Source organism: Heteronotia binoei, chromosome 21, assembly GCF_032191835.1.
Source record: "Heteronotia binoei isolate CCM8104 ecotype False Entrance Well chromosome 21, APGP_CSIRO_Hbin_v1, whole genome shotgun sequence".
NCBI classification, from domain to species: Eukaryota; Metazoa; Chordata; class Lepidosauria; order Squamata; family Gekkonidae; genus Heteronotia; species Heteronotia binoei.
Window position 1 is genome coordinate 156,499,418 of NC_083243.1, and position 72,089 is coordinate 156,571,506.

At 42.7% G+C, this 72,089-nt stretch overlaps 2 protein-coding genes across 3 annotated transcripts in view; one reads left to right on the top strand and one right to left on the bottom strand.

Moving 5' to 3' along the window:
- Nucleotides 1-1,015: 1,015 nt before the first annotated feature.
- Nucleotides 1,016-31,068, bottom strand: SYT8 (synaptotagmin 8). The gene is made up of 9 exons (XM_060262739.1): nt 30,913-31,068; nt 20,250-20,391; nt 14,315-14,475; nt 12,435-12,530; nt 11,767-11,934; nt 9,448-9,615; nt 6,905-7,022; nt 4,322-4,455; nt 1,016-1,767 (listed from the first exon to the last, which is right to left on the bottom strand). The coding sequence occupies exons 2-9, from the start codon at nt 20,356-20,358 to the stop codon at nt 1,534-1,536; spliced, it is 1,188 nt and encodes a 395-aa protein (XP_060118722.1). The 5' UTR covers nt 20,359-20,391; nt 30,913-31,068; the 3' UTR covers nt 1,016-1,533.
- An 18,110-nt stretch (nt 31,069-49,178) lies between these two features.
- Nucleotides 49,179-72,089, top strand: part of LOC132589905 (cytosolic 5'-nucleotidase 1A-like) — a 24,053-nt gene continuing 1,142 nt past the window's right edge. The window contains exons 1-6 of one of the 2 annotated variants that reach the window (XM_060262690.1): nt 49,179-49,417; nt 52,594-52,641; nt 61,617-61,784; nt 67,765-67,894; nt 70,132-70,254; nt 71,446-71,624. In XM_060262690.1, coding sequence (XP_060118673.1) covers nt 52,597-52,641; nt 61,617-61,784; nt 67,765-67,894; nt 70,132-70,254; nt 71,446-71,624 — 645 coding nt within the window. In that variant the 5' untranslated portion in view covers nt 49,179-49,417; nt 52,594-52,596. Of the gene's footprint in view, nt 49,422-52,593; nt 52,642-61,616; nt 61,785-67,764; nt 67,895-70,131; nt 70,255-71,445; nt 71,625-72,089 lie in introns of both variants that reach the window. The other variant, XM_060262689.1, reaches the window with a different exon arrangement.

Genomic DNA, 72,089 nt, shown 5'->3' on the forward strand with positions numbered 1-72,089 from the left:
GGTGAGAGGCAAGCGCCCCCTTCCCACTCATACCATCCCTGAGCCTCCAACTGGACACTGATGGGTCGGAGGAGCTCCCCCAGCCCCTCAGTGCCCAGAAAGAACAGCACTTCCAGTCCTTGCCGCTCTCCGAACTCAGAGAGCTCTGAGGAGTGGAAACACGGCGTGTTCTTTCTGGGCACTGAGGGGTCAGAGGAGCTCCAACTGATAAAAGTAGCTGAACTGATAAGGAGGAAGAAGGAGTTGGAGGAGTTGGATGTATACCCTGCCCTTCACTTGGAGTCTCAGAGCGGCTTACAGTCTCCTTTCCCTTCCTCTCCCCACAACAGATACTATGGCCGTTTTCCCACTCACGTTTTACTGGCGCCACGACCATCCTGATGCCGGCGAATCTGCCTGGATTTCGCAACAGAAGCGCCGGCGCTCCCAGAAGCGCCGGCGCTTTCCGTCGCTAAGCCAGCGCAAACGTTTTCCTGCATCTTTGCGATTTCCGTTTGCGCTGGCTTAGCGACGGAAGTAGCCGGCGCTTCTGGGAGCGCCGGAGCTTCTGATGCGAAATCCAGGCAGATTCACCGGCGTCAGGATGGTCGTGGCGCCAGTAAAACGTGAGTGGGAAAACGGCCTATGTGAGGTAGGTGTGGCTGACAGAGCTCTGGCAGAAGTACTCCTGAGAGAATAGCTCTGAGAGAACTGTGACTGGCCCAAGATCACCCAGCTGGCCACATGTGGAGAAGTGGGGAATCAAACCTGGTTCTCCAGATTCGAGTCTGCTGTTCTTAACCACTACACCAAACTGGCTCTCATAAGCCAAGTCGCGATGGATTGCAAATGAAGTTGAATTGATACAGGTGTGATACCTGTCATCCCTGGAGAACAGTGAATTAACAACACAATTTGTTTGCTCCTCATACTTACACATACACTCTATATATACACACATTCAGTGTTGACCATGTCTCATTAAAAAAACTTCTAAAATCTACTTAAATAGCTAGTAATAATGTTGAAATAAGCATTTGTTTGTTGCCTTGTATTTAACAAGCCCTTTATTAATTATTGTCTCTGTAGCTGGAATGGTAAAATATTAACATTAGTAATTATCATGACTGCAATTATGTTTCCATCCTAATGGTTATCTTCTCTTTCGTCCTAGTTAAAATGGTTGAGCCACACAAGGACACATGCTGCCTTTCCCACGTCGTGTTAACATCATGGCTTTCAATCCAACCTTGCATGGCCATATCATGTATTGGAAATACTGCCATGTGCATCTCCATCAGCCTGAAATATGGACTCTTTCCAAGATTGTGCATTGCAGACATAATGAATTGCCCTTTGCTTGGCCCAAGGTTAATTCTCATGCTCAGCATACTTTTAGCTACATTTCTAAAAGATCCAGATGTTATGCAGCTCAGGCTGTTATCTTCTGCAAGTTTGGTAACCTGCCCATTTTTGCAAGCTTTTCCTTTTATCTTTGAATGTATGGATTATTCCCCTATCAAGTCGGAGAGGACTAGAGAGAGCTCTTCTGCTTTAGCTGTTGGGTATTGGCAGCTTGAAGCGAGACTTCAGTCCCAAGGTTTTGTCAACATCTTCCACAGGCTGTAGGCTGTGCCATTGTGCAACTGGCCTGCGAGGATTGGCTAGCATATCTGACCAATGACGCAGCTGGTTGCCGGTAGCTCTACAGCCCAAGAACACCTTGCCAATCTGGTCATCCTTGGTCATTTTATCATGATCCCAGACTGAAATCACCAAATCTACATTCTAAAAGAAGACACAAAGACATAAAATGAGCAGAGGCAAAGGAAGAGATGAGGAGAAAGAAATGAATTTGGAGGGAGTTTTTCTCACAGGCACACTAAAGACATGGTATAACATGTACCATTTTCTCAAAATAGAGAGCTCAGCTAACAGAACTACTTCCCCATGGCAGTTTAAACCCTAGTATTGTCTCAGTAGTTCAGGCCAGGGTTTTTGTTTTGTTTTTTGTAGCAGGAATGCCTTTGCATATTAGGCCACACACCCCTGATATACCCAATCTCCTGGAGCTTACAGTAGACCTTGTACTAAGAGCCCTGTGAGGTCTTGGGAGGATTGGCTACATTAGGGGTGTGTGGCCTAATATTCAAAGGAGGTCCTGCTACAAAAAAAGTCCTGGTCTAGGCTAGCCCGATCTCATCAGATCTTGGAAGCTAAACAGGGTCAGCTCTGACTAGTAAATGGATACAATACCAAGGTCATGATGTATAGGCAGGCAATAGCAAACTACCTCTAAATGTCTCTTGCCTTGAAAACTCTATGGGGTTGCCATAAGTCAGCAATAATTTGGTAGCACTTTCCACCACTACCATAATCTCAATGGCATCATCATGAGAAGTTTAATCTTCTTCTCCACCTCCCTTCCCTTAACTTTGGAATCTCCTTACCTTGTTACTGCTGTAGCAGTAGAGTCAGGTTTCTTTTGCCCTCTCCTTCCCTTCCTGTCTATGACAGCACTCCACGTGCCACAGAACCCTGAGAAGTGTAGTTTTCTCAGAGTGCATGATGTCCATGGACTTCCCCAGTTTCCACAGACACCCAAGTACCCTGGAGACTAGGCTGCTGCTGTGAATGAGAGGTCAAGTAACCATATGTGACTATCTAAGCTCTGGCCATCTAAGTGTATGTGTCTGTGTAAAGTGTCATCAAGTCACAGCTGACTTCAAGGCAATAGATGAATACAGATGTTTTGTTGTTGCCTGCCTTTGGGTAGCAACCATGGATTTCCTTGGTGGTCTCCCATCCAAGTAGCAGCCATGGCCAAGACTGCTTAGCTTCTGAGACCTGACAAGGAGGGCAACCAAGATGATTAGGGGGTTGGAGTACCTTCCCTATGAGGAACGACTGAAGAGTCTGGGACCGATTTCGCACTCAGCTTACCCCGCTGTCACATTCCTCTTCTCCGCGCAGCGTCCTTCGAATTTCCCACTATCTGCTGTGGAGCTGCAGGAAACGTGGTTTTCGCAGGGCAAATGGAAACTGCTAAAAACCAGTTTCTGTTTGCCCTGAGAAAACTGCAGTGTTTGCTGCAGCTCCAGAACAGATAGTGGGAGATCCGAAGGACGTTGCGCGGAGAAGAGGAACGTGACAGCAGGGTAAGCTGAGTGCAAAATCAGTCACAGTCTTTTCAGTTTAGAAAAGAGAAAACTATGGGGAGATATGATAGAGGTTTATAAAATGATGGATGCGGTGAAAAGAGTTGACAGAGCACTTTTTCTCCATCTTTCAAAATACTAGAAATTGAGGGCATCCAATGAAGCTGATGAGCAGTAGGTCAAGGACAGACAAAAGGAAATACTACTTTGCACAGAGAGTGATTAAAATGTGGGATTCACTGCCAGAGGATGTAGTGATGGCCACAGGAATAAACAGCTTTAAATGGGGATTAAATTGATTCCCGGAGGATAAGTCTATCAGTGGCTACTAGCCATCTGATAGATTGAACCTTCACATTCAGTGGCACTAATCTCTGAATCCCAGAGGCAGGAGGGAACCTCAGGGGATGACCTTGCCTCTATGTTCTGTCGTTGGCTGTGCAGAGGGACTGGTTGTCCTTTATGTGAGACAGGATGCTGGACTAGGTGGACTATTGGTCTGATCCAGCAAGGCTCTTATGTTCTTAAAATCAGGCTAGCCCAGGCCATGCAGATCAGGGCCATGTAAGCATAATTCGGTATAACCAAAATTCATGCTGCTGGCTTGAGTTAGAGCAGGAGTCCCCAACGTGATGCCCATTAACATCTTCCCTGGTGCCTGTGAAGTAATTTTAAGTGGGTGTGGGCCAGGTGGGCTTTCCCCCACAAGGCTTCTAATTGGTTTTTGGAGATTTGACTGGCTGTGCAGATTTTTTAAAAAATCCTCAACAGCTGCTACCATAACACTGTGTGGATGAAGGTAAGCTGCAGCAGCCATTGTATGGCTGGCCCTGCTCCCAGTGGCAGCAACTTTGTGGTTGTGCTCACCATGCTGTGCCAGAATTCCAAAGGTGCCCACCTGCTCAAAAAGGTTGGAGGCTAGGGATCCCAGACCCCTGAGTCTGAATGGGGGATCCCCCAATTTAGAGAGGGCTTCCCCAGGCTTTACCAGAAATGGTCCAAAATGTCAAGGGTGGGATGTTCACCTCCCCCCCCCCCAAGAACACCCCCATAAAGATCCCGTTGGCAAGGCAAGGGAACCTGGCGACCCTATTGGGGACCCTTGAGTTAGAGGAACCACTAAATTAATAATTCCCTGCCAAGCATCTGCCTTTGAACGATGTCAAGTAGATAGGGGGACTTACTTGAATCAAACTGAAGGGCACTTCAAAAACAAATGCCTCATTGAAGTAGGGGCTTAATGTGTTTTTCTTTATACTTGTCTTCTTTTTCTTCCATTTCTTTTTGTTCAGAGTAAGTTGCACTTTGACATAGGGATCTGGGATGGAGCAGAGGAGTTGAAGAAATCTACTTAATGCTACAAAATCCCCACAATGTGGCTGTTATAAAGCAATTTAATTCATGAGACCATTTTCTTCAGACATCAACCTTCCTCAAAGGTTTATTCAAATAACCCACCATCTGTCTTTTGGAACTTTGTGGTGCGTCCTAGCTCCTTCATCACACTTGAACAATAGACTGCAAGCTTAGCTGCTATTGGCTGAAATCCTGAGGCCATTTTCCTGGTAGTAAACCCCATAGAATAGTGTTTGTTTGTCTGTTTGTTCGTTCATTCATTTGTTCGTTCATTCGTTCATTCATTCATTCCAATTTGTATCTCTCCCTCTCCATGAGCCAGCTCAGGGCAGGTTCCATCATAAAATTTACAGTAATAAGAAAAAATAGACAAATAAAAGTATCTAATATTTAAAATCAGAAGTGACTTTCTACCCGAGATTGATGGCTCAATAGACAATCAACTGGGTCCCAGGTAGTCAGATCTGTGGTCACTGGAGGGGACACCTGATATAAGTTGACCACTAGGAGATGCTGATTGGAGAATTATAAGGTCCTATGGGGCTCATACAGGGAGAGGCAATTCTAAAGGCATGCTGGCCACTGCCATATAGGGCTTTGAAGGTAAATACCAGAACCTTGAAATGGATCTGGTACTCAGTAAGCAGCCAGTGTAGTTCACGCAGCATAGGGTGGATATGTGTCTGCACAGATGACAAAGTCAACACCCATGATGCCGTGTTTGGCACAAGCTGCAGTTTCCAGAGCAGAGTCAAGGGCACCTCCATAGAGAGAGAGTTTTTTTAAAAAAAAGTAAAGGAAGTCCCCTGTGCAAGCACCAGTCATTTCCAACTCTGAGGTGACATCGCATCAAGACATTTTCATGGCAGACTTTTTACAGGATGGTTTGCCATTGCCTTCCCCAGTGATCTACACTTTACCCCTAGCAAGCTGGGTACTCATTTTATCAACCTCGGAAGGATGAAAGACTGAGTCAACCTTGAGCTGGCTACCTGAACCCAGCTTCTGCCGGGATCCAACTCGGGTTGTGAGTAGAGGGCTCCGACTGCAGTACTGCAGCTTTACCACTCTGTGCCATGGGGCTGGAGAGAGTTACAATAATACAATCTGGAAGTGACCATTGCATGAGTCACTGTAGCTAGGTCACAGGGGGAGAGAAATGGGACCAACTGCCTAATCTGTCTCAGATGGAAAAAGGCAGACCTGATGGTGGTAATGACTTGGGTCTCCATATTTAGCAAGGCATCCAGGGACACCCCCAGGCTCTTCATCCCTGATGTCGGCTCCAAAGGTGCCCCATTGAAGGCTGGAAGCCTGATTCCCAATCCTCTGTGAAACAGGTGCAGAATCTCTGTCTTCAATTGATTCAGTTTCAGTTGGCTCTGTTGGAACCATCCAGCCACAGCCTGTAATACCCTGTACAAATTTTCCGGGGTGGAATCCAAGCAGCTGTCCATCAGTAGATAGAGCTGAGTGTCATCCGCATATTGGTGACAACCCAGCCCATATCGCTGGATAAACTGGGTGAGGGGGTGCATGTAGATACTGAATAACATTGGGGAGAGAACTGCTGCCTGAGGCACATTATAGCGGGTGCTGCTGAGATAACTCTCCCCCAAGTGCCACTCTCTGTCTCCAACCTCTGAGGAAGGAGGCTAGCCACTGCAAGGCAAGCCCCTATATCCTCGCATCAGCAAGACAGTGGGTCAACACATCGTAGTCAGCCATACTGAATGCGGTTGACAGATCAAGAAGTATCAACAATGCTGATCAACCCTGACCACGATATCTCCGGAGATCATCCACCAAGGCGACCAATCTGTTTCCATCTCATGGACAGAGTGAAAGGTGGAATGGAAGGGACGCAGAATCACTTCCATAGTGACTTAAGTATCAAGTTTGGATATGCACATCCGGGTTTAAATCTACTGCTCTCCAATTAATTAACTGGGTGGTCTTGTGGGCACATCATGTTCTTTCAGTCTGATTTGACAGAAAGGTTTGCCATGAGGTGAAAGAGATGGTTTTAATTTTTTGAAGGTGAGTGAGAGAAATTCCCACCAGCTCCTAAAACAAAGACTTGCTCTAAACATGACACAAAATTAGTTCCCTTTTCCTAAAATGAAAGTGTTTTTAAAAAATCTTGTTTCAGAAGTGCAATAAGAAAGCTAGAAACTTAGCAACACATTCTTTTTTGTGGCCTTGAATTGATCTTTTTTATATTCCAGACCTTTACAAGACTAATGGGAACTGAGGTCAAGATATCTGGCTTGGTTTTCAGCATGCCACATTAGGTCAAGGATTCTCAATGTGATTCCAGACTATTGGAGCAATGCTCATTAGCAGGTCTTTGCATCTGCTTCATTTTCCTTTACTCCACACAGTCAGTTCCAGCTATCCATCTCTATTACCTGACAATCCATGTGCATCCATCCGCTTGAGTTTTTTGGCTTCTAAGATGACCACAGTCAATTTGCTAGTGCTAGGTACGTATCTGAGTGAAAAGCAAATCTCCCCAAGGCGCTCTTGCTATCACAAACAGAAAAGACAGGAGAAAGGGGTAACAATTAATTCAATGCAGCCATAGTCAGTTAGAAGCCCAGTTAATAATGCCAGAACCTCAAGATTTTCTAGGCACTATGATTCAGGAAGTTTTTTCCCCTTGATTCAGAAGAATATGGAATACTTGTGATAACAAAGAGGTGGAAAAGTACACTGTCTTCAGAAATGCACAGGAATACTCTCCAGTCAGTTTGTTCCATGTAAATGTATCCAATTGAATATCTGTTGTCACTTTATGGGGTTTTTAAAGAAAATATATGTATTTTTTATATATATTTTCTATATATGTATTTTCTAAAAATGGGTTAAAAACTGCTCAAAGGAGGTAGCTTTGTGAAATCTCACTAGCCAATTAGCACTGAGAATCATTGAATGCTGCATATCAGCAGGAATAGTAATCTCTAATTTAAATTGTGAAGAGGTTTTTTTGTTTGTTTGAACAAAACATGGCAAATACAGTTAATTCCATGCTGGCATGCTCAAATTATGCTTAATATATGGTGCCCATTTGCTATCATAGTTGTCCCGTATCGCTCTCTAGTGGCCTAGTTAATTTCTGCAATGATAGCAAGACCATATGATCTGGATCAGACCAAATAAGAATCTACCACAATATTTAGTCTCCAGCAGTGGCCAGCCTCTTCAGTCTTTCCTCAAGGGATCTGGGGAATAAAAATGGGCATTTGTTCTGTTCTATGTTTACCAGCTTATTGGTATTTAAGTGCCACGTGTCTGATAAAAATAGATTTGAGAATGATTTTGAAAGACAATTTTTCCCAAGACGTGTTAGTAATTGTGGTGGGAATCAGTTGGAACCATGGAAAATGGACTCAGAAACCACCAACTTGAAATCCTGCTTTGAAAAAACCACAATGAACGCAGAGACCATTGCTTTTTTAAAAACCTTTCAGAGTGCCTAGCTCTCTACTACTTAGGATACTTTTGATGAAGATCCCAGATTAGTCCCACTATAGCATGATTTAACTCCATTCCATATAATCAGGACTTTGATGAGTGCTCAAAAAGTTAAATATTCTACCTTTTGTCTGCATACTTCTGGATCTAGTGTGATTATGGAACCATAATCTGTAAGTATGGAACCAGGGTTGACAGAGGTTCTAATGCAGCAAGGAAGCTATTAGAGCCAAGAAACTGAGGCAGGTTTAATGAACTGGATGCTGGTGCACTCCAGTTGTTCTTAAATCCCTTCCTTGTAATCTGTCCTCCCCGCCCCCCCCCCCCTTCTATAGCCTTTGAGCTTCTGTCCTCCTTTCACCTCCTCCTCCTCCTAATCAGAAAATCTATGAGGGCTGTGACAGCTTTTTAGAGGAAAATGTCTTTCACCATCTGCTGCACAGACTACTAGAAAGTATGTCTCTAGGCAGCTGCTTATCATTGCCTGTTCTTAAGGTCACTACTGGCTGATGCATTGTTCCTGTGACTCAGAGACTGGAGGGCTGTTTTATGTGGTCAGTTCAGCTTGGGGCATCTGATGTTTTCAGCCAGCACCTATTTACTCAGCTTGACTAAGAAATGAAATGAAACTGGAGTATAGCAAAGGAGATTTTTGTTACAAATGTTGTCCTCTGTCCCTCAAACATTTATAAAAAGTATAACCAGATAATATAGAGCTTGAAGTTGACTTTATCAGTGGTGTGAATAAAATAAGAGTATTATGTAGATACTCTTGGTCTTGATTTTATCGTTTCATAACTTCTCCTTTGAGCACACCCATTTATCGCTGCTGTCTTCCATCTTGGTGAAGCCCCCTGTTTAAAAATACAGCTACAAAGCAGCATCTATAGACATAAAACTGGTTTCATATTGGGAAATCCCAGCTCCCTCATTCATTGGGACTGGGTGAGACTGCACTGCATCAGCAATTGGATAATGAAGCCTCCATCACCAGATTGGCTTTCCTATTGGTTCTACTCAGTGTCACCCGCCCACTATATACTGTGAGATGCTCCCCCAACTGCCAAAGAAAATTAATGATGTTGCCTCCTGGACTGCTAAGCTGTTGTCTTACTAATGTATATCTAATTTCAATAATTACTTATATTCTTGGTGCTTGCTTCAGCAGCACACATACTAAAGCTAGAAAAATACTTCTATCTTGCAAACTGTTTCCGGACTACCTTGTGTTGAAAATTGGACTAAATAAATAAACACAAGCATTGCCCTTGCATTATATAGCATAGGACTGGGCCATGCAAACATCATGCAAGAGGTCTGTCTAATGCACAACACAGGCAAGATGTACAAGAAATTGCCTCTTTATAGGAATAATGAGGAATCAACAAACAATGCTAATGGGGGTGATTATAATAGCATATTTTTCCAGTCCACTCTGACTAGCAACATTTACCACCTACTTGCTTGAGATACCAACCTCAATCTTGCTAGCTGCAGTGAGCTCATGCCATTGCTCAATAACATGTTGCAAATTGACATCCCCAAGAGGCAGTCGCATCTCGCCAATTATGTCATGTTTAGAAAAACGATTGAAATCATACACCTGCATCACCAGGGTGGATTCAGCTACCTCTGCTTGGGGTATCTGGAAAGATAGCAAGAACGAGAAAGGAATCTGATTCACAAAGTCCTCTAATGAGATCAAATCACTCTGAAAGTTGTATGAATTTAATGAAGAAATCACAGCCCAAACCTAGGCAAATATTCAGAAATAATTTTATTTATTTATTTATTTATATTAAGATTTATACCCCGCCCTTCTCACCTAAGTGTCTCAGGGCGGCTTACATAATAATTCAAACAACTTCAGTTTAAAACATTTAAAAATACAATTAAACCATAAATTAATAAAAACAAGATAGAATAAAACCGGCGGCCTATAGATACATTTTGTTCCATCCAAGATATTTTTCATTGTCAGTTAATGTCATAGGCCTGCCGGGTTCAGCGGAGCTTATACCCAAGCAAGTATGCACAGAATTGCGATTCCTGTCTACTTTATATAAGTACAGTCTCATCTTAAGAATGCAATAATTATTTGGTCAAATTGGTCCAAACATCTAACCAGTGCTTTGTCTCAAAACAATGGGCAGAACAATTCCCCAAGGAAGCTGATCAAGTGAGCATAATGACAATACTCATCTTCTAGCCATTTGTCCCCAGCATCCAGGTACACAGATATACAACATTTGAATATGGAGATTCCATGTTTAGTTTTCTTGAGTAATGGAGTGAACCATGTATTTATGTACTTATTTTTGAAGCCAGGTAAACTGATAGTTTTTATCACATATTGCAACACTGGATCCAGTAATGTAAAGCATTACATGGAAAGATAATTTATTTTACTGATCTTGAACCTATTCTGATCAATTACCTCAAGCGTTAGAGTTTTTTGAGAGAAATTTCTCATGTCACTCCGTCCATGCCATTCATAATTTTATAAATATCCATCATGCTGTTTCATCTTCATAACAAGGATGTTTAATCTTTTGATCATTTTAAGTCCCTTTTTTTGTACTTCTGACTGCCCTCCCATAACTTCTGGGGATAAATTTAAAGCATCCTTGGACTTCTAGGTTCAAAGCCCTATATGGCCAGGGACCTGAATATCTTCGGGACCACCTTTCCCCACATGTTCCCCAGAGAATACTATGGTCAGGGTCCCAAAACCTACTTTCAATCCCTGGTCTTAAGGAGGCCAAGCTCTAGACGACCAGAGCCAGGGACTTCTCTGTTGCAGCTCCGTGCTGGTGGAATGAGCTTCTAGAGGAGGTTAGGGCCCTGCGAGATCTCTCTCAATTCTGCAGGGCCTGCGGGGCCTGAGCCCTTCCGCCAAGCCTTCAATAGCTAAGATCAGAGACTGCAACCGGAGTGAAGTGATCTGAACCACGTAAGCCACAGGCCAGACCCTAGGATTTTTTTACAGAACATCTGGTTGTAACAGCTGACGTTGAAATCAGATGCAGAATGAATAGGCAGCTATCTGCCATCATATACTACCATTGTAAGACTGTTATAGCACCAGTAATATTTTAATGTTTTTAATGTACTATGTCTGTCTCTGTTTTAAATTGGTTTTATGTAATATTTTATGGATATGTAGGCCGCCCTGAGCCTGCTTTGGCGGGGATGGTGGGATTTAAGTCGAATAAACAAATGGACAAATAAATAAAAGTGTGCAATGACACTCCATAATCTCAGAAGCTTCACATTGTATGCTCATTAGCCCAAACTATTTCACCTATATAATGCAAATCTCCAAGACTTTTTTTTTTAAATATGGCTTGCACTTTGATCTTATCCACATTATGTGGAAATAAAGTCTCACTTATTTCAATAGAAAGGTCTACTATGAAAAGGGTCTACTATGTTCTTCATATGACTACTGGCCATTTGTACGGTTAAACTACACCAAGCCACTTGATTCTTTTACTTAAGGTATGTCCTGTATACAAATAATTAATGCTGAACCAGACAGAAATGGGCCAGTTAGCTGACAGAGAATATTGCATTCCATAGTTTGTGGGATGCTATAGAGTAACACATTTACTGTGGCATAAATTTCATGAGCCAAAACCCACTTCCTCAAATGCATTTGAAACACATGGCTCACAAAAGTCCACAAAAGCTTAGGCTACAAAACATTTGCCAATCTTTGAGGTGCTACAAAACTCTTTCAACTCCAGCAGACAGATGACATACTGTAGCTATTCCTTTAGAATTTGCTTCCTACCTGGAAAATGAAGCTGTCATTGAAAACAGGGTTGAGTGTCTTACGGTAAACCTTTGTTTCATATTTTTTCCTCATATCCGATGTTAGATAGACAATCACATAGGGATCAGAAGTACCTCCACTGTCCATTGCTTTCAGATCTGCTGCTTGCTTTACTCCAACCTTCAGCTTTAAAAATATCAATATTGAAACATTACATTTATATGCTAGCAACAAGCATTAAGTTTGGGTACTGCAGAAATCTGCTTCTGGAATGGGAAAAAGCAAGTAAGATATGAAAATGCTAAGAGCACAGAAGTTTGCTAGTTATCTGTTGTTAGCCACTATAAACTTGTTTAACTGTTTAAAGGGGTTTATAATTATAAGAAAAGTAGATAAAGCTTTTCAGAATAGAATAGGACAGAAGTGAATCATATGAATAGCCATGGGTTTGGGACACATTCAGATGTCCTACTGTACTGAAATCCTGCGTGGTGATGGGCCAAATATAAAAGAACATCAGCATACTAATTACTGCTGGTTTTGGAAATTAAGTGGAGTGATGGAGAAATTACAGGGTGAGCTATACAAAAAGAGTATGAAATGCAGAGAGAAGGAGAAAAGGTCATTGTGGTTTTGCCATAAAACAGTACTACAGAAATATTTCAGTCCAGATTTGCAAATTATACCTCCTGGCTACGGAAGTCATATTCCAGGGAATATTGCAGCCGTCCATGCTTCTCATCCTCCAGGCCACACTCTATATCTTCCGTATCAGGCTGGACCTATGACAAGAAATTGGTACTCTAATGTGAAGTTATCCCCAATTCCATGTTGCACTTCTATATCAAGTTGGCTCTTGAAGGCAGAAAGGCAGTTGTGTAGTGATGGGGATCAACCAGAAAAGTGCAGTTCGGTTTGTGGTTCATGACACGCCCCATTTGCTAGCCATGGATTGTCATGAACGTTTAGCCACGTCACTAATTGGTTCAGTTTGTGAGCTTTATGAGGTGGTAGAATGCCCCTGATGGCATGCTAGAAATGCCAACCTTGCAGAGGATATCCAGCTGACTGTCCGCCCTCCAAGTCTGATGAAGATTGAATTTATGAGATCCAAGTTACTCCCCCCACCCCAAGAAGGCACCCCCAGGAAAGTGCTTTCTGTGGAAATGACATCAAACTTGGAGGGTATGTAGAGGTCTGTTGCTAGTTTTGTTTATCTAGCTTGCACAAGATCCACTCTATACACTACTGAACTTCTTGAACCTGTACCTGTCAAAATGACTATCATTTTGATAGGTGCAATTTCAAGATGTTCAGGGGAGGTCTGCTGTGAATTCAGTTTTCTGGCTTGCACAAGATCCATTCTATATATACCTGAACCTTCTGAACCTGTCAGTGATCATTTTGACAACCACCTGCCAGTGGTCACTTTCACAGCTCAGGTTCAGGAGTATATAGAATGGATCCCAGATGCTCCTTTACATGCCCTCCAAATTGTTGCTTTGAAGTTATGTGAACATTTTGATTGCATGGAGACAGTCTGTCTAGAAATGTCCTTGCTCATGAACTGGCATGTACCTCCACAAACAGTTTGAAAGTTCACAGAGTTTGTGCTGGTTGACCTGCCACCAACTTGACTTTGCAAACCACAAACTAGTCAAAATCCATCATGAACTGTAGTTTGTGATCTTGTTCATGCTCATCTCGAGCAGTGTGTAAAATATATGACTTTTATATCACAGGCAATAAAAATATAATTGCTGTGCTCTGTAAGTGGGACATGAAGGAGCAGTCATTTTGGAACCAAACAATGAAAAATTAGACTTTGGCAAGACTGTAGCAGAAAACCAACACATTAAGATGTGGCCCATGATCATATTGTCTGCTCCCAAACATCAGGTCCTGCAAGGTGTCTATTTTTCCTTCATTGCCTTTCTCAAACCAGATTTCTTTGGTGCTCATAGCAAGTGCAGCTGTAATACTACCAGGTCTTCAAGAAACTTTCCACTCTGCCCTACCTCCCGATATCTTCACTTTACTGAGAAGTACATCCTAGTAAGCCACATTTAAAAGGATGCCTTTACCTATAATAGACACACTGGAATCCTTTGCCAAAACATTTGTTTGTTCCCTTTGACTACAACCAGTCAGCCCCTCAAGTACTTTTAGTTATTTGCATGCTTTTCTCAGTAGACAAGGAATGAGGGAATAGCGGGTTTCAGATAAATCACAATACAATACTGTGCAGAGATACTCTAGTAGGCTCTGAGTGAAGTGAATCTGCATAGGATAATCCTAACTGTGCACTGCTTAACCTTGAGACCAACGGATAGAATGCATAAAATCAGGCTTCTATTTCTGTACTCTGCTGCTTCTTACTTCCCCCTCTCTCACTGGACTGTGCTGTAGCTGGGGAGTAAGAATCACTGAGCCAAACTTCCACAGAAGACAAAGTCTAGTTCAAAATATGCCTTAAAACAATAATATTATTTTTTGAAAGCTCAGCTCCCAAGATGGTGCTTGCCTGCTGCTGGTCACAGTAAAAGTAGTAATGAGAAAAACCTACCAGACTGGCTGTTGTGGAAGAACCATTGATGTTAACCAAGTTGAGTTTTTCCTTCTTCTTGTGTTTCTTCCTGCAGCAACAGCATTTAATGATGCAGATGAGGAAAAGGAGGAGGACTAGGCATACCGCAACAGCAATAGCGATGAGAGCCCATCTGGGTACTGCCACAGGGTTAGGAACAAAAGAGAAGGATTGTTACCTACCTGTAAAGCAGCCTTGTCTGAAAGACATTTTCTTCAGAAATCCTGAGCACAGCTTCATAACATCAGGAAAAGTATGATAATCAAATGACCATACTTAAACATCAAAACTTTAAACACACATCCTTGTTCAGAGAACCACCAAAATAATAGGAACTATTTTTCTGCTGGTCATTTCCCACATTCTTTTCACTTCTGACAGAACGTTTTGATATTGGTATCTCTGTTTATCTCACATATACTACATAGTTGTCCGCAGAAACTTGAAGAGCCAAGTTTAGTATCCACAAAGTTAATACCTTTCTCTGTTAATCTTTACAGAGACACAAATGAATGCACTTATCTCATGGTACTCAGATATATTTAGAATTTTACTTTGTGGAACACTTATTTTCAGTTGTTATAATGGCTACCACCAGATGGCAGAGTTAGACAGAGTGTGGGCTCCTTTTTCCTTTAAAGGAAATGCCGTTTTAGAGGAGGGGGAAAGGATACACAAATTTGAGTAAAATCTGTAAATCATCTCCCTCATGGGTACTGTTGCAAGCTGCCAAATAATTTCTTTTCTTCCCTTACTTTATCAAAATCAAAAGGCTATATGGAAATAAGCAAATATATAGAAACACATATGTGGTCATATCTTAATGATGAACTCTAACCCTTGTTACTCACAACTTCTACTGCCTCATCTCATTTTAAAGCATCCCATTCTCTATTAATATTTCTAAGATGGTGACATATACTTCATGGGGAGGTATGGAAGGGGGCATGAAGGAAAAAGAGTGCTATGTGAATGCAATGGCAGGAATTAGGAATGAAACAGTTTGAAAGGATAAAATTATCCCTCGATACTTGAAATTACCACCTTATATTCCAAACACACCCAAGGTGAAACTGAAATAAGAAAAATATTGTTTGAGAGCAACCTCTGAGTGTAATTTCTGCATATTTTGGACAGCTACTACAGGAGATTTTGCTGTTCTTGTGGTTTCCCATGTAGATAAATCCAGACCTTTCTACTTCTTCTTTTTTCTCTTTTTTTGGTGGAAAAAGCTCAGCAGGAACTCATTGCATATTAGGCTACTTCCTCTGACACTAAGCCAGCCAGAACGGTGTTCCTGTGTGTTCCTGCTCAAAATAGCCCTTGGTAGGACACATGATAGTGACTGCATCACATACAGGCCAAAACTTAACTGTTGGCTCTCTGCCCCCACCCCTGCATCCTTACCCTTATCAGAATTGCTTCAATATCATGTAATTCATGAGTGTTCTGAGAAAGAGTCAACAACAGAATGTGTTTTAAAAGTGCAGCTTTCGGTTGGCAAATTAAAGATGAATTGAATATTGAAAATCTTAGACAGGGCCTAGGAAAGGGAGGGGAAACATATTTTCAGCTGAAAAGCCATGGGAGGGAGAGTCAGATATATCTGGCAAGTGGTAAGGCCCGAGAGCCTAGAAGATGAGTAAGAAAAAACAAAGACACTATAGAATGAGAGTAAATGTGGTATAATGGCTAGAGCATCAACTCTTGACCTACCTGATTTAGCTTTTACTCAGTCATAAACCTTGCCTTTGACCAGTCACTTCTTACTTAAATTATTTACATAACCATCATGTTTTGGGCAGTATGTGAATATTAGAAATAGATCAATTAAAGTTGCAGTATATCTGAGCCTAACCTCAGGCCTTACTGTGAGGATAAAACAGGGGTGATGAAGGACAGATTGCCAGCACTGGGTTGGGAAATTCCTGGAGATTTGTGGGTGGAGCCAAGAAAGGGCAGAGGAGGGACCTCAGTAGTATATAATAGAATCCATCCTCACAAGCAGCCATTTTTTCCAGGGGAACTAATCTCTCTAGTCTGGAGATCAATAGTAATTCCAGGAGAGCTCCAGTCCCCACTTGGAGGTTATAATGCCACAAGTGCAAACCATGAAAAAATTACTAAGAAACTATCTATACTGAAGCATTTATGAATCCAGTTTCCAAATTTATACAATATATAATCAAAGCACAATCTTTCAAATTGTTAATATAATATTTCAGTCCAGTAGGAAGGTGTTTCCAATTGAAGGTTCAAGTATAACTTTCTCAATTAAAGTGCTTGTGCAGTGAGAAGAATAATTATCAGTTCATAAAGCTTTCAAACCATTGGTCTAGGAACACTGAAAAGACACTTTGGATCCATCCCTGATGGAACTTGCTAGCGTTTAATGCTGTTTCCAAAGTCTTCCTCAAAGAGGGGACAGAATGCCATCCTACATTCACACCATTCTTAATTCTATTAACTCATCATACTATATCTAAATGCCAATGATAAATTTACACCAATGCAACAAAATTAATTACACAAACACTTACTGATTATAAAGCTGTCAACACAATCACAAGCACAATTTCACAAGCACAATTTCCAGAGAAATCTCTCAATGAAATCACCACCTTGTATTCCAAACCATACAAACAAATGAGCTACACCTGTAACCATTCTTAAAGGAACATACAAAAAAAATGCTAATACACCTAGACATCATTCTATAAAAACATGAATAGTCAATGCTATTACTAAGAGTGACAGGAGCCAGGACATTAAGCTGATGGATCCAGAATGTCTCCTCTTACAATAATATTCGTTTGCACATCATCAACAGCATTACCATCCCCTTTGTACTTAAAAATCAGAAATAATCTCATATCATCTATTGAATGATTAAATTCGGTATAATGGGACATCAAAGGTGCCTCCATAATTTTATTTTTAACCCGGGACTGGTGTTCCAATATTCACTGGGCTGGCAGTACTTCCTACATATATTTTTGGACATTCACAGAAAACCACATAGACCACATTTCATAAGTTGTAATTACTGAATGACTTGAGGAGTACCACAGAGTTGGCCCTCAGTGGTAAGAATTCTTGAATTTCTATTGCTAGTGGACATATTAAACAACCACCATCAAGACTGAAACAATCTTCCAATCTTGAGTGATTGTGTATTGATTATATATTGTATAACTTTGGAAACTGGATTTATAAATACTTTATTAATGATTTAGTATAGTTTCTTAGTAATTTTTTCATAGGTCTCCTGTGGATCTCTTCTACATCCATCTACATCCTGGAAATTGGCAACCCTAAAAGTAGTAGAACTGGTTGAAAAGGCCAGTGTCTTAAGATATAAAACTACTGCTGCATTCACACATGATGGACATTTATTCAGATTTATTTCTTTAAAACATTTGTGTCCCACTTTTATGCTCAGTTAGGGCATTAAAATAACCATTAAAATAAACAGGAAAGAGAGGCAATAGGGGAAATGAAACAAAAATGTTACTCCCTGGCAGAAGACAATTATAGAGCAGGATTCTCCCTGAGAATCTTTTGGTGCCATGACCAAGAAGGCCCTATCTTGAGTTGCCACGTGTCTAGCCTCAGATGATGGCAGCTGTAATGGTTGCATAGAGTTCATATTGTTATGTCATAGCAGTAATTTACAACTGGATTGATTTATCCACTAAGGATGTCAGCCTCTAGGAGATCCCCTGGAATTACAATTCATCCCCAGATGAAAGAGATTAGTTCCTCTGGAGAAAATGGATGTTTTGGAGGGTAGACTTTATGGCAGACATGTCAAACATATGGCTGGGGGCCAGAACAAGCCCATTAAGGGCTCTTACCCACCTCACAAGCAACTAGAGGGAAACCAGTTCAAATGTGGACTGGAAGAGCCTATATTAGGGTAGTAAACCCCTACTGAGGTTACTTTCTCTAAATGCAGGCCCCTCTCAGGGTCTTCACCTAGATCTCCAGTGATTGCCCAATCCAGAGTTGGCAACCAGAAAGAGTGAGGAGGACTGGTTTGACCCCAAGCTCTGCTGAGGAAGAGTATGGGTCACAGTCAGTGGTAAAATATTTCCAGTGCCTGGCATTACATTTTATGTTACACATGGCCTAGCCATGTTTGACACCTCTGCTCTATGGCATTATACCCCACTGAAGTCCCTGTCCTCTCTAGGTTTCATCTCCAAATCCCCAGGCATTTCCAAACTTGGATCTGGCATCTCTACCCAGGGGGACCTGGCAACCCATTTAGCCATCCAGGATAATCTTGTAGTTATTTATATAGCCTACATGGTGTTGGCAAGAAATAAGGTAGGGAAAAACAGGTTTTCTGAGCAGACAGAGATGCTAAAGGTTGGGGAAATGAAAGGGAGAGAAAAGTAACCAATAGCTGAGAGAGTGCAAATGAAGGAAGTAGAAATACCAAAAGTAGCCTGAAGGGTACAACAGATAACAGAGAAGAAGGTGACCATTTTTCTTTTGTCAAACAACAGAATCACAAATTAAGTTCCAAACTATTAGATGTGAAGGATGACAAAACATATTTTGCAGCAAGAACACCAGTAATGGGGATGGGGGGGTGGCAGGGGTTTTTTTTGTAGAAAAAAGCCAAGCAGGAACTCATTTGCATATTAGGCCACACCCCTGGTGTCATCATTGTTTCACACAGGGCTTTTTCATAGAATAACCCCAGCAGGAACTTATTTGTGTATTAGGCCACACCCCCTGATGCCAAGCCAGCCAGAACTGCATTCCTGTGCATTCCTACTCAAAAAAAAGTCCTGGAACTACTAAGCTGTACAGATCAAATCATTCTGTCTGCTTTCCTCTTGCCTGCTCTGTGGCTATCTCTAGATTTATCTCTAGGTTACTCTCCTTAGGAACTTCCTTTAGGCTACTCTTCCTCATGTTCTCTCTGTCTCTGGCCTTTAAGAAGACAACACACTAGACAGCTAGTTAGAATGCCTGTCTCATCTTTCCTGTCACAGTATGAATTCCTTACCAATAAGGAATAGCCTTTCATTTCTTAAAGCAACATGCCTCACACGGACTTTAGCAGTCTTTCCTCCACTTGCCTACAGCCAGCTCTAGCTAACACAAGTTAGGTTTATTTGGTATATCTAACAACAACTAATAAATTTGTTGAGTTTAACAAGTGAAGCCTTGGTCTCATTTTCCAACACCCTGACCTGGATAGCCCAGGCTAGCCTGATCTTGTCAGATCTTGGAAGCTAAGCAGGTTGGCCCTGGCTAGTATTTGGATGGGAGACCTCGAAGGAATACCAGGGTCATGACGTGGAGGCAGGCAATGGCAAACCACCTCTGAATGTCTCTTGCCTTGAAAACCCCACCTAGGATTGCCGTAAGTCAGCTGTGACTTGATGACACTTTCTACCCACAACAACTGCAGCTGCTGCAGCACCAGTCAGTCAAATCTGCTCCTTCCTACTTTCTGTTTCTGTACTATCAGACTACTTCACCTATCAAGCTGTGCTTCCAGTTATCCTAATAATACTTATCACACTTGCTCTGTTGACAGAAATAAATTGACAAATGATGATTATGGACAGGTCCAAATAGTGCAGTTTGATTAGAACTAAACAGTCAAATCTGTGGTTGCTCCAAGTCTGTTGTAATTCCAACCTCACTATTAAAAATTGGTTTCCATTACACCCCACAACATTTAATATAAAAATAAACAATTGCATTCAGTTTCCTTAACATAATCCATATCCATACTCCAGTTCTCCCAAAATGCAACACTGATTGTTGTCATCTTCTGGAGGCTATAAAGGAGAAATGGATCTGTCTTATAAATGGAGGTCAAGCACTCCAGGCAATTCTTTGAATTAAATTTGAATTTCTATTCATTCAGCTCATTCAGTTTACTCACATGGGATTTTGTTAATAAGACCTTCAATGAAGCTAGGCTCGGCTGTGGTTAGAACAGTAGTTGCTGTCGTACTATTAGGGTTGGTGGGAGCACCAGTGATGCCAGACATTGTTGTTGTCAGCTGTGACTCAGGAAAGATGACCTGGAAAAACAAATGAGACCAATAGTTATCTATCCTTCGGCTATGGTTTTCCAACCTCTTCCATGCATGCAGTTAATTTTAATGGCCTCATTTCATAGTTTAAGAATCCATTTTCAGTACCAAGAGTTCGGCTTTAGGAAATGTGAAGTAATAATAACAGTAGGAATGTGTAACAACAACACCTTTTCATTTTTAATTTGTATTTTTAAAATTTTGAAATTTCCAAATACTTGGAAGTCCATTAAAGTCAACTTGATGCAGTCATTTCCCACTGAAAAAAACCAAGGCAAACAGCTTTTGGAAAGCTTTTCCTCAGCTCCCTGACCATTTCCCAGGGCCATGCCAACCCCAAAGAGCTAAGCATATGTGGCAGCTGGACAGCAACAGCAACGATTGTCAGGCTGATACTGGGCAATGATTGCTGTCTGGGATTCAAACACTGCAGGTGTCACTGGGTATGGCACAGTGGAGCAAAGGACAGCTGGTGCCAAGGACAGACAAATACCCTGAGCAACAGACAGTGGGTGGCTGCAAGAAACTATCACCATTAGTGGTGAGCAGGACACAGCAGAGAGTGTGTGGGCACATTCTTGGGGTGTGTCATTACCTCTTATTCAAAGGGCACCTCAGGGAAGCCCAGCAGTAGGAAATTACCCTTAAGGAAAATCCATTTTTCCACTGATTCAGGTTCAGGCATGAGCAGTGTGAGTGGATAGTCCTTTTCCTCCGCACCCTACTCCCTCAACAGAGGGTGCTGCAGTGGGTACAGGTGGTGTTCCAGCTGTGTTTCCCATGCACCAACCTACTATGCTTATGCCGCACACTTCCAGTATAGAAGCACACTCTCCCCAGTCTGTTGCAGCAGATCTGTTGCAGTATCTTACACATAATATACCTTCAATGGGGCCTAAACTACATATACAATTTCCCTGTTAGACTACAGTCTAACTAGTCTGTGAACCTACTAATCCTAGGAGTAAAATACAAGGTGAGATGATTGGAAAGGGAGAGCTGTTTCAGCATGCGGAGCAATAATCATAGGCAAATGGTCAGGGGCAGCAGAGGGATTCTAAAGCTTCTATGCCTGCCTTTCAGTTCGAAATGACCAATGTGTAAGTGCTTTCTGTTTTCTGTTCCTTGTTTGGGATTCCATCAGTGCAGGGAAGCATCAACCACAGCTCTAATAGCAGTGCCTCCTCTCTTTGAAAATCCATAGTAACAGCAATTATAGGACTCTCAGCTCCCTGCTCCCATCATCCTTGGTACCAAGCTGTCAGTTTAATTTCTCAGGTAGCTCAGCCTTAAGGAAGGAGGAGGAGGAGGAGGAGGAGGAGGAGGAGGAGAAGGAGAAGGAGAAGGAGAAGGAGAAGGAGAAGGAGAAGGAGAAGAAGAAGAAGAAGAAGATGATGATGATGATGATGATGATGATGATGATGATGATGATGATGATGATGATATTGGATTTATATCCCGCCCTCCACTCCGAAGAGTCTCAGAGCGGCTCACAATCTCCTTTACCTTCCTCCCCCACAACAGACACCCTGTGAGGTGGGTGGGGCTGGAGAGGGCTCTCACAGCAGCTGCCCTTTCAAGGACAACCTCTGCCAGAGCTATGGCTGACCCAAGGCCATTCCAGCAGGTGCAAGTGGAGGAGTGGGGAATCAAACCCAGTTCTCCCAGATAAGAGTCCGCACACTTCACCACTACACCAAACTAATGGAGCCTATGGGATTGATATCTAAAATTATCAGTTACCTGGAATCTAAAATTGATATGGGATTGATATCTAAAATTATCAGTTACCTGGAATTATAAAATCTAGATTGAGAAAATAATTGGAATATTCTGAAATATCTAGTCAATTCTGAATAATTCTGAAACTGACATACATCAAGTAGAAAAGTGTCATAAACAGTGTCCCCTCTAAACTGAGTTAGTGTGAGCTACCTCACAGATTTTTAGCCTCCAGCTCACACATATTTGTCTTAACTCAGGAAGGTTGACCCCATAGCACAATAATTTATGCAGAGGCTCACAACTTTAATACCAGGAGCTCAAAGTAGACTTTGTGTTCACAAGACTCTGCAGCTTAGAGGGAACATTAGGTTTCAAATAAAATAAAGTAAATCTCTAGAAAATAGCTTTTCTGAGCATGTGCAAATGATATAATGTTATCTTGGGTTTCTGTAAAGGAAGAATAATTCTTTACATGAATGAATGACTCCACCCTATCTGGTTTTCCTGAATGAATAAATCCTTGGTTAAAATTAATTAATGAAAAAAGAATACAGAGAATCAAAAAGGAGCCTTGTGGTAGTTAGAACAGCAGATTTATTGTGGCATAAGGTGTCATGGACTACACCCCATTGCATTAAATATATGATGATTTGCCAGTTGTAGTTTATGCCACAATCTATTTACCTTTCTTCCTTCCTCCTGTGGCACAAGACTCTTTTTGCTTTGTTGCAACAGACTAACACAACCTGTCTTAAAGGAATATATAGGACACACAGGATATTTTACTCAGTGAATATTGCATAACCTCATTTTAGGTAACTGCCTATGTCTGTCACCCATTCTATAATCAGCATAAGGTGTAAAGATGAAACCCCTCCCTAGGAACACACTCATAGAAACCACACCAAATCACTGTGGCAGGTGTGTCAATGTATTTTCTTATTTACCTTGGTTTCCATCCTGCGTTCACTCTTGCTGAATGTTAACATCCCTACATTTAATCAGGAAATGCCACTGAAAATAGCCTTCCAAGGCTTCTAATCAATTTAAGAATGGCTTTTCAGAGAGTGTTTGTTATTTAGGGAATGGCTCTTTACCAACCCTTACAGGGGTTGAATGTATCTGATTGGTTAAGCAATGTAATGATAAAACCAAAGAAGCAAGGAAGAAATCTTCCCACTTCCCCTGTTACCGCCAAGGCTCCATTTTTGAAACTTTTCCCACTCTGATTGTGTGGAGGAAGTTTCAAAAATGGATTCAAATTCTCTCTATCAAAAGGTTCCAATTACATCAGGAGCCATAATAATTATATTTTCTCCTTACATGACTCAGGACAGTTGGTAGCTACTCTGTCTACTACACTTCTCACTTATGAAACCAAGATCACCTCTAGCATATCTCCACCCCACCCCACGGCTTTCCCTCCATTCTTTATTAGGACGGTTTTCTACAATGCCTCTGCCACATCTCCCACCAATCAAGATGCTTCCTTCTGAGCTCACTTGGATTTTATTCACCCTCCCAAGCTCACAAAAATTGAATCTTTTGTATTCTGTTCTATTCTACTTTAAAGTGGGCATTTCTACTGCTATGACCCTTGCAGTGTGTGGATCTGTAGTATGTAACTTTTAGATTGTTGGCTGACTAAATATTTGGAACCCATGTTCATCAGGAAGATCAGATTCTTAGTCTCTGTTTGACTAATTGCCACACTTGATTGATAGATGTAGCTAGGGTTGCCTCTTCGTCCCAGAGTGAGGGACTTTGGTTTACCTATTGTACCATAGAGTTTCCACTCCCAAATTGCTAGAGCATCTGGGAAAACTATAGAGCTTTCCCAGAAATGCCTAGAGCGGCTGCTGCACACCATCGCAATGACGTCGCTTCCGGGTGATGTCATTGTGCCAGCGACATAGGGGGAGGTTCCCCCTGCCAGCCCAATGTGGACCGGAAGGTTGGAAACCTCCTGGGCAAGGGAACCCCCGCCCAAACCAGGGGGTTGGCAGCCCTAGATGTAGCACAAGTGTATGGTCATTGGGAATATATGCATTTAATTGTGTACTTTATAGTATTTGGTGCTACTTCTTGTTGTTGTTTTCTGGTGCCCACTTCCTTTTATTTCAAAGCATATTTTCCTCAAAGCAAATATCTAATCCTGGCTTTCCTCTATCTCATTGGAGTGGCAGGTGTTTCAGAAAAGTTCTGATATCACCTTACTTTCGACAGGGAGCACCCATACAGAAACAGCTATTTGCATCATAGGTGGATGCTTGGCTTGGCACCTCCCGGTATTTGATGAATGGAGCAAGCTCCCATGACAGCTATTTGGTGGTAGCACCTGCTCAGTGTTTTTCTTTTTAATTTTTCAAGATCTTTATTGTAAATCTTTGATGATTACAATCTGCTCAGTGTTTTCAAGATTCCCAAAGCACCCAGCCATGAGAAGGCTGGGGAGCCCTGCCCTATATAAGAACTAAATTTTTAAATCATTTTAGATTAGGGGTCAGGGAGAGCAGAAAAGAGGTTTCTCTATTACTCTCAGACATTCTCTTACCAAGAGAGAATTTGGACAGGATTAGAAAAGGAATCTCATTCACAGGAGCACACGTCTAGTATACATGTCTGCTCAACCACGTAGCAACAAATCATGTCAGTAGGACTTTGAAGATACTTCTACATGCTTAATAACTGCAGGAAATGGAGATGATGGGCAAGTCCAACTTCTTCCAAGATAGTGAGAACCTGAAGCTTCTAAACTCTCCCTACCATACCGTTATTAAAAGCATAAGAACTGGGGTTAAGAGCTGGCACTCTTTACACAGAGTCATGTAATCGAATGGCTAAGACCCATAGTTCAGAAACAAAGACCATTAATGGAAACAGGGCTCTTTTTTATGGAGCAGAATTTACTCTTCCCAATAATATGTGAATGTGTAAAATCATTAATAGCGCCAGATACCATTTTGTTCAAGGTTTGATAGGAAAACAAAATGAGTAGTGAATAATCTATTAAGGAAGCTTGCAACTGATACCTGTCTATCATGAAGAAAAGGAGCACCAAAACAAATAACTCATTACATGTAGCACTATAATACTGAACAAGAGCAGTGTTCCCTCTAAGCTGAGTTAGCGTGAGGTAGCTCACAGATTTTTAGTCTCCAGCTCACATATTTTTGTCTTAACTCAGGAAGGATGACCCCAGAGCACAATAATTTATGCAGTAGCTCACAATTTTAATGCCAGTAGCTCACAACTTTAATATTAGTAGCTCACAAAGTAGAATTTTTGTTCATGAGACTCTGCAGCTTAGAGGAAACATTGAACAAGAGTACCTGGATCCAAAACCCTCAGAGATGACACCAAAGTACACAAAGAAACATGCACACATTTTTAACAATAGCATGCAATTATTCTGAGACCTTGACACAGCACAGGCACTTCAAGGTTATATTTAAGATCCAAGCCTATGGACTGCATAGGTTTATACAGCAGAACAGGGAAATGCAGTGAAAAAGAAATTAGATTTGGATTAGTTATGTTATCATTAATGTATCTAATTTTCATTATGTCAATTGGTGGCACTGGCTACGTAAATCTAGAGACTGGAGGCATGAACAGCTAAGACCATAAAAATACCCAGGTTTGCAGAAAAACTGGAAATCCTTCTCTTCCAAAAAAAAAGCAGCAACCCCCAGAAAGTGCATGCGGTGTACTGGTTATTCAGAGATCTGGGCCCTGACCTGATAGCCCAAGCAAACCTGATCTTGTCAGATCTCAGAAGATAAGCAGGGCTGACTCTGACAAGTACTTGGATGGGAGACCTCCTTGGAATACCAGCAGTTGGGAGGTCAGGTGCAGGCTTTATTCAGCCACCTTTCTGAATATCCTCCAGGCCCCCAGTAGAGGTTAGTCACCAAAGGCTGACATAGGGCTGCCAAGCCCCCAGTTCGGGTGGGGGTTCCCCTGCCCAGGAGGTTCCCAACCCAACGGCCCACATTGGGCTGGCGGAGGGAACCTCCCCCTATGTCCCCAGCGCGATGATGTCACCCGGAAGTCATGTCATTGCGCTAGCGACGTTGTGCAGCGGCTGCTCTAGGTGTTTCTGGGAAACTCTATGGGTTTTTCCCCCCGGGCGCTCTAGCCATTTGGGAGGTAAAACTCTATGATATAATAGGTACCATAGAGTTTTCCCCTCCCAAATGGCTAGAGTGTCTGGGAAAACCATAGAGCTTTCCTGGAAACGCCTAGAGCAGCCACGCGCAACGTTGCTGGAACGATGACATCACTTCTGAATGATGTAATTGCGTCACGCACATATGAAAGTCCCCCACTCCAGAACTTAGGGGACTTGGCAATCCTAGGTTGACATGACTTTCAGGTGTGTGCTCTCTCTCTCTCTCTCTCTCTCTCTCACACACACACACACACACACACACACACAAAACCCACTCCAAAAACAAGAAGACCTAGTTACACATTCTCAGACTAGTTTACCTCATAGAATTGTTCTGAGGATAAAATGAAGGAGAGAAGAATGCTGCTGCTTTGAGTCCCCATTGTGGGGAAATGCAGGGTTTAAATGAAGTAAAAAATAAATATACCTGAAAGGGGGGGAGAGATAAAAGGTAGATTAGTAGGCAGGTTGGTGGGTGGAAGGGATAGAAGAAGCATGCAAAGTTAGCATACGTGAGTTGCCAAGAAGAGGGAAAGAAGAAATAGGGTGGAGAAGAGTACATACAAGGCTTTTTTTGTAGAAAAAGCCCAGCAGGAACTCATTTGCATATTAGGCCACACACCCCTGATGCCAAGCCAGCCAGAACTACGTTCCTGTGCATTCCTACTCAAAAAAAGCACTGGGTATATATGAGAAAATACAGGTGCTCCCCCCACAAGTCTTTGCAGGTTCACCATTGCTCAACTAGACCCAGCCTTGTGGTTGGCATGTGCAACTGGGTCATAGTTTTCCTGGTTAGAGGTTGCCAGGGGGAGGAAAGGAGTGACAGTTGAAGACAGGAAAGCAGAAAAAGAGAGACAGATTGGTAAGGGCAGAACAGAGGGAAGCAGGAAAAAAGGGAGAGGCTATGGGGGCTGTTAGGGAAGGGAAAGAGGGAAAAATGATGGGGGGATGAGATGCCTCCCACAAGTCTTTGCAGATGCCCTGAGTCCTAAAAACCTGAGTTCAGTTCTTTGATATCAAAATTAAAGATCATCTCATTAGAAAACTATTGTCATCTCTATTAGTTTCAGTAGGAAACACATTTCTGAGTGTATTTGCGCGTACTAGCTCTGCTCAAGGCAGCAGTGGTACTGTAAGACTTCTGCCAACTCTGCCATCATCTCTGACAAATAGAGATGATCTGACAATGGATTTCTTCAATGGATCTGACAAATAGAGATGATCTGACAATGGATTTCTCTTGTGCCCCCTTAGTGTATGTCTCTGTATTTTCTCTTTATTATCATAGAAGTGGAAATATTAAGTTCCTATCATAAATCCCATTTGCAAGGCTGACTATAGTGGGTGGTGGGGGGCAAATACTGGAATCTCTGTCTCCAGTTCCAGTGCATCTGCCTCTGACCTCTGCAGCACAAATAGGTTGACTGCTTATGGTGGGGGTGCCCTACAAGCATCTCTGCCTGCATTCCAGCAACTACAAGTAATACTTTAAAGCTGCCTGGCCGATGGAGAGCACCAGGGAATAAAATACCTAAAGCAGATACAGGATCTATGCTTACATAGGATCAGAAAGTGCTCTCAAAGTAACTAAAGTAGTGAAATGATTGGCAGAAAATGAAAATTCTGTATATATAAAAGCCAACTCAGAACTCCATTTGGCATAGAATGCCACAGCCCAGTTACTGTGGGAGACTAGGCAGAACACACATGTCACACCCATTCTCCAGTCAATCCATTGGTGGCTGATTGATTACCAAGTTCATTTCAAGGCTCCAATTACAAAGCCATTGGCCTTGGACCCATATACCTTCAGGATCACCCCTCCTGCTATGCTATTGCATTGTTTATTGCTTCTCCAGTCAATCCATTGGTGGCTGATTGATTACCAAGTTCATTTCAAGGCTCCAATTACAAAGCCATTGGCCTTGGACCCATATACCTTCAGGATCACCCCTCCTGCTATGCTATTGCATTGTTCATTGCTTGTCTTATGCGGTCTGACTGCACTGGGAGGCCAGTTTGGTGTGGTGGTTAAGTGTGAGGACTCTTATCTGAGAGAACCGGGTTTGATTCCCCACTCCTCCACTTGCAGCTGCTGGAATGGCCTTGGGTCAGCCATACCTCTCACAGAAGTTGTCCTTGAAAGGGCAGCTGCTGTGAGAGCCCTCTCAGCCCCACCCAACGCACAGGGTGTCTGTTGTGGGGGGGAGAAGATAGAGGAGATTGTAAGCTGTTCTGAGTCTCTGATTCAGAGAGAATGGTGGGGTATAAACCTGCAGTCTTCTTCTTATCCTGTAATCTGCTTTGAGTTTTAGCAGGAAAGGTGAACTATAAGTAAATAAAATAAATATTGGGAAGCTCTTCTGGTTGGATGATCTCCCTGGCAGGTATATATCTGCTGAGTCACTTTTTTCTTTCACTGGTCCTCCCATGGTCTGGGAAAGTGAAACAAGACTACGGGGCACCAGAATAAATATATGACCAAAAGGCTTCCTAATGCTGAATGTTAGAAATAATTTTTTTGTGTGTTCGCAAAGTCATACTATCAACATTAATGGGCATGGTTTGTGTTGGCTCATGATTAACTGATTTCTGCTAGTACTTCTCTACTCTGGAAACATAGAGCATAAGGGAACATTTGTCCCATTGCACTGGCATTAGTAACAACCATTCTTCCTAAGCAAAGCAACAGAGCCATTACTATTGCTGTACCAGCACTGGGGGAACTCTCTACATAGGTCAGGAACACCTTGAGAAAACCTTCTTTGGAATAAAGCAAAAGCATGAAAAAGAGAGGAAGCCAAATATGACATAGGTCCTGCTTAGTCATTCTGAGGATTCATCATAAAGCAAAATAAGATTTATGAATGCATTATTTATAGAGACAGAACCAGCCAGCTGTGCCCAGCTGTTCTTTGGACAGGTACCTGGATGATATCAAAATGTCAGAGTAAATACAGCTGATGGTGAATAACAAGTGCATGCAAAACGTTGTACTATTTTCTCCTAATTGCTAATTGTACAACACTCTCCTTTATCAGGTCAGAAATGAATGCCCCTCCCATTAAGTATGCCATTATTAAATCAAGCAGAAAATTGGTTTCTAATGCTTTTCTCCTTCCTTGTCTGCCCAAAGGGCAGAAGGAGGAGCACTGACTGAAGACAGAAAATTATCTTTAACAGAGCTGAATGCAATATGATAAAGGTATTGTTTCCAGTGGTGTATACTGTACAAGCTTATTTATCGTTCCCATGTCAATTAAACATATTTTGCAGATTTAGAAGCATTAAATAAGAGCTAATTTTATATTATAGGTAAACATATATGAATGAGTTCTGAATAGGCTTGCCAATCCCCAGGTCCCAGCGGGGTTTTTCCCACTTTCCCAAGCTCCTTCCTGCTCCCAGTCAGCTGGCCGTCTGGGGAAGCCCCGCCCCCACAGCCCCCATGTGCCTTTCCACCTCCGGAGACTTCAGACTCCATAGAATCATAGAGTTGGAAGGGATCTCTAGGGTCATCTAGTCCAACCTCTCCCTAAATTCACAGGATCTTCATTGCTGTCATCTAGCCTCTGTTTAAAAATCTCCAAGGAAGGAGAGCCCACAACCTCCCGAGGAAGCCTGTTCCACTGTGGAATCGCTTTAACAGTCAGGAAGTTCTTCCTAATGTTGAGCCGGAAACTCTTTTGATTTAATTTCAACCCGTTAGTTCTGGTCCTACCTTCCAGGGCCACAGAAAACAATTCCACACCATCCTCTGTATGACAGCCCTTCAAGTACTTGAAGATGATGATTATATCACCTCTCAGCCGCCTCCTCTCCAGGCTAAACATCCCCAGCTCCTTCAACCTTTCCTCATAGGACTCGGTCTCCGGACCCTTCACCATCACCAGATGCATGCCAGTAGTGCAAGGATTAGCACTAATGTGGACACAGTCCTACAGGTAATCCTCCTGACAGTAACAGAAACTTCTGCTAGACCATCTGACTGAAACTGCATGAGATTTGAGGGTGACTGGGATTCTCCACAATTTCATCGTCTTAAAAGGCAGCAAAGTGGTGCTGGGTATAAGACTATGGTTTGTGTTTTATCAGGAAGAAAGGAGAAAGTACCAGCTACATGAAAATAGGAGAATCCTATTCATACAGGTGACAGCATACAGGCAACAACAATAAAAAGTAATTAATAATTTTAAAAGATTGTACTTTAAAAACTAAAAGTAATATATCTGGCCAAAAAACATATCATTATTGCATGCAAATCATACCCACTTTCTTCCTATGCCAAACTGGTTGCATCAGGACTTACAGAATACCAAGCTCCTTGTGAAAATAGCCATTTTTCAAAATAAAGTCAATATTAACCTAGAGTGCTACTGAATTATTAACATTTGGCAAAACATTATATGAAATGCAATGATCAGGATATGTTTGCAATGATCAGGATATGTTGTTTATATGCATTTCAGTTTCCCCCCAAAATAATTTGTGATATTTTAATCCCTAAATTTTAAAAACTGGTTTTTATAACTGTCAATGAGGTATGACAGGTCAATTTAAAAAATCAAACTGTTACGCACTATAGAAAGTGAAGAAAGACCACTTACTTCATTTAGTTCCTCTTTACTGTACTCTGCAGAAGCCTCCTTCCTGAGCCTTTAGCTGATTCCTCTCCCTACATTATAATCAGAGCAGAGCACATCATTGCTAAGCCTCTTGACCCTCACTTCAGCATGCTGAGGCCCTCACAGCAGCAACTGACTGCCGTTTCTTTGTAAAGCAGAAACTAAACCAGAAATTCTTCTTTGTCAGCTGAGAAACCAGATTGATTGGAATGGCTCTGGCTGGCCCCACCTCAGGTATTAAACTATGTACCTTTACAGTAAAAGAAAAGCAACCAAGGGCACTCCCAAAGATATGTGAATTTCACCTGAGATCCCCACGTCATGGGCACAAAGCAAACAAACTCAAGCAACCTGAAAAACAAAATGGCCATTTGCACTCTTGTGCAATTTTGTGACAGTGGGGCAAAGCTTGCTGGGGTGGTAACGTTGGTTTAAGGTTCAAAGATCTCTTATATTTCCACAACTTTCCAGTAAAGGCACCTGCTATAGGCCTTTTCTTAGAACTGATTAATTAAGAAATATCACATTAAGAGATATCAAAAGTCTTATGGCATTTACATCTGATTCTTAAAATAGGATACTGTCAGAAAAATCTAAGGAATGTTCTACCATTTATCTATTTTGCCATGCAGATTAAGTCAGAGACAAACCCCTGGAACACTAGCCTTGTGCAATTAATGTTACCTTTCATCACTGTTTCTATTTCTGTATCATATTGAGATCATTCTGTATCATTCTAAGATAATGTGAGGTATTAAAAACCCAGTGGCATTTTACCTTATCTGAGGTGGCTGTTTTTTAATTTAATTAAACTGTTTATAGCCCACAATGGGACACAAACCAACTCAGATATGCAAGTTGTCATTGCTTTCACTGTGTAATGAGAATGCATGTGTGATCTCATCTTACTGAGACACCTCTGGCAAAATAAAAGCATCTGGATAACATTCACAGGACACAGGAGTTTACATCTCCACACTCAAAGACGGTAAAACTGTACAAGTATGTGAAAGTGTACTTTGCTCTGTATAATGCACCATCCCTGTTGTTCTCTTTCCATAAACAGAGTACTGAGACTCCTTCAAGAAGGGCTGTTTAATCATTGACTCCTTGCCACAATGGGCAGTGTATGAGGCACACCCATTGACAACTGCTAGCAAGCAATGAAGCACAGAAAATAATTTCAGATAAAGCAAAGTGCCAGATGTTTTCTTCAATTGTGTCTACATTGCAGGCAGTACAACCCCAGATAAATATAAATACCAACCAGAAATATACCTGGCGTGAGAGATACACAAATTGCAATTGCCCATGCAAGTTTAAGAGTTGATGAAAGCCCACCATGACGCTCTTTATGGTCATGCACACCCAAGTAGGGATAGTATAAATACAAGTAGCTATAAGGATGTCCGCTTTTCAGAGCCAACAAGATAATCTCATCCCACATACAATATACTTGCACATCACAGAAACTGGTTTCCATGGAGGTACACACATGACACACACTCAAAAAGTGACACATGGTAGGAACTACCAAAGAACAGCCCTCCCTTGGTTATTCCTACTCTGGTAGAGAGAGGGCCAAAGGGCAGCACTTTATTTCCCATCCTTACTGCAACCACTTGAAAGTGTTAGTTGACCACAGATAAGGTAAGTACCAAGCAACAGATTTGTATATTGTATTGATGCAACTATGATTTTTGTTAGCCACTTTGAGCAAATTGAGGCAGGCCCTGAGCCTGCTTCGGCGGGGAGGGCGGGATATAAATTCAATAAAATAAATAAATAAATAAACAGTCTTGTTTCACTATAGGGTGTCCTCCTGGAGTGTTCTACTGGATACAGAGTGTTATCTGTTTATAAAAATTCCCTCTTAAACATTTCTGTTTTGCACATTCTGAGGAATGATAGAAGTGCTAGAACTTTCCTGACTTCAGGTAGGCCATTCTACACAGCGGGAACCACCATTGAGAATATGTGTGTGCAAGGGCAACTGCTGATGTGCAAGATGGCAACACAGAAGACTTCGCTCGGATGAGTAAACTGTCAAGGCAGAGCATAGCAAGAGATGCAGTCTCCAGGGGTGTGGACTCAAGGCCATGAAGGCCTACATAATAACAAGTATCTTAATTTGAACCTGAAAACTGATCAGTAACAACCTGAATGGCTGCTGAATGGGTGTTCTACCTTGTACCTGATTGTAATGAATCCTGATATTTAAAACATTAAACAGCTGAGCTCTGGGAGAGAGTGGGAAAGGGTACTGCTAAAGGGGGTGCTTGTCTTTTCTTAACTGCCTTTTCTTAACTGCTGGGGAGAATTAGCTGAGTGCCACTGTGTGGGATGAGTGAGTTTGTGTGGTTGCTGGGGAACTGCTGTTTCAGTTTGTTTTGACTGGGCTGTAGGTGATTGCATCAGGTGATGGTTGCTGATTGGAAGCGTCTGTATTGCCTGGGCTGACTGCTGCCCCCCACCCTTGCATTTATAAGGCTGCACCTTGCCAGAGTCGCAAGCTGAAGGGCAAGAGCTTAGGAGCTCTGAAAGAAGCTCAGGAAGGACTAGGAACCCAGGGCCTTAGTCTCCTTGTGTTCCCCATAAGCTAAGTAGACTTTCTACAAGAGCCACGTAAACACAAAAGATGTTAAAGGGAGTGTTGTATATTTTAAAAAGCAATTATGAAGTCAGAATGCCAGCAGGGGGGTTGGGGCTTTCCAGTGTTTTGCACTGAGTGTCACATGTACGACTATCTGCCCAATGGACAGAATTCTTGGGTGTGTGCTTGGTGCAAGGAGCTCCTGGTTCTCAGGGAACAAGTTCGCACCCTTGAGACTGAGGTGGCTGATCTGGAGAAGCAGAGACAGTCAGTTAGGCACTTGGAGAAGACTCTCAGAGACTTGTTAGATGTGTCCTACTCTGAAAATGGCAGCCCAGCTGCTGTCAGGGAGCATGAGGGTTGAGAGGGAACAGGGCACCATGCTGAGGATAAGCGAAATGTGCCCTCAGAAGGGACCTCTTCAGTTGGTGAACGAGTATCCTTTCGCACAAAGGAACCATCCCTGGGCGGGGAGGTGGGTGGTCTTGGTAGTTGGTGATTCGATCCTTAGACAGCTGGATGGCAAAACCGCATACTGAGCATATGATAACTTGCCTGCCTGGTGTGAAGGTAGTGGACATTACACGTGTTCTAGATAGGCTCATATATTTATCTCAATAAAAACAATTTTTCTGTTTAAAAAAAAGTAATGGGGTAAAAGGACAAGTCCTCTTGTGGATCAAAAACTTGCTAATTAATAGGAAGCAGAGAGTGAGTATAAATGGGCAGTCTTCGCAGTGGAGGACGGTAAGCAGTGGGGTACTGCAGGGCTCAGTACTGGGTCCAATGCTTTTTAACTTGTTCATTAATTATTTGGAGTTGGAAGTAAGCAGTGAAGTGGCCAAGTTTGCACATGACACTCAGGGCTTTTTTTGAGCAGGAATGCACAGGAACACAGTTCTGGCTGGCTGGGTCTCAGGGGTGTGTGACCTATTATGCAAATGAGTGCCTCCTGGGCTTTTCCTACAAAAAGCCCTGTGTGGAACAATGGTGATGTCAGGGCATGTGGCCTAATATGCAAATGAGTTCCTGCTGGGGCTTTTCTACCAAAAAAGTCCTGATGACACTAAATTGTTCAGAGTGGTGAGAACCAGAGAGGATTGTGAGGCACTCCAAAGGGATCTGTCAAGGCTGGGCAAGTGGGCATCAGAATGGCAAATAAGGTTCAACATGGTCAAGTGCAAAGTAATGCACATTGGGGCCAGAAATCCTAACTATACATACAAGTTGATGGGATGTGAACTGGCAGAGACTGATCAAGAAAGAGATCTTGGGATCATTGTAGATAACTCACTGAAAATGTCAAGACAGTGTGCGATTGCAATAAAAAAGGCCAATGCCATGCTGGGAATTATTAGGAAGGGAATTGAAAACAAATCAGCCAGTATCATAATGCCCCTGTATAAATTGATGGTGCAGCTTCATTTGGAGTACTGTGTAAAATTCTGGTCACCACACTTCAAAAAAGATATTATCGGAGTGGCCAACGGTACCTCTCCAGATGTTTTTTGCCTACAACTCCCATCCTGATGGGAGTTGTAGGCAAAAAACATCTGGAGAGCTACCATTGGCCACGCCTGTATTATAGCATTGGGAAAAGTGCAGAAAAGGACAACAAGAACCAGGGCTTTTTTTGAGCAGGAACGCACAGGAACACAGTTCCAGCTGGCCGGGTGCCATGGGGTGTGGTCTAATATGCAAATGAGCTCCTGCTGGGCTTTTTCTACAAAAAAGCCATGTGAGACAATGGTGGCATCAGGGTATGTGGCCTAATATGCAAATGAGTTCCTGCTGGTCCTTTTCTACCCAAAAAGCCCTGACTAGAATGATTAAAAGGTTGGAACACTTTCCCTGTGAAGAAAGGTTGAAACGCTTGGGGCTCTTTAGCTTGGAAAAACATCGACTGAGGGGTGATGTGATAGAGGTTTACAAGATTATATATGGGATAGAGAAGGTAGAAAAAGAAGTACTTTTCTCCCTTTCTCACAATACCAGAACTCATGGACACTCAATGAAATTGCTGAGCAGTCAGGTTAGAACAGATAAAACGATGTATTTCTTCACCCATAAGGAAATAAGGAAAACTCTAATAATTCAGTAAGGAAATGGCTAAACACCTTTGCCAATCTGTTTGCTATAACTGCCATGTTTTGTTATATTTGTAGTTCTATAACAGTATTTTATGCCTTTTATGTATGATTTTATGGTCAATCAGTTTTAATTTTGTATGATTTTACTGCTTTAAATGCTGGCTTAGGCAGTGAATAAACAATTTATTTATTAAGGGAAGAAACAAAGAGAACTAGACAGGGTTTTTAGTTTATGTAAAATTAGATGTAATTTTACATCTTCAGTATCTTTAAGTCTGTATTTATATTTTATGTATATTTTAGGTGGTATCATATTTTAGTATTGTATAATAATTATTGTATATTTATATCACCTTTTATTGGTTATGAATTGGACTTCTATGAATTGTTTGCTAGTCTATGACTGTTATAAATAAATAAATTCAAACTTCTTCACCCAGAGGGTGATTAACACATGGAATTCACTGCCATGGGAGGTGGTGGAGGCTACAAGCATAGACAGCTTCAAGAAGGGATTGGATAAACATATGAAGCAGAGGTCCATCAGTAGCTATTAGCCACAGTGTATTGTTGGAACTCTCTAGGGTAGTGATGCTCTGTATTCTTGGTGCTTCAGGAGGGCTTCTAGCGTCCTGGCCCCACTGATGGACCTGCTGATTGCACCTGGGTTGTTGTTATTGTTTTGCCACTGTGTGACACAGAGTGTTGGACTGGATGGGCCATTGGCCTGATCCAACATGGCTTCTCTTATGTTCTTATCCCAAAATTTGATTGAGCAAGGGTTATGAGGAAAAGGATATAAATAACATAATTTAAAAAAAAAATCTGCTGTGACTACTAACAAACAGTCCTACTGTAGTTGCATTTTCAGTTGTACGGAACTCCTTTATCAAGAACTAAACATATTTGGATCATTTTTAACAATACAAAGATGCAGTGACTGGAAAATGATATATATTCCTTTATTATATTCTACATACAGCAGATGTCAAAGGCTAAAATACATACTAATAGTACTGAATTGTTAGATCTGAAAGTGATGGTCTCATTTATGCTTTGTGTCAGTGAGACTTGGGGCAGATAATTAAGTAGCTATTCTCTCTCATGGAATTAAAGAGAAGGAAAAAATGAAATATGTCGTGAGAATAAATTATTTGATACTCTGTGATCTGTACATACATGTTCACCTCTACATGGAAATAAAGGTGTGCTAATATAGTGCTTGATTTCTAAGATAAAAGGTGCTGCAACTCAAGCTTTCCTGAAGTTGTTCACAGGGCCAGAGTATCATCTCTCTAGCCCTGGAGTTGGTGGATGTGATCTTTGGGGAAAAAATTCTTTAGATTTCAAGAACAGTTTTACTTGCAAGTATGGGGAATTGCGATGGGCAGTAGTCTAGCACCTTCGGTAACCAGCGCCAGCCGAAGGGCACATGGCACTCCGGGCAAGTGCCCCCTGATGCCCCCCATGCCCCCCACACTCACTGCAATGACGCTGAGCCATACAGGCTTCGAGGTCTGCGTGTGTTTTGAAGAGACCTGCTGGAGAAAGCTTCTCCTTCCTCCTTTCTGGAACTGGAAGTGAGGAGGAAGAAGCTTCCTCCAGTGGTCTCTTCAAAACATGCGCAGACCTCAAAGCCTCAGCATCGTCGCGGTGAGCTTCTAGTGGGGCGGTGGAAGGGAGGGAGCTAGTGGCGGAAGGGTGAGCTTCTCAAAGGCAGGCGGGAATGTGGCTGAAGAGAGAGAGAGCTGGTGGCTGCGGGGTGAGCTTTTCAGGGGCAGGCAGGAGCGCAGAGGAAGAGTAGAAGCTGGCAGCAGTGGCAGGGTGAGCTTCTGGGGGGCTGGGAATGTGGCAGAAGGGGGGAGCTGAAGGCAGCGGCGGGGGTAGGGAGGCAAACTAGGCAGTTGTCTGGGGTACTGGGAGGGTGGAAGCCCAATTTGGAGATCCCTCCCGGCACTCTAGGCAACCGCCTAGTTTGCCTAGTGGGCGAGCCGGCCCTGTCAATAACTAATCTTTTCATGGCCAGCTCAGAGGAGCATAGTATAAGTAGTAAAGATATGGCTTGGAGAAGTGATTTAAAGACACAAATGCCTTCTCTGTGGCCTTTTTTGAGCAGGAAGGCACAGGAACGCAGTTCTGGCTGGCTTGGCACCAGGGGGTGTGGCCTAATAAGCAAATGAGTTCCTGCTGAGCTTTTTCTACAAAAAAAATCCCTGGCCTTCTCCAAACCAGCCAATGGGGCAGTGGAGCCTTCAAGAGCCACACAATATGTGGGAAAGAGCCTCATGTGGTTCCCGAGCCACAGTTTGGCTTTCTACAGGTTATATAATACATGGACTTTGTTAATATGGACTTGAGTATGTTATTATAATGTTGTGCTGATAGAGACATAAGAAACAATATATTTTGGAACATTTGTATATACTGGCATCATGTTCCCTCTATGCTGAGTTAGCATGAGCTAGCTCTCAGCTTTTTAGCATCCAGCTCACACTTTTGTCTTAGCTCAGGAAGAATGGCCTGAAGGCAAATTAATTTATGCAGTAGCCAAATTGCTGACTCAGAACTTTAATGTCAATATCTCAGGAAGCAGAATTTTTGCTCACAAGACTCCAGAATTCAGAGTTAGCATTTGTAATTTTTTCATCAATCCTCAGTTGGGGGCAGGGAGATCCCCTGATTTGGAGGCTCTCCTTCTGCTTCAGGGTTATCAGAAAGCGGAGGGGGGGGAATGTCCTTTGGTCACTCCATTATACCCTATGAAGATGGTCCCCATAGGGTATAATGGAGAATGAATCTGTGGGTATCTGGGGCTTGGGGGAGGCTGTTTTTTGAGGTAGAGGCATCAAATTTTCAGCATAGCATCTGGTGACTCTCCTCAAAACAACCTCCAAGTTTCAAAAAGATTGGACCATGGAGTCCAATTTCATGAGCCCCAAAAGATGGTGCCCCATCCTCCATTATCTCCAATGGAAGAAAGGCGTTTAAAAGTAGTGTGGTCCTTTTCAATGTGATTGCCAGAACTCCCTTTGGAGTTCAATCATGCTTGTCACAACCTTGCTGCCAGGTCTCTGAACTACCTTCAATAATAATGACTCTCCATGGGTTCAGGATAAGCGTTTGTTGTAAGATAGGACTAGTGACACAGGTTAACACCAGTGTCAGAACTGAGATACAACTGCAGATGTGTCAGATATATACTTTCATTGTGACCATTACAAGTGCACCTTTTGTGCTGGGCGTGAGATTAATTCAAAAGCAAGGCAAACGCAGGATGCTACAAATTATTTCTCACACTATAAAGCAACACATGAAATCACCATGAGATAATACAGAGAAGTAACGTTGAAGACCAGGCTGAGAAGGAGTAAGCTGGCCTCTCTCATGGGGTGCAAACTTTCGGTTTTCTCAAGACAAAGCAAGCATTCATATAGAATTAAAAACAATTGCAACAAGGCTAGATTGACAATTAGGCCAAGTAGGCACTGGCCTGTGGGCCCCCACACCTTTAGGGGCCCCGGGCCAGCTCCCCTCCCCCAGTTTTCCTCCTGCTTCCAGCCCTCCCAGCCTGCACGAGCAGCCAGCAACTGAGCCGCTCTTTGCCCGACTCGTCTGGTGCATCTGGTGCATCATTGCCAGGTTTGCCTCTCTCTGCCTCTCCCATGCAGCTTTGTCAAAGGGGCTTTTGAGAAAGTGCCTGCAGTCTATACCAAGGGCTGCAGGCAGCAGGGCGGGTGCTCTGACTCTGAGATAATTTGTGAGGCCCCCCTCCTGAGATTTTGACTGCCTAGGGGCCTCCACAGGGCTTAATCCGGCCCTTGTTTAATCCGACTCTTGACATTTGCTCCTGGCTCAGCCCGTAAAGTCTCTTGGCTCCTTTCCCAAAATCCCCAGATATTTCCTGTGTCAGACCTGGCAACTCTTGGTGAATTTGGGCCAGTCATTTTCTTTCAACCTACCTCAAAAGGTTGTTGCCCTGAGCTCCTTGGAGGAAGGCGGGGATAAAAATGCACTAAATAAATATTCAATAAATTAAAGCCAAGGAAAGTGTACCCAATCTTCTTGACCCCGATACATGAGTATGCCCTTTCTGATAATAACATATGTGTAGGAATTAGATAAGTCACCCCTGCAGGAAAAGAACTCTGTACATGTTCAAAAGAACTGATATTTTTGTTACTATTCTGTCATAATCTTAAACATATTTGTTCAAAACATATTTGTTCAAAAATAAACTCCACTGAACTCAGATGTGGTCAGATGAGCAAATGGGATTAGGATTGTAACCTGTACATCCCAGGTCTGATTCCTAATATTAATATTATCAATGGCTAAATCCATATGAGGCTTGGTTGAAAATAAGCCTGAAATTAAACTTAATTAGAAGCAAAAGAAGTACTAACATATTTTCAAATGTATTTGTATGAACATAACCTCAGAATACAGTCAAACCAGCAGGGGAAATCTCTAGCAACTCACTGGACGTTTTATTTGCTGAACCAGGGCATTTCCCAGAATATTTAGTATTAGTGTGCCTGAATACATTGTTTTTATGTTACTGCCTTATCAGTTGCTTGAAAAGTAGAGATTTCATGATCAAATTTGAACTATTTATGTTCATAAAAAGCCAGCTTTATTGCCTTGCACAGTTTCACAGGAAACCATAATAAATGTCTGTGAGGTGGAGAGATAAGGAATGTTTAAATAACATAGATGGACCAATCTTCAGCTGTATTAAAACAGCTGACATGTACTTCAGAGAAGATACCTCAGTTGACAATTTTGTTCACTGCATAGATTTAAACAACATATAATCCAGCAAACTGGTTAGAAGAGAGGAGTTTAAAGAAAAAAAAAATCTTGACAACTGAGAGTGGCTCTTTCATACCAGTTATAAAACTGTTCTGTGTGGGAATGGATCCATTTGGGATCAGTGACGCAGTCTGGAGGAACAAAGGATAATAGTAATTAAATATACTTCTCCTACATGTGTCTCAGTGTGCATAGTGTCACCTGTGTTGTTTTTCTTATTCACTCCACCCTGCAAGGAAGAATAAATGCAACAAGCTATTTGTCATGGCTGCCAAGTTTACCAAGGCTACCTGCGTGCCCAGAAAATGATGTTCCACCTCTTCAGGAGCTGGTCTGTCCTGTTTTTTTTTTTGTGTAATGCAAATGATACGGGGGGTGTTCTAGGATTGGTTTGTTTTTTCTGAAGTAACACTGAGCCTCAGACTAGCAAATGAACTCCTGAGTTTTTTGTCTGTGTTGGGAAATACCTGGAAACTTTGGGAGTGGATCTGGGAGAGGGTGGGGTTTGGAGAGGGGTGGTACCTCGGCATGATACAATGCCGTAAGTCCACCCTTCAAAGCAGCCATTTTATCCAGAGGAGCTGATATCTGCCAGCTCTGTTGTACAAGTGGGAGAACTCCAGTCCCCACCTGGAGGCTGGCAACCCAATCCAAAAATGACTTAACATTCGAGGCCTTTCTAGACAAAGAGTTTATAGCACATTAAATACTCTACTATTATGCATTTGTTACTCATTAGTTATGAGAGATCCAGACCTCTCTCTCCTTATAGTGATGTTTGTTCCTTTTTCCCAGGGGACTGTCAGTTCTCTAGCATTAAGCATTTCCTCTGGCAACTGCAATGTCCCTTACTATTAGTGCCAGTAAGGGATGTAACTGTACCAACAAAAGTCACAGACCTCTACTATGACGTCACTAGTGAGGAGTAACACAACTCTGCCCTTAGTATCACTTTGTGATCCTTTAATTTTTCTCCCTTTTTAAAAAATGAGCTGGCAGCTGTGTACTCTTTCATGTTAATGAGCTGGCAACTGTACACTCTACGCCAATAATGGACTGCTTATCCAGTGCTAACTTGGAAAAGAGACCACACTTCCTCTTGTCTCCCACTCTGCAATGTTCCAGTTTCAACAACTTCATCTTGTTTATTCATTTAGACACTTATACCCTGCTTTTCCCCCTAATGGGACCTGAAGAAGCTTACATCATTCTCCTCTCCTCCATTTTATCCTCACAACAAAAAGCCTGTGGAGTAGGTTAGGCTGAGGGAGAGTAACTGTCTCAAGTTTGCCCAGTGACCTATCTCAGATTCAAGTACAACTGAAGCAGAGAAATAACAAGGTCCACACTAATCACTGTGTTGAAACGATTTTTACTTTGATATCAAGGCAGAACTTAGCCGGCCATAAGCCTCCAAACTGACTAAGTTAAAATTATTTTCATACAGACCGTTTTTATTCATATAGGCGCTGGCTTATCTCACTCAACATTCTCCACCCTCTTGTCTCCATGCGTTATCGGCTTTAACAAGAAGCTTCTCTGAGGCTTTTTTGTTATCTACTTTACAACCTTGAATTCATACCCATTTGCGCTTTGTGGCGTCTAACGAACATTGCATCAGACACTCTCCTGTCGAAGGCATAAGCATGCCTCTATTCATTATTATAGGGGTATTCATTAATTATTCAGGGGTCCCCCTTCACAACATTCTAACCAATATATCACAATGGTTGTCCCCACCTTACCACAATTCTGAATTTGTTTTTAAAAATTTAACCCACAAATTTGGGGTTTAGAAAGGCTCTCAAGGAAGATTTAAAAATGTACAGTTTAAAACAATAATCAATAACAATACAAATTGTGACCAAGACCTGGGTTTGGGAGGGTGAGACAGTGAAGGAACCTGTTCCACCAGGTTTTTTGGTTCTACACCATTCCCAAATCCGGGTGTGGGGAGTAGGATGGCCTTGCTTATCCAGGAGGCTTTTTCCTTCACTCCCATCCCAAAGATCATCAGAATTGATTGTGTTGGCCTGGTGTGGGAGTCTGAGGTGAGTCTGGCCGTCTGTCTGGTATACTGACCGCTTAGCACACTGGCAGACGGTCTTCTGGGCCTCTTGAAGGTGGTGGCCAGGTGAGTCTTGGAATCGGCATGGCTTTTAGTCCTGGGGGATTTCAATGTCCATGTGGACGGACCTGCTGCCTCTGCTCAGGCTTCAAAACTGGTGTCTTTAGGGTTGCTAATCCCCAGGTAGGGGCAGGGGATCCCCCGGTTTGGAGGCTCTCCTGCTTCAGAAAGCGGGGGGAGGGAAGGGAAATGTCTGCTGGGAACCCCATTATTCCCTACGGAGATTTATTCCCATAGAGAATAATAGAGAATTGATCCGAGGGTATCTGGGACTCAGGGAGTATAGCATCTAGTGCCTCTCCTCAAAGTACCCTCCAAGTTTCAAAAAGATTGGACCACGGGGTCCAATTCTATGAGCTTCAAAAGAAGGTGCCCCTATCCTTCATGATTTCCTATGGAAGGAAGGCATTTAAAAGGAGCACAGTCCCTTTCAATGTGATGGCCAGAACTCCCTTTGGAGTTCAATTGTGCTTGTCTCAACTTTGCTCCTGGCTCCACCCCCAAAGTCTCCTGGCTCTGCCCCCAAAGTCCCCAGATATTTCTTGAATTGGACTTGGCAATCCTAGGTGTCTTCCATGGTTGCGCTGGGACTCTACCAAATTGTTTCAGGTCCCACACATCAAGCAGGCCACACACTCGATTTGATCTTTGGCATGAGGTTGAATGTGGATCTTACCTCAAAAGAAGTGCCATGGTTGGACCACTTGGTTTTGAAGGCCCGGCTGAACATTCCCACTCCTCCCTGTCTAGGCAGCAAGCTGACTTTTGCTTGGCAGCAGAGACTAATGGACCCCATCGGGTTCCAGAATGCTCTGTGGGATCCTCAGCCCTCCTGTGTCTCATTGGATGAGCTGACTGGAGACTGGAACTCCTGTCTCACTTAAGCCATTGATGAGATTGTACCTGACGTCCTCTGTGCTCCCATGGGAAATCATCCCCCTGGTATACAGAAAAATTCAGGGGGATGAAGCGGTAGCTCCGATGACTAGAGAGTGTTTGGCTGCGTACTTGCAATGAGGCAGCACAAACATCTCATAGGACACTTATGAAATCCTATGAAATGGTGGTGAAGAGGGAGTTCTACTCAGCCTCCACCGCATCCATGAGTGCATGCCAAACTCAATTGTTTAGGGTAATTCGGTTGTTTGGATTTTCAAAGTTTTATTAAGTTTATAAGAAAAGAAAGGACATGGGGAAAGGTGCAAAAGAGGAAAAAATACAGATTGCAATATAATTTTTCTACTTAAAATAGCTTCAGAACAGGAATTGCTTCACCATACCTGCAAGTAGTTAAACATTATAAAATTAGTACCCTAACCTTCTATAGGCATTCTATATTAATAATATGAAATCCTGTGGCCTTACCAGATATTTAAACACAATTTCCAGATCACAACTTCATCATTTTCGATTACCAAGCTTCTATATCTCTTAAATCATTTTTCATTACCAAGTTCTTACATCTTCATCATCATCTTAGCAAGGAAAATCTGGTCATTAGTCTAAAAAATATATACTTTTCAACATTTAGGAAAGATGTTGTTGAAGGCTTTCATGGCCAGAGTCCATTGGTTGTTGTAGATTTTCTGGGCTGTGTGGCTGTGGTCTTGGCATTGTGAGACCTGATGTTTTGCCTGCAACTATGACTGGCATCCTCAGAGGTGCAACCCAAAAAACTGGAGTTCTCTCTGGGTTCAAAAAGAGGTAGTAATTTGGCTACTGATTCAGAGGCGTTTATGAGCTTCTTTGTGGATAAAGTCTTGTCTCTCCATCATGACTTACCTTGATACATTTAGTGAACTGGAGGCCCCTTGGCTGTTGTTATGTATGGGGACTTCATGTTACATGGACTGAGGAGTTCCTGCCTGGCTCATTGGAGCCTTTGGGACTGAGTTTAGGAATGGGGGAACAATAGATTACAGGATCCAAATTCCTGCTTCCCTGAGCCAATCACCAGCCCCCTGCCGGTTCAAATGATCCAATGGTGTCCCAGAGTGGGAAGCTGGATCTGTATATAGTTGTCCCCATTAGCCCAGTTGAGCAGTCCTAGTTCAGTGGTTACCACGCTGTAACTCAATAAAGAGCAATGATCACTGCAACCTCATCTCCTCAATGCATTGAACCCACTATATTATAGCAGTGACGAGGATAGGATCCTGTTGAGCAAGCCCCTGCAACCGGCACCGCACCGTGCATTGCTGCTCCACACTCACCAGCTTCGCGCATTGCATTGCCACCACCAGCGGACATGGCTGCTGCTCCAGGATCGCTGCCTGAGTTCGACCCAGCTCACCCTGAGCTCTGGGAGACATGGGCAAAGAGGCTCAAATACTACCTTGTGGCCCAAAAGTTCGGGGACAGGGCAGAAGACTGGGAGATGAAGAAGGCCTTGCTGCTGAGTTCCTGCTGCATTGCCACCCTGAGGCTAGCCGAGAGCCTGGTCACACCAGCAATGGTCAAGACCTCCACCTACAAGCAAATAATCACCACGCTGACTGGTCACTTCTCCCTGCAGCTGACCAGAATGATCTGGAGGCTCCAATTCTACTATCGGCATCAGCAGCTGAACACGTCCGTTGGCAACCTACCTCACCTCCCTGAGGGAGCTCGGCATGAAGGGAGACTTTGCACAACTAGTAGAAGTCTTGCTCAACTACTTCATGCATGGCCGTGAAGACAGGGCCTGCCGGAAAATAGCTGAAATGGATGACCCAATGCTCCAGAAGGCCCTGAAGATCGCCACCACAGCAGAGAAGGTGGTTAAGGAGAAAAACCACCATTCCGAAGCCAGCGCTCACCAGCTCCCCACTTCAGGATCCAAAGACTCAAGCTGCACCATGTGGCCCAGCAATGCCCACCACCATGTGTGAGGGAGTCTGCCCCTTCCCGGGTTTGCGCCAGCTGCAGGGAACCCCACAAGCACTGCTCTTGCAAATTCAGGGACACTGTCTGCCATCAATGCGGAAAGATGGGCCATTTGGTACGGGTCTGCCAGTCCAAAATGATCCGCTCCACTTCGGGAGGAACAGCCCTGCGACAACATGGCCAATGCCACTAGGCCACCAGAGTCAAAGAGCTGCATTCCCTCAACACATCCACAACCCAGGTATACCAGTTGTCCATGCCATCTCCGGACAAACTTTGAAAACAACCGTGGTCATCGAGGGCACTCCATGCAAACGGAAATAGACTTGGGGGGCCACCTTCTCGGTGATCTTGGCCCAGACCCTGAAACAACTGTGCCCAAGGGAGGTGCTTACCATTCTTGGTAATCATGCAGGAATTCCAAAATCAGGAAGTCACCGTGAACAGCGTTGAGTTTTTCAGGGTCAAGTATGGACAGTTCAAGGGAACCCTGCCATTGCTAGTCATTGCCGGGTCCTTCCCTAGCTTATTGGGATGGTTGCAGTTTGATTCTCTAGGAATCCGAGTAACGGGCTTACATCAGGCCCACGGAGGCACGGACTACCAATGCATTTTCGAGGAGTTCCCATCTGTCTTCGATGACACTCTGGGAACTTACACCGGGCCCCCCATGTCCCTACAGCTAAACCTCACGGTGCAGCCATAAAGCTTAAGGCCCCAAGCAGTCCCTTCACTCTGAAACCTAAGACTGAAGAGGAGCTGGATCACCTCATGGCACATAGGGTCTTAGAGCTGGTCTCCAATGCATGGTGGGAAACCCAGTGAAGCCCAGTGGCAGCATCCGCATCTGCAGGGACTACAAATGTACCACCAACAAGGCCTTACAGGGCCACGCCTACCTGGTCCTGGTGGTCAGCCATGTTCTCACTTCACTGGGGGGAGGCAAAATTTTCAAGAAATTGGACCTGGCCCAGGCATACCAACAGCTTCGCATGAAAGTATCCCTGGGGTCCAGCCGTTCTTTAATGAAGTGCTGATTGCCACTGCCACCAAGGAAGAGTTTGTCTCCCATGTCCACACTGTGCTGCAATGTTTCAACTTGGCTGGGCTAAAGGTAAAGTGGGAGAAGTGCCTCCTGGGAGTTCCCCAAATTGATTTCTTGGGGTACATGGTGGACGTCAGCGTAATCCACCCTGCACAAGACAAAGTCCGGGCCATCTGTGATGCCTCGGCTCCCACCAACAAGGCAGAACTCCAGGCATTTCTGGACTTCTATCATGCATTCCTCCCCCACAAGGCCACTGTAGCTGAGCCCCTCCACTGGCTACTGGACAAAAAGGTGCCATGGGTGTGGGGCCACCGGCAAGCCGCCGCTTTTCAAGCAGTGAAGAACCTTCTCATCTCCAACAGCTTGCTGGCGCACTTTGACGACCAGCTACCCATCGTCCTAGCTTGCAACGCCTCGCCGTATGTGATTGGAGCTGTCTTGGCCCATCTGCTACCGGACGACCGTGAGGTCCCAGTAGCCTACTATTCAAGAACTTTGCAGCCTCCCAAGAGCAACTATGTGCAAATAGACAAAGAGGGTCTGGCTATAGTCATGGGGTTTAAAAAGTTTCACAATTACCAATACGGCTAGCCCTTCAGGATCCTGATGGACCACAAACTCTACTTGGTCTATTCGCCCCCAACTGCCAGATGCCCCAAATGCTCTCACCCCGTGTGCTGCGTTGGTCCATCTTCCTCGCCGGGTGTCAGTACTCTCTCCAATACCAACCAGGGAAGGCGATGGGTCACGCAGATGCCCTGAGCCGCCTGCCACTACTGTCGGGGGATCCAGATCCCACTCCAGCTCACCAAATCCTCCTGTTTGAGTCCTTCCCAGACTGTCCTGTGCCACAAAGGACATTGCCCACCTGTCAACCAAGGACCAGATCCTCTCCTGGGTTCGGGACTGGGTATGGAGGGGATGGCCCACCAGTCGGGTAGGCCCGGATTTTACAGCCTATGCATCCTGATGGGATGAACTTTCAGTCCATAAGGGGTGCCTCCTTTGGAGAAGCAGAGTGGTTGTGCCCCCACCCTTGTGCTAGCATGTACTAATGGCACTTCACAAGACTCATCCGGGGATGGTGTGCATGAAGGCACTCACTTGCAGCTACGTATGGTGGCCCAGGATCAATGACGTGATCGAGTCTTGGGTTGCCTGGTGCCAACCATGCCAGGAGACCCAACTGGTGCCACCCCGTGCCCCTGTACAGCACTGGGAGTCCCCCCGAAACCCCTGGTCCCACCTACATTTGGACTTTGCCAGATCCTTCCAGGGACAAAGCTTCTTCTTGATAGTGGACTCCAACTCAAAGTTTACCCACATCCTTGAGTAGCAGGAATTAACATTCATCGAAGCATCTGCAATTTGATTGCACTGTGATAACATCTTTTATTGATTTGCTAAAATGCTGGGGCTCAGGTCACAAGCACATGTGTTATCCCAGCAGTCTCTCTCAGCCTTGTCTTGTATTTACTTTAAACTTTGGGTTCTTTTTTTAAGGTTCTTGATAATTTAGCTGATTCATGGATATCCCTTCAGCAGCAGACAGCTCATGTATCTTGCCCATTTAGATAAAGAGCATTAATTCAAATTAACCACCAATTGCAGCTGCTCTGTAATTTACAGGAAATATAAATATAATTTAGTAAACAGCCTACACAGGGTTGCCATGCAACCAGAAGTTTACTGGCCTGGTCAGAATTTCATCTTCCTGGTCACTTGCCAGAAAAGGAGAATATAAACACAGATGGATTCAAACAGTGGCTTGGATCCAAAGGTGCCTTTTACCTAACATAAACTGCCTGTTTACCTTGGATAGCTCACAGGAATTTTCTGTGAGCTGAAGAGTGCCTTTGGATCCAGTCCCATGGCTAATGTTTTCCTTTTTTAATATTTCTAAAATGTGCTTCAAAAAAAAAAGGTATTTTTTACCCATCTTCAGAGACTTTTTTCCTGTTGCACTTTTAAATCCCTTATTTTCTTCAAGGAAAAAAGGCCCTCTTCACATGCTCAAAGGCAGTCTTTGATATGTCTGTCTGGACTTTTGAAATCGACAGCTGGCCCTGAAACGAGATTAAATAAAGAATATAGACTAGGGTTACCTCTCTTTTTTGCCATCTATCCTCTTTTGAGCTCTTAAAAAAACTGATGAAAGTGTCTTTGGGGGTTGGAAGGTTAGAAATATTCCTAATTAGTAGCAGTTATTACAGCTTAAATAGGAGTGTTTAAAATGAGATTTGCCATAGCGATCACTTGTTTGTAGTAGTCAGCTCAGGAAAAATGTCTCATTTTTTGCTTTTCAAACAATCGTTACCTAGCATAAACGAATAGAACAGGGAAGAGGCACACTTAACAAAGCAATCTCTTTATATAAATGTTTGTGGTGCCCTTTTCGTGTGTATAAGAAGTCTGCCTTTTTATGGAATTTGGACTTGCGGCATGGTTAGACTTCACAGTTGCATTTTATGGTCTTGAAAATAAAGGGCTGCACAAAGTTATAAAAAGCCACCGCCGTGGCCGAAAATAGAGAAACCTTATGACGGATATATAAACTATTTAAATGATAGGATAGCCTACAGAAAGCCTAAAATTTGTCTCTCGGTTTAAGGTTGCTTGCATATAAGCCCCTTTATCGAGAGAGCCCAACCCCATTATTACATTAAATAGGCTCCACCCATCACCGCACTAAACCCCCCCCCATACCCTGGCAATCTCTGAGCGTAAGGCAGGCTGGGAAACAGAGTCCCTCATTTGTCCTTTTGTTATAACTGGAGAGAACCTCCCTGACGAATTGACTGCGGATCCCATAATGCTAGGCGCCTCCTCTAACCACTACCGGCTTCTGCAGTCTGTCAGGACTGAAAAATATATAACTGGCATCATTTTCAAACGTTGGTAGTTTGGATGTTGCTACTGTTGAGAGACGCTGCACTGAGAGGTGGCAGGTGGTGAGTTTTTGACTTTTGCATCTCTTGATTTTTTCTAAACGCTCGCTACTCTGGTAAAGGAACCCGCCCGTTGCCTACTAAATGTGTTTCACAGAGATTACGAGGTAAATATCAAACTTGGTGGGCGTCCTTCTACTTTCCCGTTAATGTTCGCTCTTTAAAAGAAGATGCGAAGCTCTCGCAGTTTAACCCCATCTCCCCGGTCCTCTGTATAGACTGGACCTTTTTGATTTTGCTGCGCTCTCTCGTGCAAACGGGCTCTGAGGGCTATGCTAAAAAGAATGAGACTGCTGGCATTTTATGGAAATTGGTGGCCTCTGCTGCAGTACGCGATTACAGCACGAAGTTTGAAATGTGCATGTGGCTGGTGTGTGTGTATATGTGTGTGTGTGTATATATATATATATATATGTATATATTTGCTTACTTCTGAGTGACACACAGCTCTGTCCTCAGCCTTTACTGAACTGTTCTCATCATGATTGGGACTAATTGCCAATCTTATGATCCCTTTTAAGCCCATCTATGAATGGTGCACAACGTTTCCACACTGATAAATAACACTTGGTCACCCAAGAGTTAGAAGAATGTACAGAAATTCGGCAGTGTTGAGACAACAGGAAGTGGTGTGTGTGAATTCCTCAACTAACACCTAACTAAACAAAAGCCTAAGTTGCCTGGAATTTTAAACCACATGCAGTCTGATCATAGCCTTCTTTTTTCAGAAGTAAAGTCCATTCACTAGAATACCTTTCCAAGTAACCTATAATTGCAATTCCAGACTCTTATGTTGCTATCCTAATAGGAGTTACAGCCTTCCATGGATTTAGAAGGGTGTAACTCTGTTTGGGATTGCATTGGAACATTGCAATCCTAAACATATTTTCTGGAGCATGTTGCATCAAGTCAGTAGGATTTGCTTTGTAATAGACATATTACAGACTGATTATTCAACAGGCTCCCCCCCCCCCCCAATATTTTGTCTGGCTTTAGGAAAGACAAGGGAAGAAACTGTGTTTATAGCCAGGCCTTGAATTCAGCAGGAGCTCACAGGAGCACTGTTCCTGAACCTTTCTGATGCCCCCTTTCCTCCCCCCCCCCACCTACCTACCTTGTCAATTGAATAGTAGGTGCAGCTGCATAACAATCCCTGGATGAGCTCCACCACCTATTTTTCTACAAAACCATCTCTGTTTGGCTATATTACATTGATTGTTTTTTACTTGCTAATTTAAGATTCTCTGTTGTGATGGATCGAAATAATAATAGCCAAGTAATATTGGCTGGATTGGATACCACTAAAAGAATTTCTGTAGGGGATTAAATCTAGATCTACTTTTTCCTCTTTTTCTGTACTTTGTGCAGTTTTTGAATAGGGCACCTGTATAATACAATCTGAGACCCTGCAAGGAGTCATTGGTGGGGGAAGAAATTTGGAAAGTAGAGCAAGAACAGAGGGAAGAAAAATGCTGCCCACAGGCTGTCCAAAGGGCAGCTGGGATGGTTCTACAGTGGGTAGTCATGTTGGTCTGAAAGCAGCAGAACAAAGTTTGAGTCCAGTCATATCTTTAAGAGCAACAAAGTTTTATTCAAGGTATGAACTTTCACATGCATTCACACTTCTTCAGATGCTTTCTAGAAGACATGTTCATGTACACACAAGCTCATACCTTGAATAAAGCTTCGTTAGTCTTAAAGGTGGCACTGGACTCAAACTTTGTTCTAGAGATAGAACGTTAGCATTGCAGTCACCAAACAGAGAGGTTACAACAGGAAACAGAAGCCAGTGTTGCTTCCAAATAGGAATTCTATCTCATGTGGATAGCAAGAAGTCCTGTGTCTTTATGGGAGCATCTGCATGACATTGCACCCAGTTGTGGGTACTACCTGTGAGGTTCTCATGTTTTTCTCCAGTGATCCAGATTAAAGAAAACCTTCCTTTAATCTGACTCACTGGGAAAACTGTGGAGTGGCTTTGAGCAGATTTGTGAATGTATTTTGCCTGCAGCCAATACAGGATGGTGGGTGGAGCTAAGCTCCATTCTAAACTGTCCTTTAGTCCAGCAGGGCTCTTCTGACATTCATAAGCATTTTTCCACGAAAGTTGTATGGCTTAGTTTTGCCCACTTGTTGCCCACTGGACACCACATTAATGACACAAAACTCTATTGCACTGCTGCAGCTATAATGGCTCCTTATACATCAAACCAGGGGTTATTTTGTAGAAAAATAGGTGGTGGAGCTTATCCAGGGATTGTTGTATAGCTGCACATACTGTTCAATGGACAAGTAGGTGGAACTCTCAGAAGGAGGAGGAACTCTCAGAAAGGTTCAGGAGCTGTGCTCCTGTGAGCTCCCACTGAATCTGAGGCCTGAATCAAACCCGCTGCACTCCTTGCACTTCAGCAAAGATTGGTAGAGGATTCATCAAGAGTGGCATTCTTGTTGTTTAATTAGTCCCAATTTAATGCATCAACAGGTCTAATTTTAATGCATATAATTGCACCTGTTGTTGTGTTACAGTCAGATCCTCAGTGGAGTTACACCCTTATGGGTTTAGAAGGGTGTGACTCTGCTTAGAACTGCACTGTCAGTCTTTCCTTTTAAGGCTAACTAAACTGATTTTATTACATGAGCATGAAGTTCCATAATACAATTTCCTCCTTCATTAGAGGTGCTGTTTTAACAGTGAGGAAACTAGTTAGTTCACATTCAACAAGTTTGGGGACCCCTGACATAGACAGTGCAAAGGCTGAATTAGGTGGGATGTTGGTGATCTATGATCAGATGTCCCTTCTGTTTAAATTTCTGCTAAAAGCAGCAATTTCTGTTAAAAGCAGCATCCTGTTTTTTTCCAAGTTACCCTTTCCAGTTATTTGCTCTGATAGGATAAACTTATGAATACCCATATGTTTTCCTGTTTGACTCCCGAAAGCATCTATCCCCAAAATCTTATTCATCTCGATAGTTCAACTGGACACACAAATATTGTTCTACTGCAGACCCACACGGCTACCCACTGAAATGATCTGTAAAGCATACCATGCATGGCATCTATTCTCTTTTTTTCTACTGTTGATAAATGCTATATTTCCGATCCATCAGTAGAATGCAGTGTGACGTACAGCTCTTTTTGCCTCCAAGGCCTCAAATATTTTTTTCTTTTCTTCAACTAGAAGATGGCAGACTCTGAAAATACAATCATAAACACCAGTGTGAGACAGGTAAACTAACAATACTTTACATTCAGTATTTTGAATGTTTGGTCTGTGTCTGCTTCTTGCAAAGGTTTAAGCTATAAGGGTAAACACTTCCTCTAGTGCCTAGAAGCACTAGAAGCAAATTGGTGTTTTGGGGAACATTTTGCCAGCTAGAATAACTTCTAGCTGAGCTTCTGTCTTCTTCCTGAGTGCAGTTATAAAAATCAGAGGTGTGAGCCAAATGGCTCTTGGCACACAGCCTGAAGCCTACAACAGCCAGCTCAAGGAACAAGGATCCACCCAGAGCTACTTCTACACAGGGGCCGAAAAAGATACTCTCACTGTAGAAGTAGAAGCAGGATAGAGGTAGGCAAGGATGGTGACTGTATGCCCTTTCTTTGCTTTAACTGCCACTAACATTGCCTGTTTTGTTTGTGGAGTTGGTGCATTAGTGCCCACATGAGGATAACTGCAGTGGCCCCACCATGGCCCAGCAACTCCCTGCTTCCCTTTCACAGCTGACCTATGGTTAAAGGAACACCATGGCTCAGCTAAGAACAGTGATAAAGCCTGTTTATGTATGGGAGGGTGGGAATGTGGAGCTTAGCTTCACCTTTCCATAGACTAGCTGCGGCTGGAGTGTCCACCCAGAAGCTCCACGCTTCCTTTAATCCATCTAAAAGAAGAAAATAACAGGAGGCTCATGAATCAGGTGAATGTTTCCCAAAATGCAGGGTCATTCAGCTGATTGCACAGGAAAAATCCTTGTGTGGAACATGGTTGCCAGATGGCCTAGTGAAAGAGAGTCTTGTCCCTTTAATAGAGGTTTAGTGAGATGTTATTTACCTCCATGCTATGAAAACCTTCACCTGTCCATTTCTGCACATTGAGCCTCTATTAAAGGGACAATTTCCCCCCAAATGTTTTGGCAACCTAGTGTGGAAGCAGCCCATGATGTGTTTTGATTGATGCTGATGTTTGCTGGCTTGTTCAATCTGGTTTGGAAATTTCTGTAAGCCCTTTGGGCAGAAAAGCAACACAAAAATACCTTAATAAAAAGAATAATAACTCTTCAAATTAGCCATGTGGGGCTGCTAATTAATGGGGGGACCATCTCCTATATCACATATTTCCAGATGCTCAGTGAACTTGTTTTCCTATTTGCTTGTTGAACAGCCAGATTGATTTTCAGAATATGTGTTGCTCTCCATAGCAAAGGCTGAAAATCAATCTGGCCATGTGATGGAAAAGAAAACCACTCAATTGTAGCTCAGTGAGAGTGCACATGCCTTGCATGTTGAAAGTCCCAGGTTAATTCCAGACATTTCCACTTCTTTGGTAGCAGGGGTAGAAAAGATTTCTTCTTGAGACCTTGGAGAGCTACTATTGAAACAGACTTACCAGGGCTATATGAATCAATAATATAACTCTGTATAATACAGCTTTATGTATTCAAGTGAGCCAGTTTTCATCTGTTTTTGCTGGCTCGTAATCCTAAACAATGTTAATTTAATCCAAGTTTTTAAAAAAGGGTTTCTAAACCTCAGATCCCACTTCAACAGGACTTGAACCAAAACATTCAAGCGCATTTTCTGTCTGTGGGGTTCCACACTCCTGTTTACCTCACAAAATGAGAAGTGGAAAGTTTCAGCAGTAAAGAGACTGAGCAAGGAAGCGTTTAGCATGACCTTCACTTCCATCTCTTTTCTGATAAATTTTCCTCTCACAAGGGCACTTTGCAATGGAGAAAGGATTACCAGGACTTTGACAGATGTAAGTGCTATGCAATCTGTGTCCTAACCCTGAATCCTATCTTTCCAGCCTTCTGTTTCTAGTAGATGCTACTCTAGCATACATAATATAAAATGAAGCATACCTTTTTAGCCTGTCCAGCAGAAACAGGCCTGTTAAATATCAGGAGTTCACAGTTAAAATCCTGGGTGACTAAGTGATCATGTTCTTTATCTGAGCTATGGTTATTTTATGTCCAGTTGCCTTTCAAGCAGCAGATTAGAGGAAACAAGGAAAAGGCGTGCCTAATCGAGTCATTTTGATTTGGTTAGAAGGAGGTGGTGGTGGTGTAGACCTGCTATAGGAATAGTAGCAGAGGGGGTAGGGCAAAAAATAGGCAAGGCATGTGCCCTGGTCACTATGATTTGGATTTGGTTTAGGTAGTATGAAAGTGTGCTGCCGTTGTGGGGGGGGGGGGGGCATGATGGCTCTTGGTAGCTTTGGTTATAGGTTCAAATCCTGATATTTTTGTTCAAGTGCCACTTCATCTTCAATGCTAGCTGCATGGATACAATTGTATCTTTCTGACACTTGGAGGAGAGGCACACGCAATGCTTATTCAATGAAAATGCAAGTGCCGGACTTCCGGTTTCAGTGACGCATCTTTAGGAGCGGCTCGGACCGGTGCGTCCAGAGCCGCTTCTAAATTGGACTGTTGAGGGGTCCTCCACGAGGGGTGACTCGACTCTGGGACCCAGGAAGGGTCCTGGAAGGCAGGGGCTCAAGCGGTTGAACGGGGGTGACAGCGGAGGCGGCTGCCCCCCGATCCCAGCTCGCTCCAAGCCTCGCTGTTCCGATCACAGTTTTTAAATGGCTCGAGGGTTGACTGCCAACTTCTTCCTTTCCCTTTTCTGACTTAAGCGACTCTGCAGTAGCAAGACAAGCTGCATCTCTACTATTATGACTGTAAGTGTTCTTTCTTCTTCTTGCTGATCTCTAAGGCATTGTTTCTGACAAGCAGGAAAATAGAGAACTGGGGCTGATGCGGAATTCAAGTAGATGCAAAAGATAGAGAAGGGGGGGGGACTCTCGCTCCTTCTCTTTCAAGGCTTCTAAAAGTTTCTGCCTATCCTGGTGATGCCTATAATACCTGCATGAGAAGAATCACACCAATTCTTAAATATAGAAGAGACTTGATGGCTGAATTTAACTGATTTGTTTTAAACTTCCTTCTGGGGAAAAAGATCTGACTTTGGGAAAGTTGTTTGTAAGCATATATGGATGTGAAGGATAGCTGGCTTAAGAAGCAATTTGAAGCTTAGACTGAAGTGCTCTGAACAAATTTATGAGCTCCAACTTGACTTTTAAATTCTAATGGGCATTGTATATTGACCCATAAAACATAAGAGGATTCTTGGTTAAAAGAAGACTATTTGTGCCAGTTTCTAAAGTGGATTATAATCTTTTGATTCTCGATGTTATGGATATAACCCTTTAATTTTGTTTTTATCTTTTTTTTGTTTATTCATGGTTTGAATATTTTTGATATGGTTTGAATATTTTTGGCTTTGGATTTATTTTTTCACTCTTCCTCTCTTTGCTTATCAAATTTGGAGTCTTCCTTATTTTTACTATTTTTTTTTTCCTTTGGGAGTGCCTGGTACAACCTGTGTTTTTTATTTTTCTCTTGGGTTATTTGTTTAATTTTTAATTTTTGATCTCGTTTTTGGATTACAAATAGGGCATTCAGCCCTGGATTACAAATTTATACCTTGAAGCAGTTGGAAGATTCCATAGTGACTTGGATTTCAATTGAACTATCATTGGCAGAGGACTTGCTATACTGATTCATTGTTGTAGTGAACTGAACTGTTTTGGCTACGTGGTATTAAGCGTGTTTTACTAAAAAGTCTGTTTATCATTAGTTTTACTATTGTTTTGGGTATGACAAATTGTTGATAGAAGCTAGAAGGCTGTTTTCCTTTTAAAACCATTCCATAATAATGGCATTGCCTGGCAGAGATTATCTTATCTGTTATAAACAGGAATACTGAGTTCCAAAACAAACTCTGAAGAGGCATCATACAGACCTGGTGGCTATGAGTGTATTTATTTTAATAAGAATGGAAAATAAAGCTGCGATTGGTTTTAAAGAAACAGTAAAAAAAAAAGAAAATCGAGAAGGAAAACCACCAATATTTTCACCCAATTCTGCATCGCGGCCAGGGAAATTTACAACCATGCAGGGAGATATGAAAGAGATGAAAATTCTTTACTGACTGCCATAGCACAACTGACTAGCAAAGTAGATAATATTGCTGAACAGATGGCAGAGGTCAAACGAGCTTTTGGAGAACAGCAAACAGACAGCAGAGACCAATAAAGCCTTAAAAGTATTAGATGCCCAGGTGACAGATAATACACAAAGGATGGAACAACTGGGAAAAGAACAGAACATACATGATTCTAGACTCTTGCAGTTGGAAATAGATAGAGCTGCCTACATGTTGAGGTTTCAAAACATACCAGAAGAGAAAACTGAAGATTTGCAGAAAATATTAAGTGAAGCCTTGGCTGAAATTCTACAGGTGACTCCTCAAAGGATGGAAGAAGAGTTTGATCAAGTTAGACAAGTGCCATCAAGTTTTACAAGATGGAACAAACTACCCAGCGAAGTCCACTTGAAGCTTACAAGAAAGAGGACCAGAGATGATATTTTGAAGAAAGCAAGAGATAAACCTATGATGACAGCTGGAAATATGGTGAAAATTTTGAGAGGTACCATGGCCGGTGAGACAAACGAGGAGAGAATACCAAGCTTTAATAGCTTTCCTGAGAGAAAGAGAAATACCCTATACATGGCTAATGCCGGAAGGCCTTCTTTTACTTACCAGGAAAATAGGTACAGGATAAACTCCATTTTCAAAGCTCAGAATTTTCTGGATAGAGTGAAGGAAAAAGAGGGCAAGGAAAAGAAGGATGATGAAGAGGAGGAAGAAAGCTCTGGTGAAGAGAATCCAAATGAACCATGGAGATATCCAACAAGACAGCAGACTAAAAAAGATAAAAAAGATAGTGATAAGAAAAAATCATAATGGCTTCAATAGTTTCTATTAATGTGAATGGACTTAACTCTCCTGTAAAAAGGAGGAAGACTTTCAGATATTTGATAGAATTGGAAATGGATATAATTTGTTTGCAAGAAACCCATATTTTAACTAAAGACCAACATCTTTTGAAAAATAAGAAACTTGGTGGCTTATTTACAACAACAGACATGAATAAAAAGAAAAGGAGTGGCAATATATATTAAGAATAAATTCAACTCACAACTGCAGTACGCTTCTGAAGATGGAAGAACTCTATTAGTGGAAATTACAGTGGACAATAAAAAAAATTCTACTGGCAAATATTTATGCCTTAAATAATCAACAAGAGAAATTTTTTCAAGATTTACATCTTAAACTATCAAATTTGGAATATGTGGAATATTGTTTAATAGATTTTAATGCAGTCTCTGATAGACAAATGGACAAAAACGCATAAACAGATTAAAAGCAAAAGTCCTCAATTGCCAATAAGTTTTTGGAAACTAGCAGAAGAATTGGATTTGGATGACATATGGAGAACAAGATACCCAAATTCTAAAGACTTTACCTGTTACTCTCCTAGTCACCAAAAGTGGTCAAGAATTGATATGTGCTGGCTTTCTACAAATTTGATCAAAGATTTAGTTGAGACAAAAATTCAAACAAGAGTTATCTCAGACCATAGCCCTGTAATGATAAAGTTCAAAGGTATACGAATGAGAAGATCATGGAGGTTAAATACCTCAATTCTGAAAGATAAAGACTTTCTCAAAGAATCTAAGGTTGAAATGGAATTCTTTTTCAAACAGAACATAATGCAAGATGTAAAAATGCAAGTAGTTTGGGATACTGCTAAAGCATACTTTAGGAGCCTTGCAATTAGATATAGTGTCAAGAAAAAGAAAGAAAGAACTGAAAACTTTCAAAAACTAATGTCACAAGCTGGAGAAGTTGAAAAGAATTTTAAAAAACAACCAACAAGACATGAGTTCCAAAATAAGGTGAAAGAAATACAACACCAATTGAACTTGTTACTCATGGAGGAGATGGAGATAAAATTGTGGTATGCAAGACAAAAATTTTTTGAGCATGCCAATAAGCCTGGAAGGTGGTTGGCCTATAGGATGAGAAAAGAGAAGGCCAAAAGAATAATATCGGTCTTGAAAGATAAAATAAGAAAGAGAAAGCTCAAAAACAAGAGATATGTCAAATATATGTTCTATAAAAATTATATGAAGATAAGCAAGTTCACAAAACAGATTTAGAAGATTACATTAACCAAAATAACAAATTTACAGAGGAACAGCAAAAAAATTTAAATGAACCAATAACAATAAGAAAACTTGGAGACGTAATGGCATCCCAAAAGAATGGCAAAGTCCTGGGCCCAGATGGACTGTCTGTGGAATTTTACAAAGCCTATGAGGAGTCTTTACTGTTACCATTTAAGCGTCTCCTTGAAAAGATTCAAGATGAAGGCCAAATACCAGCTTCATGGCAAGAAGCTACAATATCCTTAATTCCAAAAGAAGATGTGGATTTGAAAGATATTAAAAATTATCATCCAATCTCTCTTTTAAATGTGGATTATAAAACCTTTGCTGCAATATTGGCACAACGTTTGAAGAAAGTTCTACAGTCTACAATACATCAAGACCAGGCTGGATTCCTTCCTAGAAGATACTTGAAAGATAATGTCAGAACAGTTTGTAATATCTTGAAATATTATGAAGCTAATCCAGAGAAACAACTGGCACTAATCTGCTTGGATGCTGAGAAGGCCTTCAATAATGTTCGTTGGCAATTTATGTTACGGCAACTGTAAGGTATGGAATGTGGTGAAAATTTTTTGAGAGCAGTAGAAGCAATATACTCTTTTCAAAGAGCAAGGGTGACAGTGAATGGTAAATTAACAAAAGCAATTAATATTCAAAAGGGTACAAGACAAGGCTGTCTACTGTCACCACTACTTTTTATTCTATCTCTAAAGATATTGAATAATAAGATAACAGAAGACACAAGTATCAAGGGAGTGGTGATAAAAGGTGAACAATACAAACAGAGTTTTCGCAGATGACCTAGTTTTTATATTAGAGCAACCAATAGACTCAATAGACTGTCTTGTAAACAAGATCACTCAATTTGGTTACTGGGCAGGACTGAAGATCAATTACCACAAAAAAATTTTTTGACAAAGAATATGACGATGGAACAAATCCAGTCTCTTCAACAAAAATCAGGGGTTTTGTATGAGAAAAGAATCAAATATCTAGGTGTACTTATCTCAAATAAGTGCAGCAGTTTAAAAATAGACAATTATGATAAACTACTTAAAGAAATTAAAAAAGCTTTGGAAAAATGGCATGATTTGAACTTATCCTTAATGGGAAGAATAGCCTCAAAAAAGATGAATATCCTTCCAAGGTTACTATTTTTATATCAAACTATTCCAGTATTTCTAAATAGTGGTTTTTTTCAAGAATTGAATACGATGGTCTCCAAGTATGTTTGGCAAAGCAAAAAACCTAGAATCAAACTAAAGACATTGCAAGACTCCAAATTAAGAGCAGGTATGGGCCTTCCAGACTGGCAATTGTACTACAAAGCTTCTGTGCTTTTGTGGGTAAGAGACTGGATATTATTGAATGACAAGAGACAACTGTTGTTAGAGGGACATGATCTCACTATGGCATGCTATCTATGGTATCAAAGACTTGAAGGACATTCCTATTTTAAAAACCACTGGTTTCGGAAATCTTTGTATCATACATGGTCATGGTTAAAAACGAGAATTTACCAAAAAATTCCAAGATGGGTCTCTCCAGTGGAAGCATTTACTCATCCAAATCTTTTAAAACCTAATCAGAGTTATAGATATGATGATCTGTTGGGAAAAGACAATCCGCTGAAATCTAGAGAAGAGTTGGAAAACATGGTCATTAAAATGAATTGGTGGTTGAGAATGCAAGTTGAATCTAGGTATGTCAAAGACAAGATGACAGGCTTTAATACAGAACAATACCCATTTGACAAAATCTTCCTAGGCCCTCAAGAAAAGCTAATCTCTACATTATATGCATATCTACTACAGATGAAGACACAAGACGAAGTTGTAAAAGATTGTATGGTCCAATGGGCGAAAAATTTGGGTCATAACATTACATTAGAAGAATGGGAGAGATTGTGGAAGTTCAATATTAAATTAATTAGGTCAATAACTTTTAAAGAAAACTTGTATAAGATGTTTTATAGATGGTACTTGACTCCACAGAAATTGTGTAAGATCTGTACTAATATGTCTAACAAATGTTGGAAATGTACTAAACAGGCTGGTTCTTTTTATCATATGTGGTGGACATGTGAGATGGTGAAGGACTATTGGAAAATGGCTCACAAATTACTACAGAAGATTATGAAGAAACAGATTCAATTCAAACCAGAACTATTTTTATTGAATGTATTTCCTGAGGACTATTCCAAAGAAATGAGACGTTTGTTGGCACATTTTAACACAGCAGCCAGGATTCTCTTGGCGCAGAGATGGAAAACTCAGGAAATCCCCACGAAAATGGACTTGGTGGGAAAAATTCTGGAAACAGCAGAGCTGGACTTTTTATCCCAGCTGTTGGCGGGGGAATCTAAGGAAGAAGCAAGAAAATATTGGATGAAATTTTATGCCTGGCTAGACACTCAAGACTTAAGATTCTCTGGTGTGAACTTATATCTCCTTTTTCCTGTACTCTGTATTACAAGATTGCCTTTATTGGAATTGTCTATCTCAATAGATATTTTAACAAAAATATTTACAATATAAAATATCAAAATGTTGATGATGCATTGTTTAAAGACAATAATATATGACAATTTATGTATTTTAAGAAAGTATTGCAGATGTAGACTTGTATTTTTTGAAAGTATTTTTTTATGCAGACTGACTAATTTGTAATCTTATTTCCTATCCCTTCCTACTCTCTATCCCCAATTTCTTGAAACCAATAAAATTGTTAAAATCCCGAAAATGCAAGTGCCGTGTATTTGATGAGAAGAAAGTGCAAATACACAGAAGATATACAAATATTGGTTCTTGTTAGTTATATTGTGGCTTTCGTCTTCTTCTTGATGAATGCCAGAAGGTCAGCTAAATCTGTCCCTTATTTGTTCCTGGCTTCTTGTCTTTAGAAAGACCCAAATGAAGCTCTGGTTATCGCTGTAACGACAAGGGCCATTTTCAACCTGGAAAAAGAACATGAAATTTTCTTGGCGAAGGGCAAGGATGAATATGTGAAACATCAGCAAGACAATGAAAATATATCCTTGGAGCCAGGGACAGCCTTTGCCTTTGTTCAGGTAAAGTACTTGGAGGTGTGTGTGTGACATATCTTATATCTTAAAGAGAGACTCTAAACTTAGTAAGGGTAAGTACCTGAGTAGTTTGTTGGTGAAATATTATGAAGATCAGAGACTCACATACATTCCTAAAAGCTGTCACAGTGAACTTTTCATTTACAGCATGAACTCAGCTTTACAACTTGCCTTATACATATCATATATCTAATAGTGATGGGTGTCCTTCTCATGTGGACCATGTGGGCACCCATCTATACTCCCCAGTTTTGTACAAAACTATAAACAGTATTTTAAAATAATGGGGGGTGTCAACCTAAAGGGGGAGCAACCAACTTCTTGGTTTGCTTAGCAGCCTATGATGCTGTGCAAAAATGTCTGTGGAGGAAATGGAGTAGGTTAAGAGGTGGGGTTTGGGGGGCATTATGACACATGCATCTTTATGTCACTTCCACCTTCAGAGTCGCATGGGACCATAACTGGTCAATGTGCCGCCTAAGGGTGGACCCGCCTTCCGTGGTCACCTCGTACATGACCAACCCCAAAACCCGGGTGACCTTGGCCAGGATCCAATTTGGGCTGCCCCCAAAGTTTTTAGCAAAGACTAAGACCCCTGTATCAAACCCACGGGGTGCCCAGAGCACCTCCAGCATCTCCGTAGGTCTAGGGCTCAGTCTGGGTGCAGCCGGTTCAGGTGGATGGACAACCGCCGGCCCATTAAGGGTTCCACTGGTCTGTGGCTGGTGGCAGTGCAGGGGATAGCATGCTGGGCCAAAAGAAATTTGGCAAGGCGAGCCTCCCAGTCCCCTTGGATGATGCAGTGGAGTGATTTCTTAGTTGTTTGCACCATCCTTTCGGCTTGGCCATATGTGGCAGGGTGAAAGGGGGCTGACCTGATGTGTCTAATTAAGTTCTGGGCGAAAAGTCTTGGAACTCACCTGAAGTAAACGCACTCCCATTGTCTGAGATTATAGTGTTCGGTAGGCCGTGTGATGGAAAGACCTGGTGGAGGGCGCTGATGGCTGCACAGGAGGAGGTAGACACCACGGGGACTACCTCCAGCCATTTTGAATAGGAGTCCACTATAAGAAAGAAAGTCTGCCCCTGGAAGGGTCCCACAAAGTCCAAATGCAGGCAGGAGAAGGGGTCACATGTGGACTCCCAATGTTGAACCGAAGTGCAGGGTGGTGCTGGTCGGGTCTCCTGACATGGTTGGCATTGGGCGACACAGGACCCAATCGCATCATCAATCAGCAGCCACCAGACATAGCTGTGGGTGAGTGCCTTCATTCGTGAAATCCCTGGGTAGGTTTCGTGCAGCGCGGTGAGGATTCACTGATAGTCCCCCACAACAAGCACCCATTGCGCACCGAAAGTTCATCCTGGCAGGACGCATATGCTGTAAAATCTGGACCCACCCAACTGGTGGGCTATCCCCTCCACACCTAGTCCAAAACTCAGGAAAGGATCTTGTCCTTGGTAGATAAGCGGGCAATGTCTTTCACATGTACTGGGCAGTCCGGGAGGGACTCAAAAAGCAGGACCTGGTGTGCTGGAGCAGGATCTGGGTCCCCTGATGGCAGCGACAGGCAGCTCAGGGCATCTGTGCCCATCGCATTTCCGGAGCGGTATTGGAGGGCATATTGGTACCCTGCAAAGAAGATGGACCACTGCAAGACCCAGGGCAATAGCATCTGGGGCATTTGGTGGTCGAAGGCAAAGATGCCAAGCAAGGGTTTGAAGTGGCTCAGCTGCAGTAGAGGAAGGTGTTTGGAGCTAGAACAGAGCTGCTGGTAAGCTGTTGCTGAGTGAGGAGAGCTTGTTTGCCTGGGGGTAGTTGCTGGCCTCACCCTCTGCTGTTGCTCTGGCTGTTGAGTCAGAGATGGGTGGGGGCTTGAGCCTTTAATTTTCAAGGCTCATCCTTGCCAGAAGCAGAAGTGGCTCAGCTGCAGTAGAGGAAGGTGCTTGGAGCTAGAACAGAGCTGCTGGTAAGCTGTTGCTGAGTGAGGAGAGCTTGTTTGCCTGGGGGTAGTTGCTGGCCCCACCCTTTGCTGTTGCTCTGACTGTTGAGTCAGAGGTGGTTGGGGGCTTGAGCCTTTAATTTGCAAGGCTCATCCTTGCCAGAGGCAGAAGTGGCTCAGCTGCAGTAGAGGAAGGTGCTTGGAGCTAGAACAGAGCTGCTGGTAAAGTGAGAGTTGATTTGCTTTTCTAAAACTGCTGGGGAGCATTACCTAGGGTTGCTGGGGGAGGGAACTGTGTGAGTGCTTGGTGCCTGCTGGAGAGGGGTTTCTGATTGCTTTTGTGTAGCTGTTGCTGAGTGAGGAGAGCTTGTTTGCCTGGGGGTAGTTGCTGACCCCACCCTCTGCTGTTGCTCTGGCTGTTGAGTCAAAGGTGGGTGGGGGCTTGAGCCTTTAATTTGCAAGGCTCATCCTTGCCAGAGGCACGAGCCTTTGGCATGAGCCAAAGGGCTCTTGGCCTGTGGCTCTTAGCCTGGGGGTTCTGTAGAAAGGTGGATAGTTACTAACAAGTAGTTTCAAGTGGCAGTTGGTAGTGAGATTTAAAGAGAAGTGAATATAAAGAAAATTTTGAAATGGATTGCAGCAGTATGGCTGGTGAGGGAGCAGAGGAAATGACATGTAAAGACTGTGGGATGTTTGTATTTCTACCTGAAAGTAGCACGAACTACACTTGCAGCAAATGTAAGTTCGTGGCCCTGCTGGAAGAGAAGATACAGGGACTGGAGGCACGATTGTCCACACTGCAGTGTATAAAGGAAGGTGAGAATTTTCTTGACAGAACGCATGAGGTGCTCTTGAAAGGACAAGAGGAGGTAGAGGAAATGGTATCTCAGCAATTAGAAGAGAACCCAACACAGGAGGAGGATTCCTGGAAAAATGTAACCCAAAGGAGAAAGAAAATCAGCAGAGTTTCTGGCTCAATGTTAGGAAGAACTTCCTGACAGAGCGATTTCTCAGTGGAACAGGCTTCCTCGGGAGGTGGTGGGCTCTCCTTCCTTGGAGGTTTTTAAACAGAGGCTAGATGGCCATCTGACAGCGATGAAGAGCCTGTGAATTTAGGGGGAGGTGTTTGTGAGTTTCCTGCATTGTGTACGGGGTTGGACTAGATGACCCAGGAGGTTCCTTCCAACTCTATGATTCTATGATCCGTCAGGATGGTGAAGGACCAGACATAGAGGTAATCATCGAACTTTTTTACCCCTGCCACTATGGCCAGACCCTCCTTGTCAATTTGCACATAATTGCGCTCCCGTTTCTGCAAAGTCCATGAGTAACAGGCTACTAGGACCTCACAGCCATCCAGCAGCACATGAGCTAGGACCACACCCACCCCGTATGGAGAGGCATCGCAGGCCAAAACGACAGGCAGCCACTTGTCAAAGTGTGCCAGCAAGTTGTTAGAGGTTAGGAGGTTCTTTACCGCCTGGAATGCAGCAGCTTGCTGGCAGCCCCAAACCTATGGAGCCCTCTTGTCTACGAGCCTATGGAGGGGCTTGGCCACCACTGCCTTGTGGGGGAGGAAGGTGTGGTAAAAGTTCAAGAGGCCAAGAATGGCTTGTAGCTCTGCCTTGTTGATGGGGGCCTGTGCATCACAGATGGCCCTGATCTTCTCCTGTGCTGGGTGGATCCCGCTAACGTCCACAGTGTAGCCCAGAAAGTCAATTTTTGGGACCCCCAAGAGGCACTTTTCCCGCTTGACCTTCAGGCCAGCTGAATCAAAACACTGGAGTACAGCGTGGAGGTGGAATGCGAACTCCTCTTCCGTTGCAGCAGCAATCAGCACATCATCAGAAAATAAGCAATATAAGATAACCACTGGAAGCAATAATTAAATATGAACATATGAACATATATATGAACATATGAAGCTGCCTTATACTGAATCAGACCCTTGGTCCATCAAAGTCAGTATTGTCTTCTCAGACTGGCAGCCGCTCTCCAGGGTCTCAAGCTGAGGTTTTTCACGCCAACTTGCCTCAATAAATAAATGAATGAATGAGGACGGATTCTCTTATGGATTAAAAACTGGTTAAATGACAGAAAGCAAAGAGAATCAATGGACAGTTCTCATAATGGAGGGAGGTAAGCAGTGGGGTCCCACAAGGATTGATATTGGGGCCAATACTATTTAATTTATTCATACATGATCTGAAACGAAGAGTGAGTAGTATAGTGGCCAAGTTTGCAGATTACAGAAAATTATTCAGGATGGTGAAAGTCAAAGCTGAAGAGCTCCAAAAGGACTTCCACAAACTGTGTGAGTGGGGCGTGATGTGGCAAAAGAAGTTCAGTGTTGGACAAAAAAATTGTCCAGTGTTGGACAAAAAAGAAATCCAACTTCAAGTATAGGCTAATAGGGTCTGAACTTGCTTGAGACTGAAAGGGAGAAAGGTCTTGTGGTCATAGTGGATAGCTCCATGAAAGTGTCAGTCCAGTGTGCTGCAGTGGTAAAAAAGGCAAACACTGTGTTAGGGATTATTGGGAAAGGAGTTGAAAATAAAACAGCCAATATTATAATGCCCCTGTATAGATCTGTGGTGCAATCTAATTTGGAATACTATATACTGTTCTGGTCACCATTATCTCAAAAAAAAGACATAACAGAGCTGAAAAAGTACAGAGGAAAGCAGCCAAGATGATTGGGGGGTCGGAACACCTTCCCTATTAGGAAAAATTGAAGAGTATGGGATTTTTCAGTTTAGAAAAGAGGCAACTAAGGGGGAACATGATAGAAGTTTATAAAATGATGCCTGATAGAGTTGACAAAAGCTGGGTAGAGATGGGCAGCTTGGAGCAGCAGCCTCTCAGCTCAGAAGAAAACCTGCATAATTTGAGGTGCTCCGGAGCGGTCAGACAGGGCTTCCCCCACTGCCAGAAGATGGATGGGCTGTGTGCACCCCAGAGGAGTGGGCACTCCACTCAAGCCCATGGGAGGCACTTCACGGCTATTCAGATGGCCAAGAAAGGCACTCAGGAAGCACCTCAGAGATTTGCCACCAGTGAGTAACTGGTGGCTTTTAAAGGTGGCATACAGGCGGCGGACTACGATGTAAGGGTGAGTGCCAGCCAGAGCCCAGATATGCGCATTTTAATGCGCCTTTTTAATCCAGTTGTGGGGGGTGCCTGTGTTGGCCCAAATTGGCCATACGTATCCAGCCAAAGAAAGCTTTTTTTCCCAAAATACTAGAATCCAAGGGCATCCAATGAAGCTGATAGGCAGCAGGTCCAGGATGGACAAAAAGGAAATACTACCTTACCCAGAGAATGATTAAAATGTGGAATTTGCTGCTAGAAGATGTAGCAATGGCTACAGGCGTAACCAACTTTAAAAGGGGATCAGATTGACTCATTGAGGATAAGTGTATCAGTGACTACTAGCCATGGTGAGTGAGGGGAACCCCCTCATTCAGAGGCACAAATCCTCTGGATCCCAGAGCAGGGAGGCAGCAGAGGAAGGCCTCAGCTTCTATGCTGTTGTTGGCCATGCAGAGGAACTAGTTGGCCACTGTGTGAGAAAGGATGCTTGACTAGATAGACTATTGGTCTGATCCAGCAGGGCTCTTATTATGTTCTTATGTTTTCATGTTAGGATTCAACACTCAGTCCCCCCAGTCTAGCACTTTAATCACCATACTGTACTGGCTGTCTTTAAAATGCACAACTATATCCACATGTTATTGGATGCTATGCTATCATTGCACCTGCAGCAGTCATTTGCAGCTGGATTTTCCTGTGCAGACAAAATAATCCAGTTGCGAACAACCATAGTGCAATGACCATGTAATATCCAACAGTGTGTGGCTACGGTCTATATTTGTTTTCATGGTGCTGACAAAGCTTTCACACTACCTTCACCACATTTGGAATACTATAGCTGTCTTCAACCACAGCATATCAACTCACGGCCACTAGATACTGAAGTCTTGTAAAACCAACAGCTTTTGTATCTCTTGCTATTCTTTCAGGCAGTGCAGTTTGTGAACAAGAAGCTTCTTGAAAGAGACCCAGAGGAGAAGGGGCTCTTTGATGTTATTGTTTTGTCCAATAACAGTCCAGAGAGCGGTATGCGCATCATCAACAGTGCTAAACAGCATGGTAGGTTGCTCCTCATTTGCTTGGAAGTCAGCTTTCTCCATTGTGCTCATTGCCTAAGTTAGCTAATTCACGTTGTGAGGATATTATTAAAGCCTATTCACAAGCTCTTTGGCGGTGGTGGGGGTAAAACAGAAATACAGTTCTGGAAGGAAACACAATCTCTATATGGTGGGTGGTATAGAGATTCCATGTTTCCATAGTCTAGGAAAAATTCAGCTTTGCACACCTTCCTCTGTTTTTGAAGAAGAAAGATGACACATTTACAGTTTTCCCTTCTAGTAATTAGGTGTGCATCATTTTTAAAAAGACATGTTAAAGGATACTTTCAAGTACGAGATACAACACTAATAGTATAAATGAACTTGAGCTCTGATACTATGCAGACTTTTATAGCTGTATGCAAACAGGATGAATATGCAGCCCCTTTGCATCAGGCAAAGTGTCCAAAATATGGGGAAACAAGTGGGGACCCATGAGTTATCACTGCGGCAGGGGAAATTCCAACTGCCTGCAGGGTAATCTAAACTCTTTGGGACGTTAGCTGCTTTCTCCTGCACCTGTAACTGACATAATGGTGCAGTTAACTAACTGAAGATTTTGGACATAACAGTTTTATGGGATCCACCTCCTTTAGATGATTAAGTGCATTGTTTCACCTGGGGAAGACTAGGTCAAGCCAAGTTGAGTAGTCCCAAACCAGTAACAATGACAAACATAAGCTTACATAACCAACCTCCGTAGGGTTGTTGCAAGGAGCTGTACAAAGATCAAGTCAGTTAACCAACAAATGTATAGGTGAGTTAAGATGAGTGTGTGTGACTTAGGCGTCTCAGATCCTAGTCCAACACTCTGACAGCTATGGCAAGAAATCTACAGGTGATATAATGGGGTGGGGGGAAGAAAAGCAATGGAAGCAGAGCTATCCCCTTCATATCATAGATGAAAACAAGGGTGCTACTGTACATGAGCACCAGTAAAGACTCAAAACCATCCACACATACAGACATCTCCTCTTCCCAAGTCACCAAAGGATTTGTAAAGCGGACAAGCAGCTGGAAGCCTGTGAGTTGGAGTATGTGGAAGGATTGGTGGAAATTGGTGCAACCTTATATATGAGTAGCAGCGTTTATTTTTTTATTTATTTATGCATGCCCTGTTGTTGGTTACTGTGTGAGAACTGGTTGACAAATGGTCTGATCCCGCAGGGCTCTTCTTATGGAAGAGGAAAGCATCAAACAGAGGAAGCGTTTAGGCAACTCTTCCTGCCCATCACTTCTTTGCTCCTTTCCTTGCTGCTTTGGACCAAGGCATCTGGTTATTAGGCTTTTATTGCAGACATTTGTGTGTAACATTTAGTAAACTTGCTGTAGTGTTGCTAACTGGGCAAATAGCACTACAGTGACATATAGGAACAGTTTCCAAGTGTTACAAATATAGTATGATTTTAAAACACAGAGCAAAAATACACCTTGGACTTTCATTTCAGAGTGGATGCAAGTTTCAGCAGACCTCTGTGACCCAGCTAATAACAAAAAATAACTACATACTCTGTATAAATTTGCCACAAAGCTAACCAGTGAGAATAAAAAAACAGAAATAACTTTTTTTCCCATTTGAGGTAGATGAATGTGGGAGAATGGAAAAAATGTGCAACAATGAGCAATTGAGTATATCTGTACTTTAACCGCAATAAAGACCAAATTAGATTGTGTTCTAATTGCTCCAACAGCCATTTTTAAAACTCAATTCCAAATTGAGGGGGGTATGTGGGATGCTTAACCCTTTCTCTACCCATCCCTGCGTCTTCGTCACACACAGAATTCCTCCCACAAAGAATTTCGATGCATGTTTGGCTGCTTTTGCATCTCTGTGGGGGAACAGCCACTTGAAAGGCCATCTTGGAGTGGAACATCTTGGCGTGGCCCTGCTAATGAGTCTTTGCAATAACATGTTTTTTTTTCCCATTAAGCTCTCTGCATTCCCAGTTACAACCCTCATTGAGATTTGTGAGAAGGGGCTGTGGCTCAGTGGTAGAGTATCTGTTTGGCATGAAGAAGATCCTAGGTTCAATTACCCTCACCTCCAGTTAAAAGAACTGGACAGTAGATTATGTGAAATATGTCATATTGGCTTGAGACCTTGGAGAGCTGCTGTCAGTCTGAGTAAACAATACTGACCTTAATAAGCCAGTGGTCTGATTCCATATAAAGCAGCTCCGTGTGTGTTCTCCATTTAAGGTTTGGAAATCTCCAAGTTCTGCTTCGTCAGTGAAGAAGATTCTACCCAATACTTGAAAACCCATAATGTCAAGCTTTTTCTCTCTGCTGATAGGACAGATGTATGCAAAGCACTTCAGAGAGGTTTGTTTCAGTTTTTTTCTTCCCCTTTTTTCTTCCTCTTTACTTGCTCGTGCATATGCTGCTATCCTTTGACTTTATATCCCGAGCCTACCGTTCCTCCCTCATGTCCAGCCACCAATTCTACAAGCACTCAAGATAAAGCCCAAGGACAGCTGCAACTGTGAGCAGCAGTTGCAGTGAAATTGTATATTTGGTGAATTCAGCTGCACACTTCTAAGTTAATTGGTTATATCAAAAACTCTGCCCCTTGTGAAAGAGGAAGAATCTTCAGTGCAGTGTTGCTCCACATTTCTGAAATATCTTGAGAAACTTTGCCCCACCCAGCTAGCAAGGAGAAGGGGGAAGCTGCAGTTCATCTCCTATCTTCTTCCTCACTAGGGCTGCCAAGTCCAGTTCAAGAAATATCTGGGGACTTGGGGGGTGGAACCAGAGCAAGGTTTTGACAAACATAATTGAACTTTAAAGGGAGTTTTGGCCATCACATTGAAAGGGACTGCATACCTTTTAAATGTCCTCCCTCCGTTGGAAATAATGAATGGGTACCTACTTTTTGGGGCTCATAGAACTGGGTCCCCTTCTCCAATCTTTTTAAAACTTGGAGAGTGTTTTGAGGAGAGGTACTAGATGCTATGCTGAAAATTTGGTGCCTCTACCTCAAAATTCAGTTCCCCCAGAGCCCCAGATACCTGCTGATCAATTCTCCATTATACCCTATGGGAATTGGTCTCCATGGGGAATAATGGAGTGCCCAGCAAACATTTCCCTCTTCCCTCCCCCACTTTCTGATGATCCTGAAGCGGGGGAGGGCCTCCAAACTGGGGGATCCCCTGCCCACAACTGGGGATTGGCAATTTTATTCCCCACACAACCTCCATTTGGTGAATATTCCCACAATGCGGACAGCTGCTTCAAAGGCAAATTGTTCTCCTTCTGAATGTTGATGACAACCATCAGTTGTGGTTTTTCAGAAATATTATGCTTTGTTGTGAGGAGGTTGTGCAGCCACAGAGCATTCCTCAGACTTACATGTTTATCCTCTACAGATATGCTACATCTGCCTCTCCCTCCCTACTTTAAGCTCAGGAGACTATTTCTTACTAGAGAATGGACTATTTCAATTGGAGCTATGCCAGGGTGTATTTGTCAGGTTTCTCTGGTAAACCACTTTCAGTCACCTTGTTTATTATACAGGAGTTTCAGCAGCACTCATCTTCCAGCAGGAGATACAAGCTCCCAGCACTCAGCTGCGTGTGGTCTTTGACGGTGATGCAGTACTCTTTTCTGATGAAACTGATCGCATCTTTCGTGAGAAGGGGCTGGAAGAGGCTGTTCGGTATGAGAAAATTATGGAAGCTGTGCCCATGGGAGATGTAAGCGTACCTATTTTACTTCATAGGGTTTCCTTGTCGTCTTTCCTTTCCTGTACCCACTGAACACACACAAACTGATTTTGCAGATGTGGGTGACTGCTGCTTTCTACAACTTATAACCATTTATAGGAAGACAATAGGAAGGAACCTGTGACCCTCCAAGTTGGACACAAACCTACCATATATGTGTTGTAACCTTCCAGGCAGCACACACACATTTTTACAGTCTCAGTCAGCAGAACAGAAAGTTAACTCAACCCCTTGTGGTATGTAGCTGGTGGGTAGGGTTACCAACATGCCTGGAGAAAAAAAATCCTACCCCTTTCATAGATGTGTCATGTGTGTAAATGGCCAGGTTAAGCTTTTCATGGTATGGAGGTTACTAATGTCCAATTAAGCCTCTATGAAGGGACAGGACTTTTTTTTTCTCAGGTGCTTGGCAACCCCAGCTGGCTGGATGTGTTC

Excerpts from the sequence above, each read along its gene's own strand:
- SYT8 (XM_060262739.1), bottom strand. The coding sequence starts at position 20,358 with ATGTCTGGCATCACTGGTGCTCCCACCAACCCTAATAGTACGACAGCA. Across the intron at positions 9,616-11,766 it reads ATGACAGCTTCATTTTCCAG|ATACCCCAAGCAGAGGTAGC; the intron begins GTAGGAAGCAAA and ends CTATCTTTCCAG. Across the intron at positions 1,768-4,321 it reads TGCCCTTCAGTTTGATTCAA|AATGTAGATTTGGTGATTTC; the intron begins GTAAGTCCCCCT and ends GTCTTCTTTTAG.